The sequence below is a fragment of the Lissotriton vulgaris genome, chromosome 9 (assembly GCF_964263255.1).
Source record: "Lissotriton vulgaris chromosome 9, aLisVul1.2, whole genome shotgun sequence".
Classification (NCBI taxonomy): domain Eukaryota; kingdom Metazoa; phylum Chordata; class Amphibia; order Caudata; family Salamandridae; genus Lissotriton; species Lissotriton vulgaris.
The window spans coordinates 301,240,805-301,312,893 of record NC_141697.1 but is presented as its reverse complement, the minus strand read 5'-3'; positions in this window follow the sequence as shown (position 1 = coordinate 301,312,893).

The following is a 72,089-nucleotide window of genomic DNA, read 5'->3' as shown; positions in this document are numbered from 1 at the left end:
CTCTGTGTCCAGAAATACAGTGCGACCCAATTTGTTCCTTCGAGAGGGAACAGTGGCAAATATATATATATATATAAAAATAAAATGTGAAAATAGTTAATGGTTAATATATGTTTACAAAAAAAAAAAAATTATTAACCTTTTCGGTTGTTTTCTTAACTGCTGTGTGACTCTTTCTTGTTCTAATTACTGTTATTGCTGGTATCCACCATCGTGTTAAATTTTGGAGCACTTATCGTGGGAATACTAGTGATCTCTACAGTTTGCACCAACTTCTGAATACTGTGTTAGATTTATCTCAACCTCTGTTGCATTAAAGTGCTGATAATGAAATGCAGAGTAGCCGTGCCCATACCAAAAGACACAAGGTGCACCTTTGCGATGTATTCTAAATACTAAAATTCTGTATTGAATTGCACTGAGGTAGTGCCTGCACTTACAGTGTACACACAAAATCAATGAAGAAATCTCATTGTATTTATATTGATTAGGAATAGTGCGTCAGGTGCTGGATCTTGATGGGATACACTGCCCAGTTCAAATATTGTTCTGCACACGAAAATATGACAACCAAACTTTCCCAACTGCAATGCAAAATTAATTCTGGCGATAACCTACGTTACCATAAGGAATTTTACACCTGCTTTCTGCTGGTGTTAAGCAGGATGACTACCTGCAGCATGAAACGAAACACAGCCAAGAGCCAAACCTGAACACCCACAGGTGCCATAGAGTCAATGCACACGATACAGGGATACCCATGAGGGCCACAAGACTCATTGCAACAACCCCAAGACCACCAACGCCCCCCAATCCTGCATCTGAGCAAGTGTGTCCATGAGGTCATCGTGTTAGCATGATAGGCACGGGCCCTGCAACATCACAGTGTGCTGTTTTCAGCAGACGTTACTATGTCACCTCAGCATTGGCAGTGACCCTGGACATGTAGCTACGCACGAATCCTCCTGAAAGCACAACACACATGTGCTGGTACGGCGTACACAGGTCAGCACAGGGGTGTGCCTATCCGGCAAGGGAAACGGGGTGTCTCGGACATGTCCATGTTCAGGAAGTGCGGTAAGTGTATCTCTGTGTTCTGGTGTGGCCTGCCTCAAGGGCCACAGCAGACGATGTTGTAAAGTGGCATACACCACCACCAAACGGCACTGTCATGGTGTAGTTCGAATGCCGCAGGACATGCCGGAATTGACATTACAATGCTGTCCCGTACGAGTGCACGGGATACAACAGCCCACCGTACAAAACTGTGGGGCCTCGTGGGATGGAGGAGCAGCTGTTTGGCAACGTAACACACAGTGAACCCGCCCATGTGCCATGTTCTGGGCATCTCATCCATGATGACCACAGTCGCTGACATCCACAGCACCCACGACCGGCCTTTGTACACATCCTGCATGAATGCAGCGTGGTTTTCACTTCTATGCTCATTCAGTGGTGTGACGTTGCCAGGTTGTGTGACTTATGCTCCTTGTTGGTGTGTTTCATTTTGGCCATTGTTTGTCTATACTTGTGCTGTACTTGATTGTACATGTGTGCCATTGTGCCCATCTCCCCTCACCCCCCCCCTCCCTGCTTCTTTCTCTTCCTGGTGCTGTTGTTTCTATAATTTTGCTCCTGCACACATAAATACATGTAAAGAACAAATTAGAATACTTCCTTGATTCTTTTACGTTTCAAACTTCTCTCTATTAGTTTCTTTTTTATTTTCCATATAAACAGTTTATTTCATATTCAACGACACATCGAAGTAAGCAGTGCAAAGTATTCTATCAACACACTTTCTAGAACAATCTACAACACGTGCAGGTTAAAAGTTCATCAATTTTTTTAAACCTAACAATATTTTTTTGCAACATTCTCATGAACATTTAACAGCAAGTGCAGGTTAAAAGTTCACAATTGTTTAAAGTTCGAACAGTGCCTTCCAAAAGCAAGTAGCAGGTGTGGTTGAGTTCAGCAAATGTTATCCTATGATATGTACTCCACGTTCAAACTGCTTTTTCTTAACTAATCACAAAGATTCTTTTCCACAAAACGAATGTGCAACCTACTTTAAAAAAACAATGCTTTTCATCCCCACAATCAGGTATGGTTTTGTATGTGAAAAAAAACTAGTTCCCCACCTTTAACCCCTTCCCTGCTGATGACGAGCTGGACTCGTTATGCACACAGTGAACGTATGCTGATGACGAGTCCAGCTCATCATGGGCCCCACCCTCGGGGGAAGCGCTGGCGCTCCCTCCATGGGTGTCCGATCTCGCCCCCACAAAGGGGGATGGCAGCAGAAGAGCTTCCGCTGCCACCCATGGGAATCCCATGATGACGTCAGCGCGCACAGTGCGCGCTGACGTCATCAGGAAGTCCCAGACGCTTGGGAAGCCATTTGCATTCTGAGCGTCAAGAAACAAGGTAGGTTTCCTCGTTCCTGGGGGGGTTTTGGGACCGCATGGAGGCATCTGGGGAAAGGAAAGAGATTTTCCTCTCCCCTTATGTCTCTTTGCATGGCATTTCTGCCTCACCATCGCGCACAGCGTCGTGATCGTGCGGCGGAAATGCCCCCACTAGCACCAGGGATTTAAATTTAGAGTATTGGAAGCGACCCCTTGGACAAGGGTCACTTCCAGGTGGGGGCCCATACATATATTTTGATTTTCTGCCCCCTGGGGGAAAATCTGCCTATTTGTTTTGGTTGTTTTGCCCCCAGGGGGCAGAAAATACCACTAGGCACCAGGGATTTTTATGGTGGCAATTTAAATGTAAGGGAAGCCACCCCTTGGGCAAGGGTCGCTTCCTAGAGGGGGCATTTTTGAGGAATGTTTTTCTGCCCCACCTGGGGGCAAATTGGCCCATTTTTTCAGCCGTTTTGTCCCCAAGGGGGGCAGACAATTGCCACTAGGCACGAGGGATTTATTTATGGCCAATTTCATTAGGATGGAAGCGACCACTTGGGCAAGGGTTGCTTCCATGTGGGGGCCCATATATATATGTTGATTTTCTGCCCCCCCTGGGGGCAAATCAGCCCGTTTTTTCTGCCATTTTGCCACTAGGCACCAGGGATTGATTTGGGGGAATTATTTTTGTAATTGAAGTGACCCCTTGGGCAAGGGTTGCTTCCTAGAGGGGACATTTTTTAGAAAGGTTTTTCTGCCCCCCGGGGGCAAATCGATCTATTTTTTCAGCCGTTTTGCCCCGGGGGGGGGGGGGGGGGCAAAAAAACATCACTAGGCACCAGGGATTGTTATGAGGGCAATTTAAATGTAATGGAAGCGACCCCTTGGACAAGGGTCGCTTCCTAGAGGGTGCATTTTGGAGGAATGTTTTTCTGCCCTCCTTGGGATAAATTGGCCTGTTTTTTCAGCCGTTTTGCCCCCAGGGGGGCTGAAAATTGCCACTAGGCATCAGGGATTTATTTATGGTCAATTTAATTAGGATGGAAGCGACCCCTTGGGCAAGGGTCACTTCCAGGTGGGGGCCCATATATATACATATATATATATATATATATATATATATATATATATATATATATATATCGATTTTCTGCCCCCCTGGGGGCAAATTAGCCTGTTTTTTGCCCGTTTTGCCCCCAGGGGAGAAAGAAAATGCCACTAGGCACCAGGGATTGATTTGAGGGAATTATTTTTGTAATTGAAGCGACCCCTTGGGCAAGGGTCGCTTCCTAGAGGGGACATTTTTTAGGAAGGTTTTTCTGCCCCCCCCCGGGAGCAAATTCGCCTATTTTTTCAGCCGTTTTGCCCCCGGGGGGGGCAAAAAAACATCACTAGGCACCAGGGATTTTTATGAGGGCAATTTAAATGTAATGGAAGCGACCCCTTGGAAAAGGGTCGCTTCCTAGAGGGTGTATTTTGGAGGAATGTTTTTCTGCCCCCCTTGGGACAAATTGGCTTGTTTTTTCAGACGTTTTGCTCCCAGGGGGGCTGAAAATTTCCACTAGGCAACAGGGACTTATTTATGGTCAATTTAATTAGGATGGAAGCGACCCCTTGGGCAAGGGTCACTTCCAGGTGGGAGCCCATATATATATATATATATATATCGATTTTCTGCCCCCCTGGGGGCAAATCAGCCTGTTTTTTTGCCCGTTTTGCCCCCAGGGGAGGAAGAAAATGCCACTAGGCACCAGGGATTGATTTGAGAGAATTATTTTTGTAATTGAAGCGACCACTTGGGTAAGGGTAGCTTCCTAGTGGGGATATTTTTAGGAATGTATTTCTGCCCCCCTGGGGGGAAATCGGCCTGTTTTTCAGCTGTTTTGCCCCCGTGGGGCAGAAAACGCCACTAGGCACCAGGGACTTATTTTGGGGCATGTACATTTGGATGGAACCGACCTTTGGGCAAGGGTCGCCTCCAAAGTGGAGCATTTCTTCTTGATGCCTGTGTGCTCCAGAGCTGCCCATTTTTTTGGCCTTTCTGGCCCATTAGGCCATAGGGATTGTGTTTTGTAGTGTGTGGAAGTGAGCCCCTGGGCAAGGTTTGCTTCCAAAGGTGGTTATATTTTTGGATGTTTTTTCTGCCCGCCCCCCTTGGTGCCAGTCGGTCTTTTTTTGTCTTTACTGCCCCTGGATGGAGGGGGTACAGTAAGGACAAAAAAAAGACCGACTGGCACCAAGTGGGGCGGGCAGAAAAAACATCCAAAAATATAACCAGTGTCTTAGTGGAAAACCTCACCTATCCCCCATTGGTCTCAGCCCTATTTGAAGGCTCATTTGGCTGAATGTCCATTTGGGTAGCGACATTGTGTGTTATAATTTTAATTGTTGTATTATTTGTGAAATGTAATAGTAATTTTTTTATTTCTCTATTTTATTCTAGTTCAAGGTTTTTGCTGTTTGGATTGTTGTTGGTTGCGGTTTTGTTACTGCTGGTTTTGCATGTTGTGTTGTTGTTGGATGTGCTTGGGAAGGGAATGTATTTTGTACTATTTACTTAGTTTAAATTAGTTTAATTTCCCTACATTAATGCGTTTTTGTAAATGGTGCAGTAATAGCAGTTTGTTTGGCTTCTGTGTTTTGATTGTCAAAATCTTTTTTTGCATTAGTGCTTGATGTGTACTTTCTTGTCTAATGTGTAATTGTTTTTTTTTTCTTTCTAGTGGGATATCGCTGCTTTTTGCTGTGTCTCTGCAGAGTAGGTGCTGGTGAGTGTAGCTATCTTTGGTAAGAGTTATATTGTTTTGGAGTGTATAGATCTTTGTGTTAAAGCCTTTCTTTGTTTACTACTTACTTTCCACAGTGTTGGTTGTTGTTGACTTGTTTGTGCAGTCTGCTTTCTTAGTAAGGATAGTTCACTAGCCACAAGATTACTGCTCAGCAGGTGGTTGGTATGCTTTTCGAGTCTTCCTCTGACCTTGGTTCAGAGACTGACTCTGATTCTGAGGCAGAGGAAGGAGGGGAAGATTCAGGCAGTGAGTTTTCTCTACACATGGAATCATTGGGTAATGAAACTTCTTCTAGTGCTGATGAAGTGCCTGTGGTAGAAGAGGACATTGATGTGCTGGTAGTGTGCCAAGAGGCATCTGGGCTGTAGCCTAGGGCTGCAAGGTTTCCCTTTGGTGTGAGTCGGCAAGAGGCATCTGGGCTGCAGGCTGCGGCTACAAGGCTTCACGTTGCTGTGGTGTGGCAAGAGGTATCTGGGGCTGCTAGGCTTCCTGTTGGTGTAGTGCGGCGGGAGACATCTGGGGCTGCTAGGTTTCCCGTTGGTGTAGTGCGGCAAGAAGCTTCTGAGGCTGCTAGGCTTCCCGTTGGTGCAGTGCGGCAAGAGGCATCTGGGCTGCAGGCTGGGGCTGCAGCACTTCCCGTTGATAGTGTTGGTCTCTGGGTTGCCCCTGGCATGGTGCAGCCGGCATTGCCAGACTTTACTGGTGTTCCAGGGTGTAGAGTGAATACTGAGAATTTTTTGCCGATACATTTTTTTCAGTTGTTTATGAACGATGTGTTTTTGGCAGAGATTGTTGAGCAGACTAATTTGTATGTGGGACAGATTTGAGGGACAACAGTGCCAGCCTTAAGCCCCATTCTAGAGCTACCCGGTGGACTCCCACAAATCTTGAAGAGATAAAGAAGTTCTTGGGATTACTTTTTTTTTTTTTTGTCAAAGATGTGTTTATAAAAATTTTCGGAAGCATATCATGGCACAACCCGCCCAAGTTCCCGCGCAGGGGCAACTAGCTCAAGAAATAGACAAATAATCGAACGAAAAGAAAAACCCATCGGAATAGAGTCACATACCCCGACCCAATGTACACAGCTAAATACAGGGTACAGCTTCTGTAAAGAAAATGGGTCCTCCGAGCAGCCCTTCCCGAACCAAGTAACAGTATCAAATCCTCCAGTTCTCACCGCTCCGAGGAAGAGCTAAGGGCTCCGATGGGCCTACCTGTGATCACAGTCCACGTTCAACAACAAACCATATCGCCCCTCTGGGGGTCAAGAAGCAGTATCAAGAAGAAAACGAGGACACAAGAGAGAAACATGGTGGAAGTGGCAGCCATGATGTAACAATAAATTGAACTCCCCCCCTCCCTCCCCAATGACCCCTCCCCCCTCCCCCCGCTTGGTGGTGGCTACAGTATAGAACGGGGTCCTAGAGGTGGGATGATCTAGAGCTGGAAGAGATGTAGTGCCCGCACTGTGGATGGGCACACGGCTGAAGGCAGCCCTCGGGACAGAAAGGCGACCAGCGGTCCCCACTTAAATTCAAAGTTTTTGAAGTCTTCACGGAAGATATCAGACATACGTTCCAGACTGAGTAGCCGCCAGAGACGGGAATGCCACAAGGACATTGCAGGGGCCTCTTTCTTCTTCCAGGCCGCCGCTATGGTAATTTTGGCCGCCCCTAAACAGAGCCACAGAATTCTTTTGTCCGCCCTCGTTTGATGCTCTAGCATAGGGTCGCGGACCCCTAAAAGCGTCCCAATCATGGAGGTCGGTATAGGGTACCCCAGTAAGTCCTTAATCTGCGCTAGTATTTCCTCCCAGAACGGCCTGATGGCCGGGCAGTCCCACCAAATGTGCTGGAAGTCACCCAGGAGACCATACCCACGCCAACACCTATCAGACGTGCCTGGAAAGATCCGAGCTAGTTTGGAAGGGTACAGGTACCAATCCATCATCGTCTTTACGTCTTCGTAAATCTGCAGACTGGTTAAATTTGAAGATATCGGACCATAGGTGTGACCACTCCTCGTCAGTGACATCCCGCTGGGCCAATCCCTCCCACATTGACATGTACCGAGGTCTACAAGACGGTGTCGAGGACAGCAGGTGTTTGTACAGGAAGCATATAGCCCCCTTCACGGTGGTAGATTTGGCTAGGAAAGTTTCTAACTTAGTAAGGGGTCTAGTCGCACCCTCCCGCACCTGGGGACCCAAGGCCTAGTGGAGCATATGTGTGTGGTGGAAGTGCTCAGAGTGCCCAACCCCATAGTCTGTCTTGCAGTTCTCAAAAGTGAGGGGATCATCGTTGTGGAATAGATGGGTCAGGGCCAAACAACCCCCCTCCCTCCAGGAATCAAATGTTCCCTCATGAAGTGCAGGTAGAAAAGCCGGATTAAAATGGATAGGGGTGAAAGGCGATGGAAAGGAAGTCCATCCGTCTAGCAGGGCCACCGAGTCCCAGACCTTCAGAGTGGTGCGAGTGGGGGTGCTGATGTAGGCGTTCTTGGGCCTGTCCTGTTTCGCCCGCCAAATGATGTCCCAGATCGTTCTGCCTGCTACGCTACGGTCCATATGGAGCCAGTTTTTCTCTGATTCTTCCTGTGACCATTCGGTTAGGACCCTAAGTTGGGCGGCCTTATAGTAAAGGTGTATGTCCGGTAGACCAGCCCCTCCCTCCCTCTGGGGCCGTCGAAGCAGATGAAAAGAGAAACGGGCCCGCCCTCCCTGCCAAACAAATCGCAAGATCGAGGCCTTCACTCTCCTAAAGAAGTCCTTATCCATCTCTATGGGCAGTGCTTGGAATAAATACAACAGTTTGGGTAGGAGGGTCATCTTAACAGCGTGTATCCGCCCTAGCCAAGAGAGGGAACAGTGGTTTCCATTTAGAGAGTTCTGTGTGAATGCGCAGCAGAATCGGTGGGAAGTTAGCGCCGTGTAGGTGCTCCACGTTCGATGTATCTGTACCCCCAAGTACTGGAGCGAGGAGGAGGCCCATGACAGGGGTGTCAATGTCTTAAGGAGAGAGGCCTTAGCCGGAGAGAGAGTGAGGTTAAGTATATAAGATTTGGTCAGGGTGACTTTGAATCCCGCTGCAGCTTCAAAGTGGCTCAGAAGCTCCTCTAGGTGTGGGAGAGACGACCTCGGGTTGGAGAGAGACAGGAGGACATCATCCGCAAAGAGTGATATTTTGTGGGTCTCGCCAGTGAATGGGAGACCTTCAATGCCTGGGTGTTCTCTAACGGCAATAGCCAAGGGCTCAATACTAAGGGCAAACAATAAAGGGGACAGGGGGCAGCCCTGTTTGGTGCCCCTGAAGTGGAGGAAGGAAGCAGATTGGACGCCGTTTACCGCGACTCTGGAGCTTGGGAACCGATAATTGGCTTGGAGCATTTGAATAAATTTGGGGGAGAAGCCAAATGCCTTCAGGGTTGTTATGAGAAAGTTCCAATCGACGAGATCGAAGGCTTTTTCGGCGTCGAGGGTGACCAGTATAGCCAGGATTTTAAATTTGTTCGCCTTTTCGATCAGGTGGATGATGCGTCGAGAGTTATTGTGCGTTTGGCGATCCGCAAAAAAGCCAGATTGGTCGGGGTGGATGATGAGCGGCATAAGGCTGTTAAGACGTTTGGCCAGGATAGAGGAGTAGAGTTTGGCATCTATATTCAAGAGTGCAATAGGCCGGTAGGAGGCACAAAGGGTGGGATGTTTGCCTGCCTTAGGGATCACTGTGATGACAGCCTCGGCCATAGAAACGGACGTATATCTGTCGGAAGCCATTTGGTTAAACAGCCAAACCAAATGATGGCCCAGGTCGGAGGCAAAGGTTTTATAAAAGAGGGCGGTGTACCCATCTGTGCCCGGTTCCTTGTGGGGTTTCAAAGCCCTAATGGCAGAGAGAACCTCCTCCAACGTGATCGGAGCAGTCAGCTCCTCATTCCATGCTTGTTAGACTTGTGGGATAGGGAGACCCTGAAGGAAGTCCAGCTGTGCAGCCGGGTCCAAGGCATCCACAGAGTACAATGCTCTGTAGAAGTCCCCAAAAAGGGCCGCTTTGTCCTCGTCTCTGTGGGCGAGTACCCCTGAGGCGTCCCGAATACCCCCGATGTACTCCCGCCCCCTTTTGTCCCGCAGCTGCCTCGCGAGGTGGTTCCCTACCTTATTGCCCTGAGTGTAGGAGAGGTTACGCAGTTTAAGAAGAGTGAACTCGGCTCGATTATTATAGATAGCCCTGAGTTTGCCTCTAAGGGCCGTAAGGTTGTGGAGTGTTTGCCTGGTGGGTGCGAGTTTGTGGGCCCTTTCAACGGATGCCAGTTCTTCCTCCAGGTCTTCCCTCTCTTTTGCCCTGCGCCTATTCAAAGCGGAGTTGAGGGCAATACACTTTCCCCGAAGCACCGCCTTACGGGCATCCCATGTGTTGTATTCAGAGGTGTCTTCCGGGTGGTTATGTTCATAAAAATCCTTAATAGTCTCCCTCAGGAGGGTGCAGGAGTCCTTATCCCTAGAAAGAGATGCAAGGAAATACCAGCGGGCCGGGGAAGGGGCATTACCTAGCCAGGACAGGCATATAGAGTATAAAGTGTAATCAGGGACCGATATGGGGAATATCTTAGAATAGGAGTGATGGACGTGCAAAAAGAAAGTGTAGTCCTGAGTGTGAGGGTAAAGGGCGCGCCAGGTATCCAATAGCCCCATGTCAGTAATAAGCCCTTGAGTATCAGGATGGACAGAGCCCAGACCCGAGCGACTAGAGTGTGTGCTGTCAAGCGTGGGATGGCAGACCAAGTTAAAGTCGCCCTGTACGAACAGAGGGCCTTCCACGAAATCCGTTATCCTGCCCAGGAGTGTCTGTAGGAAGTCCCTCTGTCCACTATTGAGGGCATAAAGTGTCGCAAAGGTGCACAGCTTCCCCTGCAGCCGGCCTTTGACCATCAGCCATCGACCATCCTTATCTGATAGTGTATCTAGGGGTTGAAAGTGTGCGGAGGGACGAAATAAGAGTGCCACGCCCCTGTGCTTGGTAGGAGCGGAGGATCTGTAAATGAGCGGGTATGCCTTATGTTTCAGGCGGAAGTCTTCTACTTTCTTTAAATGGGTTTCTTGTAGTGCAAGTATATCGATATGGTGGTCTAAGATGTATTTCCAAACCTTTTGCCTTTTCTGGGGAGAATTGAGCCCCTTGACATTCTAGGTACCTAGTGTGATCGGCATTGCAGTATGTACACCAGGATACCCATCTTAGCGAGACCCCAGGAGTTCCCCGGTGTGTACCACCAGACTCTGCCCCTCACCCCTTCTCCCGCTGACCAGAGAACATCCCGTCCATCAGTGTGCAGACCACCCTCCTTAAGGTGTATTGGAAAGCCCCGCCGTGTCCCCTCCGCCCCTGTATCCCCAGCCCCCCCGTCTCCCAGATCCCGCCAGCCCCGAGAAGAATTAGCAGCCACCACCAGATTACCCTCCCTCCCCCCCTTCCCCAACCAAAAAAACAAGTTAAACAACCATAACCAAAAATGAAGAATTTCACACAGCCGCCCCGTGGGCCGGTCCACCTCACCCATAGGCAGGTGGGGATCACGAGCTGGGGCCCGGACCGCGCGGCTTCCCAGCGGTGGTAAATTAGAGTCATTGGGACAGCAAGTCACTCACATAGCAATCCATGTAGCAAAGCGATCGTAAATCGGGAGAATGAGACTGCCCCTGGCAGCCCCCAAAGCATGAAGGTGACCCCGGCAGTCGGAGAGAGCCCGCCATAGTCTCCTCGGGTACTCCCGGCGGTGAAGCAGAAAATCAACGCTCCTCAGGCAGGTCATCAGCCATTTCTCTTAGTCGAAGCCTGTGACCAAGGCGAGGTGGTGGCAGCAGACCTCGGCGGGACTTAGATGCATCCGGTACAGGGTCGCACTCCCCTGTCGCCAGCCCCAGGAGGTGCAGCCCCTCTCCCAGGGAGGTGAGGTGATTTCGTTTGTTGTGGAGCTCAAAGCTCAGACCAAAGGGATATGTCCACCTATATTTAACGCCATCGTCGTGGAGCTTGGACGTAATGGGGCGGAAGGCCTGTCGTCGCATCAGCGTAGCCGGGGCGATATCCGGGAAGATGGAGCACGTAAAGTTCTGAAAGGAAATGGAGTCTTTAGCCCTCGAATCCTGTAGGACTTTTTCCTTCACTTGGAACAAGTAGAATTTTGCCAGAACATCTCGTGGACGCCGTCGATCAACTTTCGGAGGGGGGCCCACTCTGTGCACTCTGTCCAGCTTTATCTTGAGCACCGTGGGGTGGAGGATCTCCGCGAAGAGGCCCTCCACAAATGCCTCCAGGGCAGGGCCCTCCGCGCCTTCCTCAAGGTCTTTGATGCGCACATTTTCCCGCCTTGCACGATTTTCCAAGTCCTCGGTCTTCAGCTGAGCCAGCAGGAGCTGTTCCTTAAGGGACCTGATGTCGTCCTGGCATTGTCCTATGGCCTGGCTGTGCGTTTGGTGACCAGATTCCAGATCAAGCACTCTCGTACCCACTGAGTCCACATCCTGTTGTAGGGAGGTCATACGTTCTGTGATGTCCGAGCGTAGCTGGTCAATAGAGGACTTCATGTCTTGGCTCAGCTCCTTTCTTAGTTCCGACTTGAACTCCTTAAGTAGTGATTGCAGGTCTGCCTTGGAGAGGGCCATGTCAGCTTTGTCGGTGGAGCCCCGGAGCGCCGGCCTAGTGTCCGTGGAGACGAAGAAATCCGAAACCCTGCTAGAACCTTTAGAGGGGCCCCTCTTCGGCTGCATAGGGAGTAGGGTGGCTCGCTCCGCCGTAGCCACTTGCGCCAGCCCCGAGACCAGTGACCCCCAAGCTATCGTCCCAGAGGGGGTTGTGGCTGCAGCTGGTGATCAGATGAAGCGGCGGGTCTGGCGTCGCGGATGGATCCGGGGCACTCGGTTCAGGCGGCACGTCCCCTTGCCCGCTAGCTTCTGGGGCCGACAAGCCATTCAGTGCGACCCCGTGAGGCCTCTCACCATGGGTTCTGCAAGGCTGCTATTCAGGACCTCCAGCTCACATGGATCGCCTACTCCGTGTTGGTGGAGGGTCAGTCACAGAGGCAGACCGAGCGCCAAGGTGCCGGGAATCCGCGGAGCCCCTCGTGGCTATGTTGCCTGTAGAGTGTCCCGGCGGCCGCCATCTTAAGGCCAGGCATCGGTGGTGTTGACTCTCGGTGGGTCCCAGCAGCAGACCTGCCCTAGGGATATGAGCGGGATCGCAGAAATACCTGGCAGCACCGCCGGCCCGCAGTGTGTCCCCCGGAGCCGCCCCGACTCCGACCAGGCTCTCAGCGCTCCACGCACCGGCCGCCATTTTACGGGCAGATGCCCGCGCCGGGAGGCTGCTCCGAGAGCGGGTCTCCAGGGCCTCCCCAGACTGCTCCAACGCCTCTCACCGCCCCCGGGACATTCCGCCGTCCAGAACTTCTCAGGTCGGTGAGTGCAGCTCCGTTTAGCCGCAGGATAGGGCCCGCTGAGTGCTGCGCAGTCCGAGAGCCGAAGCAGGTCACGTCTGCTTGGCCATCTTGCCCGGCCACGCCCCGGGATTACCTTTTTTGATGGGCTTGCTAAGGAAGCCATCAATGTGTTCATATTGGTCTGCTATAAGCATGGGCAAATTTTGCGAATTCGCGATCCGCGAATTTGCGGATTTGCGAATTCGCGATCCGCAAAATTCGTGAATTTGTGCGAATTCGCGGATTTTTGTTTTTTGCGTGTTCGCAGGGTTTTTTGCGTGTTCGCGAGGTTTTTTGCGTGTTCGCGGGGCTTTTTGCGTCTTTGCGAGCCGCTTGCATAGCGAAGTTACCCATGTAGTCGTTTATGGGAGAGGGAGAGAGAGATAGAGAGATAGATAGATAGAGAGATAGATAGATAGATAGATAGATAGATAGATAGATAGATAGATAGATAGATAGATAGATAGATAGATAGATAGATAGATAGATAGATAGATAAAGCGAGGGAAAGAGAGAGGGAGAGAGAGAACGAGAGAAAGAAAGAGAGGCCAGATCTCTGAAGGACCAGATTGCTGAGTTGCCCCTACAGAACATACAGCTTTTTATTTTTAGCAAAATGCATATGAAAATTGTGCTGTAAAGGTCTCTTTTAGTTTAACCCCTCCTGACAACTCAAAATGGGTGTATTTGCCATCCTCTCCCTTTATCCTGTTTTTTATATCTGTAAGCGCTTCCTGATGAGGTTTAATTCCTTGGACAGGTGCCTCGTTGCCTACTTGTAACTATTCTCTGACCCTGCTTCAAGGGTCAGAGCAGGGTCAGAGAATAGTTGCAAGTAGGCAACGAGGCGCCAGGAAGCAATTAGCAGCAGATGTCCAAGTTGAAGTTAATTTGTTTGTAACCCTTTTGTAAAAGGTTACAAAGAAATTAGGTTCAACTTTTACACCTGCTGCTGTAACCCTTGCTTGGCTGAAAATTCGTCCCGCTGATTCGCAGATTTTACCTCGATTTCGCGAGATTCGCGGATCGCGAAAACGCGGAAAGTCCGCAAATTCGCCCACGAAACAGATTTTACGCCCACCTTTAGTCTACTAGTCCCTTGATGGCAACGGCTATATTTCCGGCAGTCATGAGTCGTGATAGGTATTTGCTTCTGCTTTGGTTGATGCATTTTGTCGATAATGGTTAAGCGTTGCCACAAGATCACCCTGATTGTGACCGTCTTTTTAAGATTCGGCCGGTCCTTGACCACTTTGTTGATCGTTTTTCTGAGATCTATGCTCCAGGAAAAGAAGTAGATGTGGATGAGTCTTTGGTGTTGTTCAAGGGCCCCTTGGTTTTTAGCAATATATTCCTAGTAAGAGGGCACACTATGAAATCAAGCTGTATATGCTGTGTGACAGTGGGACTGGATATGTCACTAATTTCAGGGTGTACACCGGTAAGGAGTCCAGCATTAACCCCCTGGTTGTCATTCCACTTTTGGATTGACTGAGAAAATTGTGTGGGTACTAGGTAGAGGATTATTTAACAAAGACCACCATTTATATGTAGATAACTTCTACACTGGTGTACAGTTGTTCAAGGAATTGGCCAAAGTGAGCAGTGTTGCTTGTGGCACAATGCGCTGTAACCGTAAAGGTTTCCCAAAAGAACTTGTTTGCCAAAAGCTTGTGCTGGAACAGTGCAGTGCTTTGCGATGTGAGGAGCTTCTAGCTGTGAAGTTTTCAGAAAGGAGAGATGTGTACATGCTGACTACCATCCATGATGAAAGCACTGCACCTATGCCTGGTTGGGGTCAGGCTGCTGAAGTGCACAAATCTGTGTGCATTTTAGACTATAATAGGCACATGGTGGCGTTGACAGAGCAGATAAGAGGTTGGAACCTTACGCAGCTCCGTAAGGCTAAACACACAAGATGATGGACTGAATGTTGCACAATGGCAAAACAGTACCCCCAGTCACAGATCTGGGTTTAATCCATCGTTATTTTGCTCACCAAGCCACCCCAGTTCAGACATGGCCATATGGAAATCAGCCTTGACCCTGTGCCTCATGGGAACAGTCCAGCCCGAACTGCCAAGCCATGTCTTCCCTGAATCAAGCATCCTAGGACCGGTTTCTGGCTATCAACTGTCTTCAACCAGGATAGCTTAACTCCAGTGGCATAGTGAGCACAGGACCCACGTCTGGGCATACCCTTCCCACATAGGGTGAACAGCAAAACACACAATATGATGGACGGAATGTTGCACAATGGCAAAACATTCACCCCCAGTCACAGATCTGGGTTTAATCCATTGTTATTTTGCTCACCAAGCCACCCCAGTTCAGACATGGCCATATGCAAATCAGCCTTGACCCTGAGCCGCATGGGAACAGTCCAGCCCGAACTGCCAAGCCATGTCTTCCCTGATCCCTAATCAAGCCTCCTAGGACCAGTTTCTGGCTATCAGCTGTCTACAGCCAGGATAGCTTGACTCCAGTGGAATAGTGAGCACAGGATCCACGTCTGGGCATACCCTTCCCACATAGGGTGAACAGTAAAACAAACAAGATGATGGACGGAATGTTGCACAATGACAAAACATTCACCCTCAGTCACAGATCTGTGTTTAATCCATCGTTATTTTGCTCACCAAGCCACCCCAGTTCAGACATGGCCATATGGAAATCAGGCTTGACCCTGTGCCTCATGGGAACAGTCCAGCCCAAACTGCCAAGCCATGTCTTCCCTGAACCGGAATCAAGCATCCTAGGACTGGTTTCTGGCTATCAGCCGTCTTCAGCCAGGATAGCCTGACTCCAGTGGCATAGTGAGCACAGGACCCACGTCTGGGCATACCCTTCCCACATAGGGTGAACAGCAAAACACACAAGATGATGGACAGAATGTTTCACAATGGCAAAACATTCACCCCCATTCATAGATCTGGGTTTAATCCATTGTTATTTTTCTCACCAAGCCACCCCAGTTCAGACATGACCATATGGAAATCAGCCTTGACTCTGTGCCTCATGGGAACAGTCCAGCCCGAACTGCCAAGCCATGTCTTCCCTGAACCGGAATCAAGCATCCTAGGACCGGTTTCTGGCTATCAGCTGTCTTCAGCCAGGATAGCTGACTCCAGTGGCACAGTGAGCATGGGACCAACGTCTGGGCAAACCCTTCCCACATAGGGTGAACAGCAAAACACACAAGATATAAATGTAAATGTAAATGTAAGTATACTTATATAGCGCAACCTGTCACCACAAAGGGCATCCTGGCGCTTGCCTAGGGAACCCGTCCTGGTATTCCCCTGTGAGAGGCCCCGGCAGGGTATCCACAAGGTGAAAGCCAGGCATCCCGCCGCGAGGGGCTGTTGTGGAGATTAAGCAAGCTATTGCCCAGAGTCGCAGAGCGTGAACCCGTGAGTCGAGAAGGCACCGGAGCGAGAATAATCGAGACCGTGGAATTTTTAGCCCAAGACCCGCCGAGGCGGGGAATTGAACACTGGTCCAGGGCCGATCTCAACTTCCGGGTCTGCCGCCTCTAACCCCTGAGCCACACTTCTCCACATGAACGGAATGTTGCACAATGGCAAAACATTCACCCCCAGTCACAGATCTGGGTTTAATCCATCATTATTTTGCTCACCAAGCCACCCCAGTTCAGACATGGCCATATGCAAATCAGCCGTGACCCTGTGCCTCATGGGAATAGTCCAACCCGAACTGCCAAGCCATGTCTTCCCTGAACCTGAATCAAGCATCCTAGGACCGGTTTTTGGCTATCAGCTGTCTTCAGCCAGGATAGCTTGACTCCAGTGACATAGTGAGCACGGGACCCGTCTGGGCATATGCTTCCCACACAGGGTGAACAGCAAAACACACAAGCACACAAGATGATGGACGGAATGTTGCACAATGGCAAAACATTCACCCCCAGTCACAGATCTGAGTTTAATACATTTGGTATAAGAAGTTGGCTATTCATCTTTTCCACCACTTGGCAACCTTTAATGCTTTTGTTGTGTTCCAGAATTCTTGTCCTGAGTCAAAGATGCCTTTTGTAAAGTTTCAGGATTCTGTAATAGGCAGCCTTGTTCTAGTGGAACAGGCAAGCGTTCCTAGAGTTGGAGTGGTGGAGGATGTGGCTAGACTGAAAGATCACCACTATCCTGAATATATTCCTCCCACAACCTCAAAAGACTTTCCCACTAGGAGATGTAGAGTCTGTTGGCAAAGAGGCGTGAGGAGGGAGACTCATATATACTGCCCTGACTGTCCTTCTAAACCTGGATTGTGTGTGTCAGCTTGTTTTAAAATGTACCACACGCATAAGAATTTTTGGGAGTATCCAAGAGTGGTAAAGTGAACTGCCTGGCCTGTATTGTTTAATATTTTTTATTCTGTTTCAAGGTTGGCATTAGTGCAATGTATTTAGTTTCAGATTTTGTGTTAGGAGATTTGTATGTATTTGGAATTGGTTTGTGTTATTTTTAATTTTAAAAAAATTCTAAATGTGATGGTGGTGTGTGCAGGCTGGTGCTTGGCTGGCGGTGTGCATGGACTGGCGCTTGGCTGGCAGTGTGCATGGACTGGCGCTTGGCTGGTGGTGTGTGTGGACTGGCACTTGGCTGGCGGTATGCGTGGACTGGCACTTGGCTGGCGGGGTGCGTGGATTGGGGCTTGGCTGGCGGTGTGCGTGGATTGGTGCTTTGCTGGTGGTGTGCGTGCACTGGTGCTTGGATGGCAGTGTGCGTGGAGTGTCGCTTGGCTGGCAGTGTGCGTGGATTGGTGCTTGGCTGGCGGTGTGTGTGGACTGGTGCTTGGATGGCGGTGTGCATGGACTGGCGCTTGGCTGGCGGTGTGCGTGGACTGGCACTTGGCTGGCGGTGTGCGTGGACTGGCGCTTGGCTTGCGGTGTGCGTGGACTGGCACTTGGCAGGTGGTGTGCATGGAGTGGCGCTTGGCAGGCAGTCTGCGTGGAGTGGTGCTTGGCTGATGGTCTGCGTTGACTGGCGCTTGGCTTGCGGTGTGCGTGGACTGGCGCTTGGCTGGCGTGTACATGGATTGACACTTGGCTGGTGGTGTGCATGGACTGGCGCTTGGCTGGCGGTGTGGGTGGATTGGTGCTTGGCTGGCGGTGTGCGTGGATTGGCGCTTGGCCGGCGGAGTGCGTGGATTGGCGCTAGGCTGGCGGTGTGCATGGACTGGTGCTTGGGTGACGGTGTGGGTGGACTGGCACTTGGCTGGCGGTGTGTGAGTAGTTACTTTCTGTTGGTCACTACACACACTGCTAGCTGAGCGGCACTCCACGCAGTCCATCAGTTTGTGTAGTTGCTGTATCAGGAATGTGGGTGTGTGAAGGTGATGGGCCCTTGAATGGCGCTGTCTGCTGGTGTGAGTGTCGTAGTCTGATGGGCCCGCGGCTGGCGGTGTGAATGTTTTGTATGTGTCACATGTATGAATGGTGTACGAAAGGCCTGTAAAGAGGTTGGTGCCTTGACGTGGCTTTACAGCTCACGAGCTGTAAGTCAATGGTTCAGTTTCTCGTCCTTTGAAATATTAGCAGTGTATTTCATTTTTGTGAAATGACTTGCTAATACAATTGTATATACTGAATCATCAGTCACCCTCATGCCAAATCCAACCAGTATGTGTGTGTGCTTCAGGATTAGATAGCTGTGCAGTAATATTTGTCTTTTTTTTCTCTTTCTGAAGCAGGGTGTACCTTGTCCCTTTTTGGCAATGTTGTAATGTGTTGGATTTCTGCCTGGTGGAGTGAATGGTCTTGTGTGTATCAGGTATGAAAAATGCGTGATTGGCCTGTAAAACGGTTGGTGCCTTGTCGTGGCTTTACAGCTCACGAGTTGCGAGTCACTGGTTCGGTTTTTATGCATTTAATTATTGACAGTGCATTTCATTTTTGTGAAATCTCTTGTTAATAAAATTTTATGTACTGAACCATCACTCACCCTCATGCCAAATCCAACCAGTATGTGTGTGTGTTTGAGGAACAGATAGCTGTGCTGGAATCTTTGTCTTTTTAGTCTCTCTGTCAAGGTGTACATTCCATCAAAGAATAACCTACCAAATGTAGATATTATTGTTAACCCATGGGAGTACATGGTGATGTTTCTCTTGTGAATTCCAACTTATTTTTTTATCCACAATGTCCTGCAAACTTAAAAATGTCTGTCACAATTTCCATGCAACATTGTGCCAAAAATCTCACGCTGCAGAAATGAAGACATAATTACATCAAAACAATTTGGTTTTGTAAGGGACATCAACTGGGTTTTTGTAAGGGACATCAACTGGGTTTTTGGTCCCGTGCTCGACTGCCATCTAGGGAAACCTACCAAACCCACACACTTCTGAAAACGAGACACCTGGGGGCTTTCAAGGAGGTATGACTTGCATGGATCCCCCAAAGTTCCCTTACCCAGAATCCCTTGCAAACCTCAGTTTTAGCTGAAAAGAATCAATGTTTTCACACATTTCTGTGTGGGAAAGTGTGGCAGCACCGGGCTCACACAAATTTCCTACCACTCAGCGATCCCCCAGGTCTCCCGATAAAAATGGTGCCTCACTTGTGTGAGAGGCCCAAGTACCCGCAACAGGAAAGGGCCCAAAACGTAGTGAGGCGACATCAAAATTGCCTATATCAAAACCAACTGCTTTTGCAAGGGGGGTCAATTGGATTTTTGGCCCCGTGCTCGCTGGCCATCTGGAGAAACCTACTAATCCCACACATTTCTGAAAAGTAGACACCAGGGGGCTTCCGAGGAGGTATGGCTTGCGTGGATCCCCCAACGTTCCCTTACCCAGAATCCCTTGCAAACCTCAATTTTAGCAGAAAAAATCTATTTTTCACACATTTTCGTGTGGGAAATTGTGGCAGCAGTGGGCTCACACCAATGTCCTTCCACCCAGCGATCCCCCAGTTCTCCCGATGAAAATGGTGCCTCACTTGTGTGGGAGGCTCAAGTACCCGCAACAGGCAAGGGCCCAAAACGTAGTGAGGCGACATCAAAATTGACTATCTCAAAACCAACTGCTTTTGCAAGGGGGGTCAACTGGGGTTTTGGCCCCGTGCTGGCCGGCCATCTAGGGAAACCTACCAAACCCACACATTTCGGAAAGGTAGACACCCGGGGGCTTCAAAGGAGGTATGGCTTGCGTGGATCCCACAACATTCCCTTACCCAGTATCCCTTGCAAATCTCAACTTTAGCTGAAAAAATAATTTTTTTCACACATTTTCATGTGGGAAATTGTGGCAGCACCGGGCTCACACAAATTTCCTACCACCCAGCGATCCCCCAGGTCTCCCGATAAAAATGGTGCCTCACTTGTGTGGGAGGCCCAAGTACCAGCGACAAGCAAGGGCCCATAAACTTTTTTTATAAGCTATATCAATGCTGTCTCAAAATGTGGCGATATTTGTGGATCCACGCAGATTTCAGAACTTTCCACCACATAAATGTGGGGAAAATGTGTTTTTTTCCCAATTTATTAGGTTTGCAAGGGTTTCTGGGTAACATAACCTGGTGGGAGGCAGTCAAGTCACTCCATCCTGGATTCCCCTGGATGTCTAGTTTTCAAAAATGTATAGGTTTGCTAAGTTTCCCTAGGTGCCGGCAGAGCTAGGGTTAAAAAACTACAGGTAGGCACTTTGCAAAAAAAGGGTCATTTTTCACTGCGAAATTGAGGTGTGACTATGTTGCGTTTTATGCCGTTTCCTGTTGCAGGCACTAGGCGGACCCACACAAGTGGGGTACCATTTTTCTCTGAAGACTTTGAGGAATGCAGGGTGGAAGGAAATTTGTGGATCCACGCAGATTCCAGAACTTTCTCCCACAGACATGTAGGGAAAATCTTTTTTTTTTAATCAATTGTTTAGGTGTGCAAGGGTTTCTGGGTAACAGAAACTGGTGGGAGGCAGTCAAGTAACCCTGTCCTGGATTCCCCTGGGTATCAAGTTTAAAAAAATGTATAGGTTTGCTAAGTTTCCCTAGGTGCCGATAGAACTAGGGTTTAAAAACTACAGCTAGGCACTTTGCCAAAAACGGGTCATTTTCACTGCGAAATTGAGGTGCGACCACATTGCGTTTTGTGCCGATTCCTGTCCCAGGCACTAGGCTGACCCACACAAGTGAGGTACCATTTTTCTCAGAAGTCTTTGGGGAACGCGGGGTGGGTGTAAATTTGAGAACCATGCAGATTTCAGAACTTTCCACAACAGAAATGTAGGAAAAATTTGTTTTTTGTCAGTTTTTTAGCTTTGCAAGGGTTTCTGGGTAACAGAACCTGGTGGGAGGCAGTCAAGTCACCCCATCCTGGATTTTCCTGGGTGTCTACTGTTCAAAAATGTATAGGTTTGCTAGGTTTCCCTAGGTGCCGGCAGAGCTAGGGTTAAAAAACTACAGCCAGGCACTTTGCCAAAAAAGGGTAATTTTTCACTGCGAAATTGAGGTGTGACCACGTTGCGTTTTGCAGCGTTTCCTGTCGCGGGCACAAGGCCGACCCACACAAGTGAGGTACTGTTTTTATTGAGAGACTTAGGGTAATTCAGATTTGTAAATCAACTGTTATTACCTATTAATTTTTTATGCATTTCTCCCTTCCAAATGAAAGACATTGTGTAAAAAAGAAGTCATTTTGAAAAATTACCAATAATTCTCATGCTAGTATGAGTATTCCCAATTTTGAAAATGTGCAAATATGTACTGTTTCTAAACTCTATAATTTGAACCCATTTCAGAAATACACAGATGCCATTCATACCGTTTTTTCTAGGTATACACTTTCCCAGAATAATTGCTCTATACCCGGTACATAATAAAATACCATTGCAAGTTGCTGCTCAGTTTTTGGCTCTGGTTCGTCGGGTTCTTGTTAAAGCTACAAGTCCTATATATCCCCAAAACCAGGAAGGATCAGTGGAAGTAACGGTATATTGCTTTCAAAGAGTTGTCATAATTACAAGAAGTTACAGGTAAAAACGTTGACACAAAAGGCTGTTTTTTTCAACAATTTATTCGATTTTACCAATATTTAACTGTTAGTTTCTATAAAGAAACCTTCATTGATTTAGACAAATGACCCCTTCCTGAATTCAGAATTTTGTCTACCTTTCTAAAATGTATAGCTTTTCAGGATCCATTATGGCTTTCATACTCATTTGTACCATTAACTAGAAGGAGGTTGAAAGCACTAAAAATAGCGAAAATAGGCTATGACCCAGAAAAATGCCAAAACTTTGTGAAAAATGTTGGTTCTCTGACAAAAGACTATCATTCCTTAAAACTGGAAAAATGGTGAATTCAGACCCACAAACCCTTTTTTGATTAAAAAGAGGCTTTCATTTGCAGCCCGTTTTTTCAATTTTTCTGAAAAAAACAAACATTTTACTGTATTTTGCTTAATTTCTGGGACCCCTCCAAGGGAATCCACAAACCCTGGGTAACTTTAAAATTCCCATGATGTTGAAAGAAAAGGAGGCAAAATTGTTGTGGATACCTTATGTGGTCAAAAAGTTAGAGGGGCCTTTATCCCTCACTACCCCAAACAGCCAAAAAAATGCTTAGCACAGGAGGGGAAAAGGCCTAGCAGCGAAGGGGTTCAACATATCTCTTACTCTACAAAGGAACTGCATGAGCTACAGACATCTTTCCATACCTTCAAAATGCTAGTGTGGATCGTAGGACATAGCTGTCTTTTCTGGTGCAAGAGGTATGCAGAAAAGAGACGTATTGACTTAGACCTAGGTTTACAAAATGTGGTCATTGAATGGTTTGAACAATCATAACAACGAAAGAGTGTGCCTTTATAAGAAAGTGGAGCACAACAGTAGATTCCAACTAGGTTCTTAAGAAAGCCCTCACTCACCAACCTAGTTGGTGACATGCTTCATTATCGGGCCCCACCAGGAGAGGCCGAATGCCATCCTAGTGTGCTTCAACGCCAGAATTACTGCGGAGCTGGTAGTGTGTGTTCAGTGATTATTGAAGGTGATTTAAAAATGTCTTGGTTGTGTCAAAAAATAAATTCTATTAGGAGCCAATCAGACATGTATAAAAACAAAGTGTAGGACATTAGTGCTGAATAAATTGTTCAGCAAAGTCCACTAGAGTGTGGTCAACATGTTTCTGCCTATGTGTGGTAATTAACAGGCATTTGTCAGGACCAGGAGGAAAGTGTAAACCTCAGTGGTATGGGCGCGCTAAGGCCCACCCTAACCAGAGGTTATAAATGTTAAAAATAAAAAATAAAAAAAATCTTGTGTCCCTTGTGTTGAGAGGAAGTGAGTTTATTCTGGATTGAGTTAACAAGCACAGACAAACATACAAGAGAAACAAACATGTAGTAGATAGGCATGATTGTATAGGTTTGTCATTGTTAGACGTACAGATACTGGTGCTCTATGTGGTGCACTTAGACAGGAACAAGGATCATACGTGCTACTGTGAGAAATTAAGTGCACTCAAACAGATAAGTCAATTTCAATTGTGTGGAAATGACTAATAAAAAATGGGTGCCCATCATGGTGTCTATCGGCACACTTGTTGTTATGATTATACTTACCTGGGGGACTGAGAGTGCTCCTTACAATATTTCCCTCCCTCTCTTGTTGTTTTCAGCAGCATTACATGGTTTACACAGAGAGGATTGAAGTGGCACAAATTGTTGCCTTTGGTTAAAACCTGTTTGCATCTCCAACACCCAGACCTCATGATTGTGCACTGTGGTGGAAACGACCCTAGGCACATTGACTGGGGTAGGTTTGGAAATGCTTATGAAGGACACCTTTGGACAATTGATGTTGCTTTTGCCTCAAACTGTCTTTGTATATTCCAATATATGCCAAAGACAGAAGTGGAAAGGGTCTAAACAAGTTTGTCCTCAGATTGAAAAATCTAGGAAGAAAGTCAACAAAGCTGTGTCTGCATACCTCAGAGATGACAAAATGGGGTCCATCTACAACAACAACATATACGTTTTGATATGGCTGATTTCTACATAAGTGATGGAGTACACTTCACAGATCAGGGAAATCGAGTTTTCCTTGAAGCTGTGCATCCGCACTTATATATAGCTCCAACTAATGAACACAATGTCTCTTTTTAGAGCCACCATATAACTGACAACAGAGCTGTGGTGCAGCGGCCACACATCTCACTTTGCAGCACAGAGCTCTCGCTTTGATCACTGGCTCTACTCACCCATAGGGGTGAGTATTTGGAGCTTTGCAAATACTGTATTGATTTACCTTCGCACTCCCTATACAACCCCACCTAAGCACCATATACAAGTCGGACAGGTGTGGCACAGCGCAGAGAGCACATGACTTCACAGCACAGCACACACAGTTTAGGCTCACGGTTTCATCCCCGAGTCCAGCAGCAGCTCAATTTAGCAGCATGACACTCTAGGCAATACCTCACTTAAATTCCGTACCCAGCAGTTTCAGACCGGTAGGGGTCAGTAGTTCAGCAACTTTACCCCGACTCCGGCAGCAGCTCAACTTACGCCCCCAGCGCCATCAGACCCATAGGAGTGAGTAGTTTGCACATCACAAACACCGAATTGATTTGATACGCACAAATTTACCTTTGCACTCCCTGTATAACACCCCCTAAGCACCACACACAAGTTACAATGTTCAAAACAAAAGTTCATCCGAGTAGGTATAACTACATGCTCACACTACTTGGACAGATGTGGCACAGCAGCCAAAGCACATGACTTCACAGCATGTGACACACAGTTTGGGCTCACGCTTTCATCCCCGAGTCCGGCAGCAGCTCAGCCTAGCAGCATGAGACTCTAGACATTATCTCACATATTTTCCATACCCCAGGACTTTCATAACAGTACGGGTCAGTAGTTCATCCTAGTAGGTATAAACACATGCTGACACTACTTCCCTAGGTTTAGTTCAGTGGCCATGGCACATGACTTTACAGCATAAGACACACAATTTGGGCTCATGCTTTAATCCCCAAGTCCCACACCACCTCACCTTAACAGCATCAGACTCTAGGCAATACCTCAACTAATTTCCTTAGCCCACCACTTTCACACCGGTAGGGATGAATACTTCGCTTCGCACCCCCTCTATAGAACACACTAAACACCCCAGAGAGGTTACAGTGCTCCTACCCCCCTCTTTCCCACTTTTATCGCCCTTTTTTCCCCTGACTCGCTTCAACTGAACCACAAAATGGCGGCCAACACTTCCTAGTTGTAATCGCTCGCAGCCAATCAGCAGCAAGCGGGTGCTCGTAATGTCTAAGCCAATCAGATGGCAGAATTCCCAAATATCGATATTTCTCCAAAACTACTGAGCACATTTGCAGCAAATAAACAAAAGCATGCTTCTTAGACCAAGACCCTTCTCCCTCCCAAATTTGGGGTAATTCCGTTCATCCGTCCGACCTGTAGCCTTGTCTAAAGTTTCCTAAGGAAATTAACATGGAGAAAACATGTTTTGGGACCCCCCTTTTTTCTCGCTCCCCCTTGACCAATCACCCCCAAACGTTCGACACAGGAGCTGATATGAACAAAGAATTTGTTTTGAAAACTTCATAAAGATTCATCAAACGACGCCAAAGTTATAAGCAAATCAAAAAATGCTCTTCCTTTGGAAACTTGGTCCTAACCATAACTACCTACTGGCAACCAGTAGGTAAAATATATATATCCGAGAACAGGATGATTTTAGAGCTCTATGGAATGGTATTTCCAACAACAAGAGAGTGTTAATACAAACATCCAACACAGTAGGCAAGCAAAGAAATTAAACAGGCACTACTGGACTTTAAGAAAAGAATGTTATTAGCAGTAGGAAAAGACAGGGTGCACGTGCTCAGAGACCTAGCTAAAAAGAACCCTCAGGCCCCAGTGAATCACTGATAGCCGGTTGTCTTCATTGGGCTCTCCTTGTTAGCTAAGGAAAGTAAAGGTGAGTTAAAAAGAGTATGGACTACTCCTCGAAATTACTTTAATAGGAGGGTAGCTCTAACTCTGTTAAAACCAGTGTTTAGAAAATGTGATAATTTTCCTGGACTAATGAAAGGTTGTGCAAATTAGAACCAATCAGTCCCTTAACAAAGTGAAAAAAGAAAAACTAAAAAGAGGTCAACATGTTTCTGCTTTACGAGCGCTACTCCGCTCAGCATTCGTCAGGACCAAGCATAAAGATTGATACCGCTCACTGATCAGAGCACACTAAAGCGCTCGGAACCAGTGGTGGTTATATGTAACAATACGACCTGTAAGTGTCGAAGCTCCATAAGGAAAGTCTTCCTCAATTTGAAATTCACTCCTTATTGTAGGAGCAACGGTAGTAATCTGTAGGGGTGGATAGAAAGACATCCAAATTGTAAGCCCTTCAAAAGTTGCATTTACATTGATATACTCTAAACATGTGCACACCACTACTTGAAACAATATGCATGCAAACTTAAGCCTTTCTTTTGAATTTGGAAAAAGAGGCATGCTAGTCATGAATGTATTAATTATTTAGAAATACAAAACACGTTTTGTCGTTGTCTGTGGTGTTTTTTAAATATTTAACAGGAGTGAGAAGTAGCATAAAAACAGTGCTCGAGTCGCCATATAAATGGATGCAAAATTAGGAGTAATAGCTCCTTAGCACACCTCTACAAGAAGCATATGGGGCGCAGTAGACTAATAGAGAGGAAGAGGCCACCAAAAACTTACTTAGAATCGTAAGGTAATCTGCCCCATGGGCATAGCGGCAGGAGGAAAATCTTCACGTTTGGGGTTCTAGCGTGAAAAAACAACAAAGCGAGCGTTTCAGTGAGGGTTTCACAATGCCGCTGTTGGTACAAAAATGGGCTTTCATTTAGACAGGACTTACATGTCTCCAAACGGCTCTCCGCTAGATAACCTACACGCGGCCACGTCCGCCGCCCGTAACAACAAACGCGGAGCTGAAGCCACCATTGATATAAACAGAGCAACCGGGGGCGGGTTGCGTGTGACGCGGAACGTCTGATCACGTGTTGTGGGTGATCGCGTCCAGCGACGGCTCGTGGAGGGAGTTACGGTAGGGCAGGAGGGTGGGGAGGGGGAGGGGCAGGGTGGGTGTTGCTAAAAACCAGCATATGGATAATTGCAGGTAAGTAAACAATTTAATTAATAAAACGAATTTCGTAGTGCCCCTTGCATCGCAAAATGCAATGCAGTGCGAGCTACGAAATTCGTTTTATTAATTAAATTGTTTACTTACCTGCAATTATCCATATGCCGGTTTTTAGCAACCTCCACCCTGCCCCTCCCCCTCCCCACCCTCTTGCCCCACCGTAACTCCCTCCACGAGCCGTCGCTGATCGCGTCGGGTTCTTAAAGGCGCCCTTCTGTTTACAGACGTACTTGGGCGCATTAGGAACGAGCAATTGAGCTTGATTAAGAAATAGAGCTTGATTAAGAAATATATCAAGGGACATAATGAATGGGGTTCAGATATGAACGGTAGCATAAGTAATGCTTAGGGATGGAATAGGCAAATGAAATAATATGCCCATAGAAGACCGTGTATTAGAAGTATGGTGATCACCTCATAGTTAATCAAAACCTTAGCATCGTGGAAAACAATTATCAGTTCTTATCTCAGTATCCCCAGGTTAAGACACCATAAAATATAGAAGGGCACTTAATTAGCAGGGATGGTAGGTTATCTATCTACGCATGACCGATCCCCATGGGATATCATCGTTCAGGCCATATTTATGGGTAGAAAGGCGATAAACCCATCGTTGCTCCTTCTCATATAAAGTACCCTCGTCCTTAGAGCTCAGCTGTTCGATTATAACCCATTTGACATCGTTTGGACAATGGCCTTGCTCAAGAAATGAGTAGTCAGTTTAGTGGTGTTCCTGCCACATCGGATATTGCTACGATGTTCTCCTATTCTGGTTTTAATTTTTCTAGTGGTCATCCCTACATATCTGAGACCACACGGACATGTAATCAAGTAGATGACGTTACTTGAATTACAGTTAGTGTGGCCTCGTAGGTACCATGTTTTGCCCTCTTCTAATTGTAGCGTTTTCGTGGATGACCTAAGATGGCATACACTACACCCCCCACAGGGGAAATGACCGGTGATAGAGGGCAAACCCCAAGCATTCAAAACAGACGCGTCATGTGTGGGTTGATTAGTTCTTGGACGAGTATGTACTAGAACATCATGCAGACTCCTATCTCTTTTATATGAAAAGAGTGGTTTCCGCCAATTTCTTCCATTACTGGTCAGGATCTGCCAGTGTTTACCAATGCAGCGGCTTACAGAGTTGGAAATATTATTGTAAGTGGTTACACAGGTCAGGGGGACCTCCGATTCACCATGTTTCTCATTGTCTTCCAACAGAGCTTCTCTGTTGTTGTTTCTCGCTCTTTTACGGCTCTTTTCTTTTCTTTTCTATTCTCTATGGAATGGTGCCTCACAAAAAAGATTTTTCTCTTTGGTGATGACTTCTTCCTGCAGGAACGGGGGACCGCGATGGGCACCTGTTTTGCCCCAAGTTATGCCAACTTACATCTTGGCTGGTGGGAAGAACGGGTGCTCGCAGGCGGTCCCCTGGACCAGTGGACTGAACATGTCCTGTTGTGGGTTCCGTTCATTGATGATGTCTTTGTGCTGTGGCAGGGCACGAAGACAGACATCGAGCTGTTTATTAATGATCTTAATCAAAATTCTTTAAATTTAGAATTTGTAGGTCATTACAGTAAAACCACAATAGACTTCCTAGATATTCGGATTAAAGATACATATAAAAGATCTAAATCTCTTAAAGACCTGATTGGTAAAAGTGAATTCTCTGAAAAAAAAGAAGGGCACCTCGAATTGGCTACAACAGAAACCTGGTTTTAAAAAATGTAAGGCTTGCCAACATGGTATGAACCGTACTGATTTTAGAATTTTTTTAACAAAACTGTAAACATTAGAAGCTTTTTGACTTGTAAAAGTAGTTTTGTTGTGTATTTGCTAACGTGCTCCTGCCAAAAATATATATTGGAAGCTCCACTCTGCCTCTACACCAACGAATCCTTCAACACAGGCGAGCGATTGTTAATCAAGACAGAACATATCCCATTGCTAGATATTTTGAGTCCCATCACTAAAGTAACCCTGTGAGCCTGCAGTATACATGTATAGCAGAAGTCCCCAAGAAAAAGAGAGGGGTGCCAGAGAAAGAGAACTCAGGAAACTAGAAACTTATTTTATTCTAGAGTTTAACTGTAAGGAACATTATGGGCTCAACATAGATGAGGACCTTTTTACTTGTCTGTCTTGATGTTTTTGATGAAGAGTTAGAATAAGAGAATCTGCACTGAAAACCATGGATTGATTGCTTTTAACTATTTTTTTCGGAGGTAGTATTTTGTCATATGAAGTGAGAGAACTCATGCCATTCAGTTGGGAAGACTGATTGGAAGTGTTGGGAGCCAATCAGATCTTAGTACAAGATCAGAAGGGCTTCCGGATCCACGGCGTCCCTATATATACATCTGATGATTTCTTTAAATTTCTCAGCAACTTCTGAATGGATTTACACCGAATCACAAAAAGGTACTTCCTTTAACATCTATCTTCCTGCCAAATTTGGTGTCATTTCGTTAAGCTGTTTGGGCTTTAGCCGTGTCTGAAGGTCCTATTGGAATTAACATGGGGAAATCACGCTTTGAAACACCCCCTAGATCTCGGCCCATGCTTGACAGATCACCCTGAAACTTTCAAGATAGCAGGTAAAGTGAGCATTTTATTGATTTAGAACATTTTGTGAAGATTTGTCAAATGGTGCCAATGTTATTGGCAAAACAACACTTTTTCTATGGAAACTTTGCTCCTAACTATTCCTATCTACTGGCGACCGCCCCACATAGGACTGCTTATGCCCTCACATATTATATCACTCATGACATGCTCAAAGACATCTCAAATGATATCACTGATGACATCATCCAATGATAGTGAGAGTTTTGTGTTAAACATATATACTAAGGTATGACAAAAGTTAAATGAGTATACTCTGTGTACTAATAATGAGCAATTCCTTCTTTTAAACTTGCTTATGTGATTCGCTGTGTGACTGTGTGTGAGTGGGTGTTAGAGTAAGTGTACAGGTGTGTGAGTGGGTACGTGAGTGGCTGTATGGATGTAAGTCAGTTCCTGAGTAGCTGTGGGGTTGACTGAGTGGATGTATTGGTGAGTGATGTATGAGTGGGTGAGTGAGTGGCTGTATGGGTGGATGAGTAGGAGTGTCAGTGACTGTATGGGTGAGTGGGTGTCTGAATGACTCTATGATGACTGGGTGTGTAAGTGGCTGTATGGGTGAGTGGATGGCTGTTTGAGTGAGGTTTTGGTGAAGTGAGTTGGTGTGTGAGTAGCTGTATGGAAGAATGAGTGTCTGTGGGATTTGCTGTATGGGTGAGTGAGTACCTGTATGAGTGTTTGTATGGATGTGTGAATAGGTAAGTGTTTGTGTGGGTGTCTGAGAGAGTATAAGAGTGGTTATAGAGTGAGTGAGTGAGTGTCTCAGTTGAGATCCGGTGTGGGTGAGTGGGTGTGTGTATTAGAGGCAGTATAGTTGAAAAACTGGGCATGTCAGTAGCTGAATTGGTGAGTGTGCGGCTGTCTGAGTAGCTGTAAGGGTGAGTGATTGGGTGTATTATCAAGCTCTATGAGTGAGTGAGTGAGTGGATGTATGAGTGGCTCAATTGATGAGTGACTGTTGTGTGAGTACTGGTATGGGTCTGTGAGCGGTTGTGTGGCAGTGGGAGTGTGTGCATTATATGTTCTATGGGAGTGTGAGTGGGTGTCTGAGTGGTTCTGTGGATTATGTCATCAGTGATGTCATTTGAGATTTCATCAGTGGTGTCATCAATGATGTCACTGACCATGTCATGAGTGATGTAATATGTGAGGTCATAAGCAGTGTATTGAGGGGTGTAAGTTATGGTTATCCCAGGAAACTATCACTGCTGAATTTCTATAGTTTTGTATGAGGGAAATCTGTGCCTAACTACAATGTCCCTGTTTTCTTTGTCTTTCTATTCACTAACTAGAATGTCCCTGAAACCTTTGGTATTTACGTGAATTTCTGATGTTTTTAAACTGTATTTCCTAACTGCAACCTTTTAGAGTGAGTGTGTGACTGTGTGTATGATTGTCTCGGTGGATGCTTGAGTGAGTGTGTGAGTGTCTCAATGTGTCTTAGTGGGGTAGGAGGGTCTGTGGCCAAGGGAGGGTTAAAAAAAGGGGGAAAACTTTTATTGCAAGAAGGAACAATAGTTTGAATAAAAGTGAGGTATACTTTACTGACAAATTCTGTGTACAGAGAAAGGTCAAATGTATGAATATAAGATATGTTTATGATTAGACTACTTGTTTGGAATGTTGCTGGTCTCAATGGTAAACAGAAGAGGAGATTGGTACAAGAGGAGGTAGATATGTATAAACCTCATTTCGCGCTTATGACAGAAACACACATTGGTTATCAAGATAGAAAACTGTTATCTCAAATGGGGTATGAGTTGGTGATTTGCACAACCTTAGGAGCCTCTATTAGGGGGTTGCTATACTCAAACAGAGAGGATTAGGCATTGAAATTATTAAAACTGCATAAGATGCCGGTGGGCAATCGCTCAGGTTCAAATTGAACTAAAAAAACTTGTTTTGTGTTTGGTATATGGGCCTAATACTGACGATCCAAAATTGTATGAGCAGCTAAGTATAGAACTATTAGAATGGGAGGGGGAGGTATTGGACATGGGGGATTTCAATTGCGCTATGGATTATAAAATAGATTCTACGGGACGAGGTAATCCAAGGAGAATGCGTAAAGTCAGGTCTGCAATCATTGAGCTCGGTAGACTGCATAATTTGAAGAATATATGGCGTTCAAAATACCCTAATATAGCCGGCTACACATATTATTCATCGCCGCATATATCCTGCTCTCGAATCGATATGGTGTGGGCTTCTGATCAAATGATGGGTAATTGCAATATGGAATTATGCCCTAGGGTCACATCAGACCACAACCCGATTTTATTAGAATTTGAAATTATCGATCAGAGGCGGGTTGCACGGCTTTTCACTTTTCAAAGGTACTTATTTATAGACTCTCATTTTGTTTCATTATTAAAAGAACATATTAATGAATATATAGAGCTGAATGTTAATACAGCTACTACTAATGCAGTTTGGGACGCTTGTAAGTGTAGCATAAGGGGCTTCGCCCAACAATATATTTTTAGGAAAAATGCTGAAAATGGCAGAGATACAAAGATAACCACTTCTAATATCCTGATAATGGAGCAGCAACTAGCAGAGGCGACTAAACAAGGAAAAGTAAATATTGAAGAATTAAGAATGGAATTGCTAAAACTGCAATCATCTATTAAAAAGACTTTAAGAGAAAGATATAGTGCAAAAATACACAAGTACAAATTGGCCCAATATGAAGGAGGGGAAAGAATTGGTAAAGTGCTGGCCTACAAGGTGGCTGATAAGAAAGCTAGAACAAAGATTAAAACAATCAAAGGCTCCAATCAATGTAACTACGATAAGCCAGAAGAAATTCTAGATCAATTCACTAATTATTATCGAAAACTATACACGCCAGATAACGCTCCTACCAGGGTAAAAATACTTCAATATCTTAATAGACATATGCCCACACAAAGAGATATTGAAGCCGTTAAACAACTCAACTCTAAAATCACATTATCTGAAATAGAAAAGGCAATCTCAGCATTGCCTTTGGGAAAAGCTGCTGGAGAAGACTGCATACCCTTGGAATTATATAAAATCTGTTCACAGGAACTACTTCCACTCCTAGAGTCAGTAAATGATTCCATAGCGGAGTCAAGAAAGGCTCCCACATCTTTGGAAAACAGCCAAAATAGTTTTTTTCTTAAGAAAAATAAACCCCCGGATGAATGCAGCTCTTATCGGCCGATTTCTTTGATTAATTCTGAAGCAAAAACATTTTCAAAAATTTTGGCCAATCGCTTTGCCCCTATTATGCCGGATCTGGTCAATATTCAGCAGCATGGGTTCGTGATGGGGAGAGACACTACGGCTCATGTTAATATGGCAATCACAGCATTCGACATTGCCTCAACTACTCTCACCCCACTCGGAATGGTCATGTTAGATGCAGAAAAGGCTTTTGACCGAGTGGGGTGGGAGTATTTGTGGGAGGTACTGAAGAAGATCAGTATCCAGGAACAATATATACATTTGGTGCGTTTATTGTATGACAACCCAATGGCCAAGATTAGCTATGGGGGAACTGAGTCGATAAACTTTTTGATAGAGAGTGGAACAAGGCAAGGTTGCCCTCTATCGCCTCTGCTCTTTGCTTTATCTTCGGAGCCATTTTTAAATGCACTCTCCGCCCAAGATAACATCATTCCAACACAACATGGCGGGAAGAGCTTAAAAAAAACTGCCTTTGCAGATGATATACCGGTATTTACCACAGATTTAGTTAGAGCCATTCCAGAAAAATAAAAGAGGCCGCTAATTTTGGAGACGTGTCAGGCTACAAATTAAATGTAAGTAAGACCCAGGTTATTGTCAATTATAAACCTTTGGAACCTATCTTGGGCCTATGCCAAAGCACAACATATTTAGGAATCAAGCTGGCAGCTAACATCGATAAGGTAATAACAATGAATTATGACTCATTGCTAAAGGAAACTACTTTAACCTTATAAAAATGCCACAAGATACCGCTTAGTCTAGTGGGGCGTATAAATCTAGTAAAAATGAAGATTTTCCCTAAATTTTTATACTTATTTAGATCCATCCCTCTACAACTTAATAAACTTTTCTTTAAGAAATTGGAAGGTATCTGCAGTAGCTTCGTGTGGGGCTACAAAAAAGCGCGTAGATCTATGAAACTTTTGGAACTACCAATCAAAAAGGGAGGTTTAACATTTTCTGATTTTAGGATATATTTTTTTGCTACTTATTTCCGTCGTATACGAAGTCTGCTGAAAAACAAGAGATCGTTATACTATCATCAGTATATGCTAGGATCTGACTGCAATCAATTTTAATTTTGTGTACATCACCCCCCTCGGAATGGTCATGTTAGATGCAGAAAAGGCTTTTGACCGAGTGGGGTGGGATTATTTGTGGGAGGTACTGAAGAAGATCGGTATCCAGGAACAATATATACATTGGGTGCGTTTATTGTATGACAACCCAATGGCCAGGATTAGCTATGGGGGAACTGAGTCGATAAACTTTTTGATAGAGAGTGGAACAAGGCAAGGTTGCCCTCTATCGCCTCTGCTCTTTGCTTTATCTTCAGAGCCATTTTTAAACGCACTCTCCGCCCAAGATAACATCATTCCAACACAACATGGCGGGAAGAGCTTAAAAATAACTGCCTTTGCAGATTATGTAGTGGTATTTACCACAGATTTAGTTAGAGCCATTCCAGAAAAAATAAAAGAGGCCGCTAATTTTGGAGACGTGTCAGGCTACAAATTAAATGTCAGTAAGACCCAGGTTATTGCCAATTATAAACCTTTGGAACCTATCTTGGGGCTATGCCAAAGCACAACCTATTTAGGAATCAAGCTGGCAGCTAACATCGATAAGGTAATAACAATGAATTAGGACTCATTGCTAAAGGAAACTACTTTAACCTTATAAAAATGCCACAAGATACCGCTTAGTCTAGTGGGGCGTATACATCTAGTAAAAATGAAGATTTTGCCTACATTTTTATACTTATTTAGATCCATCCCTCTACAACTTAATAAACTTTTCTTTAAGAAATTGGAAGGTATCTGTAGTAGCTTCGTGTGGGGCTACAAAAAAGCGCGTAGATCTATGAAACTTTTGGAACTACCCATCAAAAAGGGAGGTTTAACATTTCCTGATTTTAGGATATATTTTTTTGCTACTTATTTCCGTCGTATACGAAGTCTGCTGAAAAACAAGAGATCATTATACTATCATCAGTATATGCTAGGATCTGACTGCAATCAATTTGTATTTCGTGTATATGACCCAAACTACTTCAAAAGAGTTACATTTAAGACAGCTAGACACATTAAGAAAATTTGGGATCAAATTATGACTATAGATAAGATCTCTTTATACAATGCTGAGCTTAGAATCTGGGGTAACCCAGGACTACCTAGTATTTTCTCAGATGGGACAGGGAATCATTGGGCTAGACATGGCGTTAGTACTTTGAGGGATCTCTATGGTCCAAATCGCTTTCTAGATTTTGATACTGTAAAACTCCTATATGAACTAAACGATGATATGTACTTTAAATATATTCAAATACAAGATTTTTTACTTCGTAAGATGAAAATCGTCAAAGTGTCTCACTCAGATACACTAGTATGTTCATATTCGGATAAAATAAAATCACTTATAAGCTTGGGCTATGGATATCTGAGCTCAGGTAAAATAGATGATAGTGGGAAAATAGCGGGCAAATGGTCGTCTAGACTGGGAATATATATAAATCCCACCCAGATATCATCTTCACTACGCCAAATTAACCAGGTAGTCCAATCTTCCAATTTGAGGCTGCAGCTATATAGAACAATTACTCAGCTGTACTATACTCCTCAAAGAATATCAAGCTGGACACTAGGAAATCAATCAAATGATCGAACAAAATGCCCGAAATGTAATATGGAAGCAGCAGGCATTGAACACATGTTTTTCTCTTGCCCAGAGTTAACTCTATTTTGGAAGGGGGTAACAGATGTTTTAACTAGGAAACACATTTTCACTCCATCATTATCGGCACATTTGATCTTATTAGACATTCAAGATGTCCATAGACAATATAAAGACTTAATAATTATAGGATATCAAGGAACTCACCGAAAGTAATCGATTGGTGGATCCTGATAAATGAAATAAATGTAATGGAACTTTCGTTAGCAAGACTTCGAGGTCCTAAGGCTTTGATAAAGAAGGAACAAATGTGGGGTACTTTCCTTGTACTGTGAAACTTAGGATATAAATGTTAGAATAAACCAGCTTAAATTTTTGTTTGTATTCTTTAAAGTACACTTTTGAAACTTTATAAGGTCGTTCTCTGTCTCAGGAATTTATTTTGTTAGTCTACATTTGTTTTTCTTGTTTGTATTTGTTATACTATGTAAATTCAATGAAGATGTTCTTCTTGCAATAATAAAAAAAAAAAATGTGTGTTAGTGGGTGTGCGAGTATCTGAGTGGGCCACGGAGTGGCTGCATAAATAGCTCATTGGGTGTGTCAGTGGGTGCATGAGTGTCTGATTGGCCTTGGGTGGGTGTATTAGTGTCTGAATGGGTCTGTGAGAGAGTATTAGAGTGTCTGAGTTGATTTGCGTTCACCTCCATGTGTGTGTGAGTCAGTCTGTGAGTGAGTGCATGAGTGTCTAAATGGGTCTGTGAGTGGGTGTGTGAGTGTCTTACTGGCTGTGGGAGTGGGTGCATGAGTTTCTGAATGGGTCTGTGAATGGGGGTTTGAGTATCTAAGTAGGTCTTTTAGTGGGTGTGAGAGTCTATGGGTCGGTTTGCTAGTGCCTCCATGAGGGTGTCAGTCAGTCTGTAAGTGACTGCATGTTTCTGAATGGGTCTGTTAATGGGTGCATGAAGTTCAGAGTGGGGTTGTGAGTGGGTCTTTGAGGCAGGCATGAGTCTCTGAGTAGATCTGTGAGTGGGTGAGACAGAGTATGAGTGATTCTGTCAGTGGGTGCATGGGTGTCTGACTGGGTCTGTGAGTGGGTATGAGTGTCTGAAATGTTCTTTGAGTAGGTGCATGAGAAGCTCAGTGGGTTCTGCTCATTCCCTTCTTGTTTTCTGCCTTTTTCTGCTACACTTCTTACTTTATGTTGCCTCATTCTGCAAGTTGCTGACATGTATTTCGCCTCTTTCTGCTTGTGCCTGACCTTAATTTTACACCTTACTGCTCATTTCTGGCCTTTATTTTGCCTCTTCTGCTTGTTGCTGATCTTTATTTAGCCTCTGTCTACTCATTTCTAACCTGTAATTTTCCTCTTTCTGCCCATTTCTAAACTTTATCTTGCCTCTTTCTACTCACTGCTGAGCATTATTTTGTCTCTTTCTCCTCATTTCTTACCTTACTCTGCCTCTTTCAGCTAGTTCTGCCCTATATTTTGCTTCTTTCTGCTCGTTGCGGCCTCTGTTTTGCTTCTTTCTGCTCATTTCTGACCTCTATTTTGCCTCATTCTGCTAATTTCTGATCTCTGTTTTGCCTCTTTCTGCTGGTTGCAGGCCTTCATTTTGCCTTTTTCTGCTTATTGCTGACCTCTATTTTACTTCTTTTTGCTCATTTCTAATCTCTATTTTGATTCTTTCTGCTCATTGCAGGACTTTATTTAGCCTATTACTGCTTGTTTCTGATCTTTATTGTGCCTCGTTCTGCTCATTGGTGGCTTTTATTTACCCTCTTTCTGCTCATTTTTTACCTCTATTTTATCCCTTTCTGCTCGTGTCTGATCTCTATATTACCTCTTTCTAGGCGTTGAAAGGATTAGAAAGATGACAGTTCTCGGTGGTAGTGGCGCTTAACACTATATAGGCAGATATTTCAAATATACTATACTTATTTGGGTCGTTGGGTGCCTAGGTATGGGTTGTCACCCTTACCCACCAATAATCCGTAGATCCTAGTATATATGTACAATCCTATCACACCAACACAAGTTATTGAGCAGGAAAATATCACAATATTTCAATACACAGAATTAATACAAATTGTGTTGTATATGTGATTCATTTAATCTTTCCAAGTCCAGCCAACACGTGTTTCGTCGAATGGGCAGGAACCCACGAGTTCATCAGGGCTGGGAAAGAAAATACAATACAGAAAATATTGGAGTATGAGATACATTGTCTCATGGTCATAATTTGTACATAAGGATATTCTGGTTACATGTAAAGCAAGTGAGAGATAGCATTTTCTATGTATACATCTAGTCATTGCTTGAGGAGTGCTTTTAGGAAAAAAGAGGTGGGAGAGTATAGGTAACTCCCATAGAAAAAAGGGTGAGAATTATCTCCTTTTAGAGAGATACCAGTATGCCCCACAGTCTGTGAAATTATTAATTATATAGGTTGTGCTTATTCCGAAAGCCTCACCGGCGTTGTGCTGTCCTAAGCGTATGTTTACCGCTTCTGTGCTTCATTCTGTGAATTTTATAAGTGCCAGTGCCGGGTCTAATTTATCGCAGGTGTCAGTCTATATTATCCATTGATAATGTGTCTAGTTCATTTAGAAGCTGAGTGTATACACTCAGGCTTACCTGATATTTGTAAATCGTATACTTTTATGCCTGAAATATTCAAATTATAATATGGTATTGAATATTATATTAGGTCGCATGGTCAACATTTCGGTACAATAGTAATAATGTAAATGAGGACACCAGCTCAGAGACGTACCTTCTGGCTGGTTATACATCCGACCCAGCCTCATGCTAACCATCTTCCGTATAAATAATAAGTTCTTTCCTTTTATTATCGACGGCGGGGGTGAGATCCATTCCTTCAAAAATAAACTGAAGGCACACCGATTTTCCAAACATTAAATCGGATTTTGAAAATATTTTCTGATCACGACGGAGATCATAGACTTGGCTGAGTAGAAGGTAAGCTCGTTACCTTGTAAATAATTTGTACCGAAATGAGATATTAATTGCTCCTTAAAATTATAGGTTAATATACAACATATATATCCTTATGTGCCTTCATATAGCTCAAAGAATATCAAGATTGGGGTCAAAAAAGAGTCTATCACCCATACCATGTGAGGCTGGGTCGGAAGTATAACCAGCCATTAGGTACGTCTCTGAGCTGGTGTACTCATTTACATTATTACTATTGTACTGAAATGTTGACCATGCGACCTAATATAATATTCAATACCATATTATAATTTGGATATTTCAGGCATAAAAGTATACGATTTACAAATATCAGGTAAGCCTCAGCTTCTAAATGAACTAGACACATTATCAATGGATAATATAGACTGACACCTGCGATAAATTAGACCCGGCACTGGCACTTATAAAATTCACAAAATTCACAGAATGAAGCACAGAAGCAGTAAAAATACGCTTGGGACAGCACAACGCCGGTGAGGCTTTTGGAATAAGCACAACCTATATAATTAATAATTTCACAGACTGTGGGGCATACTGTTATCTCTCTAAAAGGAGATAATTCTCACCCTTTTTTCTATGGGAGTTACCTATACTCTCCCACCTCTTTTTTCCTAAAAGCACTCCTCAAGCAATGACTAGAGGTATACATAGAAAATGCTATCTCTCACTTGCTTTACATGTAACCAGAATCACCCTATGTACAAATTATGACCATGAGACAATGTATCTCGATACTCCAATATTTTCTGTATTGTATTTTCTTTCCCAGCCCTGATGAAGTCGTGGGTTCCTGCCCATTCGACGAAACACGTGTTGGCTGGACTTGGAAAGATTAAATGAATCACATATACAACTCAATTTGTATTAATTCTGTGTATTGAAATATTGTGATATTTTCCTGTTCAATAACTTGTGTTGGTGTGATAGGATTGTACATATATACTCTTTCTAGGCGTATCTGGCCTTTGTTTTGCATCTTTTTGCTTGTTTGCGACCTGTATTTTGCCTCTTTCTGCTTGTTGCTGATCGCTTTTTTGCCTCTTCTTGCTCATCACTGGCATCTATTTTGCCTCTTTCTGCTCATTGCAGACCTTTAGTTTCCCTCTTTTTGCTAGTTTCTGACCTTTATTCTGTCTCTTTCTGCTTGGTTCTGACCTTAATCTCACCTCTTTCTGCTCGTTGCGGACCTTTATTTTGCCTCTTTCTGCTCATTTCTGACTTTTATTTTGCCTCTTTCTGCTTGTTGATGATTTCTATTTTGCCTCCTTGTGCTGGCCTCCATTTTGCCTCTTTCTGCTAGTTGATGACCTTCATCTTTCCTCTTTCTGCTAATTTCTGAGCCATATTCTGCCTCTTTCTGTCAAGCGAGCAGGGAAATAGACAAATTGCTTTCACACACAGGGGGCTGCATGTTTAGCAGCTACCTGTGTGGAAAAGCAATGCCGGCTCCCACAGGAGTCGGGAGCCAGCTGGGAACACAGGGGCCTTGAGGCTCTCTCTGTGGTCCAGGGGCAGAGGAGAAAGAGCCAAAATAAAGGTCAGAAACTAGCCGAAAGAGGGATAATAAAGGTCAGGAAGTAGCAGAAAAGGGAAAAAACTCTACATTGAGCAGAAGCAGAAAGAAGCAAACTAAAGCCCAGCAACGAGCAAAAAAGGAAAAAGAGAAATCCGCAACAAGCAGTAAGAGGCAAAATGAAGGGTCAGAAATTAGTAGAAAGGCAGCATAAAAATCAGCAATGAGCAGAAAGAGGCAAAATAGAGGTCAGAAATGAGTTGAAAGAGGCAAAAGTAAGGCCAGCAAATAGCACAAAGAGGCAAAGTAGAGATCAGAAATAAGCAGAAAGAGGTAATACAAAGGTCAGAAATGAGCAGCAAGAGGCAAGCTCAGAAACAATCAGAAAAAATGCAGAAGAAAGGTGAGACACGAGCAGAGAGAGAGGCAAAATAGAGGTCAGAAACAAGCAGCAAGAGGCAGGATAAAGGTCAGAAACTTGCAGAAAGAGGCAGAATAAAAGTGAGAAACGAACAGTAAGAGGCAAAAGAAAGGTTAGAAAGGAGCAGAAAGACTCAGAATAATGGTCAGAAACAAGAAGAAAGAGGGAAAATATAGTTCAGAAATGAGCTAGCTGAGAATTGTCCTCCACAGCCACATGGCTGATATGACATTGAAGTTGCCACCCCCCCCTTCTCAACCACTCTGCAGTGGGGCATACTGGCATACTATTGGTTGGGGGATTAACTCCTGTTGGCTGCTGGGGGTCCCTGGTGGCCAAGATTCCCTATTGTTGCAACAAGTAGGTGCCCCACAGTCAGATTGCTGAGACGTCATCAGAGACCCGCCCCCTTTCTCAACCACTCTGCACAGGGGCCTCCTGTCAGCCCTACGGGTTGGGGAAGAACTCCCCTTGGCTGCTGAGCGTAGTTCGGAAACAAGAACCCCTATTGTTGCAACATGAAGGTCCCCCATAGCCATTGCTGAGAGTATGTCTTTACATGATGTAGTTATATTAAATTAAGATTTTAGGTGCTGTCATTTATCGGTATAAATATTCTGAGGCCACAAGCTTTGCAACTGGTGTTCACCGTATTCACTAATAGTGGCTGAATTATTTTTTATTTGGACTACTAGCCAATCCAAATATGGCAGATTCATAAATTCCATGTCAGATTTGCAAACACGAGATGGACGATGGGGGAAAGTACTCCCTATTCCAGTAGGATGCCTTTAATTTTTTTTATTAGAGTGACAAATCCTCTGGATTCACAAATATGAAGAAGAGCCACAAATTAACTGTCCAGATATCTCTAACATTTAATCTATTCATACCCAACTCGAGCACCTTTCTAATCACTAATTTATAAAACGACATCTTCTCATTACTATCTTGATTTTTTATATAATGAGATGCAGACTCATGACCTTCAGATCAGAGCACATGGCACAGTGAGTGAGCTCCTCTCCTGCTGCTTTTTGCCACCAGCCTTCCTCCTGCCACCCAGAGCCTCTCCATCCCCCAGGACCTACTTAATAGCGGCTGCAGTGACGCCGGGCAGTGGATGTGCGCAGCTTTCATGCAACCAGTGAGCCAAAAGCGAGCTAAAAGAAAGCCCGTCTTCTCAAGTCTGCAACTTGACTGTACCCATCGCCAGGAACCCTGGACCTCCAGCCATTCACAGATATTCCTCCACCGAGCTGCTGGCCCTGTCCCTCCTGAGGCCACAGTAACAAATGCTGCATCATTCACCTCATTGCGATCCATAGAAGGAGCTTTCCCCTGCCACAGCTGTCGTTTCACATGCAACGCTAAAACCCTCGCTGAGATCACAGAGACCTGGTTCACCTCCTTATCAAAGGTTAACATCACCACCACAATACACCACAGCTACCAGATGATACACTGAGACTGCTCAATAAGCAAGGAGGAGGCATCGCCATCATCCACAAAGAAGCACCTCCAAAGATAAAATCTCACGTATCATGGAACATCTCAACGTCCAGATCAGAACAGATGCAAAAGCAACCATCAGAAGAACCCTTGCCTCCAGAACCCTGCGCCCTCGCCCCAGCTTCTGCAATGCCATCTCCGACTTCATTTTCCCCCTCCCCCACATAATTGGCTCTAAACACTACATCTTCTTCAGAGACCTTAACATTCACCTTGACAACCTAAAAAACACCAACTACGCCAACCTCCTGGAAAGCATGAGCAACATTGGCTAATGCAGCTGGCCATCATCCCCACACACATTGCAGGACACACATTAAACCCCATCTTCACAGCCAGCAACAGATTCAAGTTCTCCCATGTAACCGGGCAAACTTGGACCGAACACAGCATCGTTCACTTCACCATCACAGGCTCATCAGAGCCCCCAACCAAATCTCCCAATCATCCTCATTACAGATGGAGCAAAATCACAGAGACCCTCTATACCACCACCCTCAAATCCACCAGACCGACCCCACTACGATCCTTGAGCTAGACGTCCAGTACTTCTCCAACTGGATCTCCACCTGCGCTGACTCTGACACCCCATAGCAAAGGCCAAAACCAGCAAATCCAGCAAGCACACCAGCTGATTCACACCTGTATTGAGACCCCCCAGGCACAAATGCAAGCAATTGAAGAGATGCTGTCGGTCCAGCATGAACCCCTCAGATCTCGCCACCTTCAAATCAGCCCTCAGCAAATACCACCACACCTCAGCAAAGCCATGAAGGATGCTCTTATCAACTGCATTAAGGCAAGCGCAAACCACACTAAAGTTCAGCATTGTCTCCTGCCCGGCTGTCACCAAAAACATGATCCACCCATATCAGGCCCTCTGCGACACTCTGGCAGACTACTTCCACAACAAGATTTTAGACATCTATAGCAATTTTCACCCACAACCTTCCAACCTCAACCACCTCCTCACTCTCACTGACATTGCTGACAGCCACCAGCTCACTGATTGGAAACAGCTCACCACCCAGGCCGCCATTACCATCATGAATTCGATCCACCGAGAGACTCCTTCCCCCACCAAATATTCATTCTGGAAAGAAAAGAAATTAGCAAAACCTTCACAAACATCCTCAACTCATCCATCACCAGGGCCCCAGTCCCCAATGCATGGAAACACACTGAGGTTAAATCACTCCTGAAGAAACCCTCTACCAAACCCGGTAAACTCAAGAATTACTGCCCCATCTCACTGCTCCTCTTTCCAGCCAAAGTCGTGTCGAAAAATTCCTCATTCGCAAGCTCACCAAGCACTTGGAAAAAAAACAACCTGCTCAATGCCTCCCAAACCGGCTTCTTCTCCAACCACAGCACTGGGACCACCTAACTGGGTGAGGTGTGGTACAGCGGTGTCAGGGCTAGGGTGGCCTGTGGTCTAGGGCCCGCCCCACTCAGCATTCGGGGTCACCTGTGTGGCAAAATGCATCAGTCGTCTTTGGGAGGGCGTTGGTGGTTGTTGTGTTCTAAACCTACTTGTCCATATGTTCTGCATCCTTCTTAGAATGGCTGTACAAGTTTCCTGTCCATTGCCTGCTGCCTAATGCCGTTCCGCCTAATGCGTGAGGTTTGGCATGCTGAAAGCGCCCGCCTAATGCGTGAGCTTTGGTAGCCTGGTCGCATACGTAAGCGCCGTAGGCACGTTAACTTGCGCGACCGCGCCCTGTCTCCTGTGCTCACTATTCTGGTCGTTTCTGGGGAGTGGCTGTGGTCTCTTCTTGCTCCCTCTCCTGTTGTATGCAGATCCAGTGGTTTGGAGAAGGATTTCACCGGAGGCCTTTGGATATCGTTCCCAGGGGGCGTGGCAGTTTCCAGCTTGCTCCGTGTTCGAGTTTATTGGATTGAAGAGTCGTTTTGAGGATCCAGAGGGGACGCCTTGTCCTTCAGAGATGTAGAGTAGGTCGTACTCTACAGGTAGGAAATATCAAACCTCAGCTCTTGGCGCAAAAAGTTGAAGTTCACTTTCTTGGTTTAAAGTTGTCAAATCAGGCTTCTGATTTTATAAGGAATAATCAAGAGCACAGAAAGTCTGAATCTTTAGCATATATTCTCCTTTGAAACTGTGAATAGCATCTCATTGCTGGCAAGGGATGTTTAAAGTAGAAGCGCAAAGTTAATGAAAGTGCGTGTATTCAATTCTATCACAGATTATCTTGGCGCAATTCGTTCTAGTGATTGTTTTTGGGAGAAAAGGCCAAAAGGTGTTTTAGCTATAGCTCAAGAGAAAGACAGCAGTGTGATATTTTATTGGATTGCTCTTCAAACTTTGGTAAAGAAGTCTATTTACTAAAGTGTGGTGTTTTTTCTTTTAAAGGAGAATCTGTCGCTATTCACAAGAGAAAAGAGAATAACAATTTTGTGAAAAGAATGTGTTTAATGACTTTGTATTTAATTACAAGAAGTTGATTGAATTAGTAGAGAGTGAGATTAAGGGCTTGAGTTCTACAGAATTCTCAGTCTTGGTTCTAGATATATAGTCAACTTTGGATTACGGAATATTTGGTTACTAACTTTTCCTTTCCAGATCTCCTTCCCTGCTGTCCCCTTCCTAATTCCCTTTTCCCCCCCGCTTGATCACTCCAAGATTCTGTGTAGTAATTACATTCGGAATTGGAGGTATCGAGAGGTGGGTCCTTATAACTTCACGACAGACCCTGAGGAAGACGTCGCCTTGACAGAATAGTGAGCCCACGAATTATTTTCCTCCTGGTCTGTACGTGAAGTCATAATGACCACCATCAATGATATAATGTCAGCAATCATGCGTATGCAAGCAGACTTAAAGGAAACCATGAATGCAACTGCTTTGTTAGCAGCTAAGGTGGACAATATTCAATTACAGAGTACTCCTCTTCCTGAAGAGGTTCAAGAAACTGGTGCTAGCAGGGGAAATACGAATATAGCTGTTACAGTGCCCCCCCAGATTCCTTTGGCAGCCCCTGAACGTTTTTCTGGGGACCCCTCTAAGGTGCAAATCTTTTTGACTCAGATAGAATTACATTTTGCTTGTAGACCAGTTGCGTTTCCAACCCCACAGTCTAAAATTGCATTTTTAATCTCCTATTTGACCGGAGATGCCGCAAATTGGGCAGTTCCTTTGGTCAGACAAGATGACACTTTGCTATACAACTGGAAACGATTTGTGGAAGAATTTGAAAAGGTTTTTGATCGCCGAACTGTTACTTTATCTGCAGATCGAGAACTACTTCAGTTGAAACAAGGTAATAGGGACCTTGTTTCTTATTTGTCTCACTTCAACAGATTGATCGCTGAAACTTCTTGGCCAGAGGAAAAAAGAGCCGCCCTCTTTTATCAAGGTTTAAAAGATGATCTAAAAGATGTTTTGGCACAAATTGATCCTCAACCAGTAATTTGTTCTGAATTGATTAATCTAACGCTGCGATTAGATCACAGACTCTCTGAACGAAGATCAGATAAAAAAAGAACAGACAAACCTAACTGGAGATCTGAAGCTAAATCCAGGCCTCAATTTACAAACTCTGAAACTGGTTCGGAGCCAATGGAAATAGGAACTTTAAGACAACCATTGTCAAAAGAGGAAAAAGACAATCGTCGAAAGAATGGACAATGCCTTTATTGTGGTCAAAAAGGTCACTTCGTGAAGGACTGTTTAACTAAGCCAAAAGGAAAATTTCCTAACTCTAGTAAGTCAGCAGCTCTGGAAAAAACAGATCTAAAATCGGAAAACTAACTGGCCCAAGATGTTTGAAGGGAGATCTCTTGGGAACCATTGCCTTCCCTTCTGTGAACTCATGTGTTTCTAACTACAAAGCACATTTTAGATTGGCTGTACAAATCAGGTTAATTCATGAAACATGCCAAATGGAAGTTTTAGTCGATTCTGGAGCTACAGGAAATTTTGTAGATTTAGAAACTGCCCAACGCCTAGGAATCATCTGTGAGCAAAAGGAGACTCCAGAAATAGTCCAAGCAGTGGATGGAAAAATTCTAGCTGGAGGGCCAGTAACCATGCAAACTTCTAAGGTTGTTATGTTCTGTGAAGACGCTAAGCAACAAATACATAAGGAGGAACTTCAATTTGATGGTATCCAAGCACCTCAGTATGGTTTTATTCTTGGAATGCCTTGGCTTTGTTTACACAATCCAACCATAGATTGGCGGAAGAGAGAACTGGTTTTTCTGTCTGACTTTTGTCATTCTTCTTGTCTAAATGCCTCAAAACCAACTCTAAGTCAATTGGCCACAGCAGAGGAAAAGGAAACTTTTTTACCTAAAATTTGCAAGGAATTCGCAGAGGTCTTCAGTGAAGCTAAGGCAGCCCTTCTTCCTCCTCATCGGAGCTATGACTGCCAAATTGATCTTGTACCAGGTTCTAGTGTCCCAAATTGTCGCATCTATGCTTTGTCTGAAAAAGAGAACCAACATTTAAGACAGTATCTAGACCAATATTTAGAGAATGGGTTCATCCGCCCCTCCAAGTCTCCGGCAGCGTCTCCTTTGTTCTTCATTCCGAAAGCAAATGGAGAATTGAGGACTTGCATCGATTATAGGGCGTTGAATAAGATCACTGTCAAAAATAAATACCCATTACCTCTCATCCCTGTTCTGTTAAACCAAGTTAAAAGGGCAGAAATCTACACTAAATTGGACCTCAGAGGGGCCTACCATTTGGTTCGTATTAGGCAAGGTGATGAATGGAAGACTGCTTTCAAAACTTGATATGGATTGTTTGAGTACTTGGTAATGCCATTCGGGCTGTGCAATGCACCAGCGGCTTTCCAGTTTTTTTTGAATGATGCCTTGAAAGAATTTTTGGATCTTTTTGTTATCGTCTATATAGACGATATTTTGATCTATTCCGATTCTGAAGCTGAACATGAAGGTCACGTCAAGAAGGTTTTGAGCACTCTTCAATCTCATAATTTGTACTGTAAACTATCTAAATGTGATTTTCATGTTCGTGAAGTTGAATTTTTGGGAGTTCTTCTCACTCCAACCGGGATGAAAATGACTGACAGAAAGATCAAAGCTGTTGCTGATTGGCCCACTCCGACATCCGTTCGAGACATACAATGCTTCTTGGGATTTGCGAATTTTTACCGTCGCTTCATTGATCACTTTTCTGCTGTGGTAGCTCCCATCACACGATTGTTGAGGAAGAAGGTCAAATTTGAATGGTCCTCAGAAGCTGAACATGCATTCCAGAAGCTCAAAAGGGCCTTTACTGAAGCTCCCGTTCTCATGCATCCCAATGTAGAAGAACCTTTTATCATTGAAGCTGACGCCTCTGATGTAGCCATAGCAGCCATTCTTTCTCAAAGACATCACACTACTGGTCAAATGCATCCGGTTGCCTACATGTCTCGAAAACTAAATCCCGCAGAACAAAACTATGTTATAGCTGAAAAAGAACTACTAGCTATACTAGAAGCCTTCAAAGAATGGAGACATTACATAATGGGAGCAAAATTTACTGTGACTGTGTATACTGACCATAGACATCTACAGTTCATGAGCTCAGCTAGAATGTTGACCCCGAGACAACTCAGGTGGATGATGTTCTTTGCCGAATATGACTTCATAATAACTTTCCGTCCAGGCCAAGACAACAAGAAAGCTGATGCCCTGTCCAGAAAAGACTCTTCTTTGCATCGCTTTGAAGGAACTCCTCAACCGATAATCGATCCTGGCAAAGTAATTATTGTACTCTCGGCAGAACAATTTTTGGAGAACATTCATGAAAGTTTTCCTTCTTCTCAGTGGAAATCATGGTTGAACTCCAATGTTAATCAAACCATCAAAGAAGGGATACCTTTCCATGGAAAGCAAGTTTATCTGCCCTCTTTGCAACTACAGGAAACTGTGTTCAACTGGTTACATTCACATCCTATGGCAGGACATCCTGGCCCTTGAAAAACTGTGGAGAAAATACAAAAGATGTTTTGGTGGCCAACGCTGCAAAAAGATGTAATGAAAATGGCTAATGATTGTGAAGTCTGCGCAAGATTTAAATCCGATCACACTAAACCAAAAGGTTTTCTGCAGGTTCTACCTACACCAACTGAACCATGGAAAAATATTTCGTTGGATTTCATTACTGATTTACCACCAATCCAACAGCATACTGTGATTCTAGTAGTTGTGGACAGTTTAACCAAATATGCACATTTCATCCCTTGTAAGCAACTACCCTCTGCTGGACAGTTAGCACAACTATATGTGGTGCGCTTACATGGCCTGCCTTCAGTTTTGCTTTCAGACCGTGGTTCTCAGTTCTCTTCCAAGTTCTGGCAACAATGGTGTAAAGGTCTACACATCACTTCCAATATGTCCACCAGTTATCACCCTCAAACTGATGGGCAAACTGAAAGATTGAACCAAACTTTGAAACAATACTTGAGGTGTTATGTTACGGACTCTAAGAAATCTTGGTTAGACTTACTTTGGATTGCTGAATTTGCATACAACACTTCGCCTCATTCATCAATCGGATCTTCTCCGTTTGAGGCACTCTATGGCTATGAACCTAACACCATTCCGTTGACTATGCCCAATGATGGGAGTGGTGTGCTGGCAGTTAGAGACTCTGTACAACTTATGCAAAATATCCATCGTCAGGTTCAAGATCGCTTGTTACAGTGTTAAAAAGGGTTTCAAAGACAACCAGTAACCAAAGACCCTTTTATGTTGCCCGGCGGTATCGCCTCTATGACCCACCAATGTTAATCAATGAAGAAGCAGGCGCTGGAGACTGGAAGGCAGGAAACGAGGATTTTATTCTCTCCGGAGGAGAACACATCAATTCGGACAGCAAGTATCGTCACGAGGTGCTCTAACCACATCTCTGAGGCCTGGCCTCTTATACTAGGGTTTATGACCTTTATTGCACATAACACATTCTCGCAACACTTTGATAGTTGAAAGAACATCCTCGGAATCTCCCCTTCAGGCCCGTTCCCACATACATTTACAGTTGGATTCCCCACCCCGGTCACAACAGGTGATGGTTGTCGCACAGCAGGGCATTCCGCCGATTCACGGAATGCATGGGGTTGATCGGATCTCATAGGGTGGGGGCTTTGATCGGCTCGAGGGTCTTTTGATGGGGAGGGGAAGCTTCCTACTGTACGGGGTAATAAACAGTATCCGCAGGGCCAGGTGGCGGCCTGGGAACAAGGAAGACAAACGGGGACACAGGAAAAGGGGGTTTGCATCAAAAGGATCTGAGGCCATGAAAGGAATGAGGGGAGGTGTCGCGCTGGGAACAGGATGGGATTCTGTGGTGAAGCTGCGCTGAAGAGGGGTTTATGACCCAAGGCATGAGAGAGCGGGGGTTGTCAGCGTGCGGGGGGGGATGCTTGCGAGGTTAGGAGAGAGAGAGACGCGCTGGCTATCAGTGAGGGGCAGGGAGGCCATGGTGCTCAAAATGGCTGCCGCTTACGCGCACGAATGGGCTCGAAAAGGGGCAAGATGGCGCCGATAATGTTCATCAAGCTTGTATTAATTTTCCACAGTCCTCCCTTTAACATTTCCAAGACATCTTGCTGGCCTATTTCCTATCTATACCTATTGCAGCGGTCATAAGTAAGGGAGAGGGGACTTAGGCAAAGGAACTGTACATAAACATCAGATTATAAACATCACATTGAAAAATCTCATCATCTAGTAAGCGGGTTCATTGTTAAGTTGGTTGCAGAAAAAGTCATCGTAATGTAATATCAGACTAGAATTACGTAGCGAGGGCGTTGGGTACAGATCATAGATACTTATAGTCATTCGAAATAGAGCTGATAAGTTATCATATAAGTAAGTCCTTTTTGTATTCGGCGGGAGCACAGTTAGTCCAATGGTGATTGGGAGAGAAAGGAGATATAGAAAAAAATATCAGAGTTTTCGGTGTCTTTGTCGTCTTCTGTTGGCACTGTTGAGCACCTGGATTACAATTTGTTCTGTCAACAGAAATGTTCATGTGGATTGAGTCGTTGGGGGTCTGCGGGTAGGGGTACACTTTGTTTGGTTTCGTCAGACCTCATAGGGGAAATGCGTTATGGTTTTGGAGCAGGTGCATTTTCTTCCGTAACGCAGAGCATAGGATTGTGATGAAAAGTGCAATTGTCCCTGAGTTGTGGGATCTGTTTGTTTCTTGAGTCTCTGTGGTGGGTATTTCCTGTTGCTTCCATCATCATTGAGGCGTTCAGCAGCGGGTAGAACCACATACTTCGTTCATCTTCTCTTTAGGGGCGACCCTTGGTGGAGTTCTAGGTCACCGTTCTGAGATTAACATAGTTCGTGGTCTACTTAGCCGGAGCTCCCTCCCTTTTGACGCAGGGAATACCCTTCTCTGGGTAGCTCAGTAGGATTTTGGAGGAACTTGGAAGTTCAGGTGGAAAGGTGTGGGTGTGAACAGTCCTTATGGTAGGTCGGAGGAGGAGGGGTGGAGCAGGGCCAAGTCGGGAACAGATCAGGGGGACGGAGAATTTGAGACAGGCGGGTCCATAACCAAGTTCAGAGAGCGTGGACCTTTTGGCACACATCGATCATAGAGCAGGGGCTTCAGGTCAGCCCTTTCCTTAGTTTTGTCTGAAACAGTGCCTCATCCTGCGACTCCTTACTGCTGTGGTCTCGCCTCGGCCTCCGTCGTTGATGTTCCATGATCCGCAGCCAGGCCGCGTGCTCCCACATCCGGTCTCTTTCTCCTCCGACAGTGATACCCTTAAATGAGTTTTGAAAAGACAGTCTTTAGAGATTTTGCAGAAGAAGGTAATTACATAAATCTATTTCTCTCCCAACACCAAGCAACTGGGGTAAACACTCGCTACATTTGAGATTTTGCAGCCAACGTATAAACAATTGATGATGGGTTTGCTGGATTCCTTACAACTTTTCCCTTGTGGCTAATTCTTTGGCGTTTTGTTGGTTATTACATTCATTCGTTATAGGTACGAGGTCTGGTACCCATTCATTGCATTCGTCTATTATAGTAGATGTCAGTTCTTCTGGTAGAGACCCATTTCCCTAGTACGAGTCTTGCAAGGCTAGGCTGGTCTTCAGGGCTTTGTATTTTACGAAAAAGTGCAACGTGCTATTCACCATAGTCTGATAGGCATCCTTCTGAGGGATGAACATAGGCTAAACGACTCTTCATTACATAAAAACATCCTATTTTCAACAAGGTTTACTGCAACAAGGTCTTTCGATTTTCGATCTAATTTTAACTTTGCACACATCTTTCTAACTTTCTATATAAATTCTCGCAACCTGGTTGCTACAAAAACTCGGGGGGGGGGCTTGCGATAATTATTAAACTTATCCTTGGGGTGTGTGGGATCTTATGGAAAACAATTAGGAACACAGCGAATTGGAGCAAGGGGCGTTTTTCAGGTTCTCGTTCAGGGCAGCTGATACCAAACTGGGGGCATTTTGGGAAGACGGGGGTGTCTCGATCATTCCTTACTGCTTGGGGTATGGAGACAATTTGGAATGGGGATGGTCGCATTACCACAGACATATTTTATCATAGAAGCCACTGACAAATAGTTCCCTGACGGTGGGTCAAATTTAGGGAACCTTAGTCGTCTTACCTGTCCCTTTCCTTTTGGCCAATTCAAATTTCATCCATATTTAGCAGAAAAGGAGAGGTAGTAACGTGGTACCGATACAATTTTATTTAGGACAAATTTGTGCAAATACTTGTGGTATTTGGGGCCAATCAGGAGGTGCACCAGGTTCGCCAATTAGGTGCCAGTCGCTAGGAAGAGGGAAAGTGTGGAGGGGTGGAAGAGAGAGAGAGAGAGAGAGAGAGAGAGAGAGAGTGAGAGAGAGAGAGAGAGAGAGAGAGAGAGAGAGAGAGAGAGAGAGAGAGTGAGAGAGAGAGAGAGACAATAGGCCAAACAGTACACGTGTGACATGGGGAATGACCGTGTATTGTTTGGGCTATTCAGAGCGTTACCCAACGTTAGACGTTTCGGGTCTGTGTTAGGATGTAGAAAGCATGCAGTTTTGGGACGGAAGAGCATTAGGTCAGGTACAGAAAGGTTGTGCATTGGGTAGGGCGTCTTTTTGTGTCGTCTTGCAGCGTTAGTCCGTTTTCATGCATCGGGCGTGACGTGGCTCCAGATCCTTTATGGTACCCTAATCGGGACCCCAATGTAATCTGCAGAGGGAAAAAAGGAGGAAAAGGTGGAGGTGGGGGGACAACATTCGAACACATCAAATGTACGGCCACGAAAGTCCTTTACTTACCGCATACTCGTACTGATCTCTTCGGGATATAATCCCTAGGGTCTTGGTTTCTGAAGTCAAGGGGGCGGGCAATGTGATAGGTGGTTCATGGGGGGGGTTCGAGGATGGCGTTAAGGATCGTGTGTAGGGAAACGCTAAAAAGGGGAATCAGAGGTGCCTAGCGTGAGGTACCCGGTTTTGTAGATGTATCCGGCCATCGGGATCCTTAAATCATTCCTAAAGCTGTGATGTTCTAAGGCATATCAGTTCTTCGTTCAACCCTGTACCTTAGTACCTTCGACCACCATATCTTTATAACATTTTATCAATCACACCGCTTTACTTTACCCATTCTCAGAAGTCGAGGTCCTTCTTCATACGTAAGTTCCTGAGCTCAGTCGCATATTTTGGAGGCAACGTATCATACCTTTGATTCGATCATCAATCCAGGGCTGAACAACCATTTCTCAGATAACCTTAAAAAAAGGAGCAGAACGGTTGCGCACAGAAAAACCCTCCCACCGATTCCCATATTTACAAAAGTATGTGATGCCTATTCATAGTTTTGAAGACCTTTATTTGCATAATCATTCAGTACGTAAAATGTGAGAGTGCAATCATATTTTGGCCGGACATGTCGACGATGGAAGCACATACAGTAGGGGGTTATTTTGTGGCACAAGAACATGTTAAAAAGGCCTAATTAATTATTTGCAAGTAACTAAAAACATTTCATTGCGTGGTGAGGGATCAGGGGCATTTCAGTTCATCAATGGAAACACAGTCAAGCTCATTGTAATCACATTTCCTAGATGTATACTGTGGGTGTGCATCATAAGCGACGTTATGTACCAGTTACAATAAATATCAAAATAAATCGTTCATTGAAATTAACGTCTTTACGGAACCCCTTTCAAATGTTCGCCAAGTGAACCCTCCTCCCTTTTTCATCGAGTGCGCAATGGTTCGTATATATATCTTAGTACATCAAGTTTCATTAGCTAAGGAACACCACGAGGCATCCGTTAGTTCCTATTGATACCGGCGCCATTTTGGGCGAGGCCGGTTTAGTCCGGAAGTAGCATCAGGGGCAAAAAATGTCCCCGACGATTGGCGGTTGGACCAGGGTCCCTTTCGGCAGTTCAAAAAAAACTGTGCTAACAGAGGGGCTGGTGGTGTGGACCGTCAATCAAGAGAGGGAGGGGGTAGAGTCTTTCTTACCGGGTCATGTTGATGTTCAGCCGGAACTTACTCGAGTTCGTTAGCCCATAATGTTCCTGGGTGGTTCAGACGGAAGCTGAGGCAGACACGAGAGCACCGCCATCTTGTTGCTGTGCCGTGGTTATTTCATTAGTGATCAATGCAGCTGTTCCCCACCGGAAGCCCGAAGGGGCTGAGGGCTCTTGGGACTTTGGTAGAATCTTCAAAGTCGAGGGGATGTTTGTCGATGGTGGGGGCTTGCGCCCAGGTGGGCAAGTGCCCGAGTTGCAATTTGGGACAAAGTTACTCCGGCGGCCTAGACCCGCCTTCCGAGGGCCCAGACGCCATTTTGAGACCCTGCGGCAGCCGCCCTTCGTCGTATCTATCAGGAGTGGAAGAAACTTCTTGTGGTGATGAAAGACAGAACATCATGCTGTTGGAGCAGGACATTTTGGTTCGGGGCGCCAGGGTGCAGCAGTGGAGCCTTCATCTGGGGAGGTGAGGGAGGCTCGCCCGTGCCGTCTCCCTCTCCCGGCGCATCCCACGCCGTCCCTTTTGAATCAGGGGTGCACATGATGACCACCCTACACCCCTGATTCCGACTCTTGGGGGACCATTGTACATCCGGTGCTCCGCAAGTATGCCCGTCGGACATTGTATGTCCTGTGCTGCGTAAATATACCAGTCGGGCATTGTATGTCCTGTGCTACGCAAATATACCAGTCGGGCATTGTATGTCCTGTGTTGCGGAAATATACCAGTCGGGCATTATATGTCCTGTGCAGCGTAGGTATATGGCCGTCGCCCGGCTGGAGGACATCGGCGCCGGACCAGGGCAGGGAAGCCTCCTACCTGTGGAGGCGGGAGAGGCTCGTCCGCGTCGCCTCTCTCTCCCTGCCCACCCTGCATCCGCTCGATGGAGGAATTCGTGATGGCCGGACCAGGAGATACGAGGGAGGGGGTCATTTGCATCCGCCCCCTCCCTACTCGTGGCCCGGGGGACGCCATCCCTGGAAGGGTAGTATGGGAAGACCATTTCATTGCCTGCTTTGTGGAGCCTCCAGTACCTTCTCGCCGGCGATCTCTTTTGGCCCATGGCTGCTGGCAGGCCCCGCCCCACACGTGCTATGTGTTTCGGATGGGCGGGACCATCGAACTGTTACATTTCGAGGACTTCCGGAGTGAGCATAATACGTTTTATATTTCTCCTATTAGTACAGTTTGTTTTAGAGAGTGTTCTACTAGTTATTCTATTTACCGTTGGTTGTGTGTTTTCTTTACCGTAATTAAATCCTAAGTTATATAATAGACGCTTGGCTTCCTTGAGTCCTTTCTCTAACGGGGGTTGTTTACACTGGTCTGTAATTGTGTTTGGTTTTCAGAGTGGGGGAGCAACAGAGAGCAATCAGTCCCAGAACTCTAACATGTCGTTAAAATTGGTCTGACGAAATCTGTGCCATCGAGCATAATCAAACGGGGTGGTTCTGTCTGTCCTGTCTGCACTAGTCTGATTGGTTTTTATCTCGCGCCTCTTCCCTTTCTGTCGGCCTGTTCTTTCTGTCGACCCTCCGTTCTTACCTATGCTCTGCAGAGTCGGGCATTGGGCTTTCCAGTGCCCGAGACATTTACAGAAAGCACATTGGTTTTGTTTTAAATCCGTTCGACCTGTGCATAGTGTTGGGGGATTACCTTCGGGTCGTTGTGTCCCGGGGTTGACTTGTCGGCACATCCCTTTACACCGTTCTCTTTTCATGTCTACTCCTCGGAACTGTGCCATCGCTGGCCCTTCCCTTTGCCTACTAGACGTTTGGAGGGTTGTCCGTCGTGTCCCTTCACCTTTTCTGAATTCGTCGCCTTCCCTTCGTCGTGTGGCTTCTTTGCGCCACATACCGAGACTATCGAGCATAATAGGTGTTGTTTCATTCCTACGAAGGGCTATTTCTACCGTTTCTATTTTGTCAAGATCGAAGGATCCTCTCAGTGGCCACTGACTTTCTCGATCCTTTTTCGTATATTTATGCCACAGCTCACTATAGGCTATAGCGATCAATCCATGCTTCATGAACATGTCCTTATTAGGGGTGCCTTCCAGTGGAGCCGGATGGTTCATCTCTAATAAGCGGTCCGGGCAAAACAGGCTACTAACCAGTGGGGAGAAGACAGGCATGACGGATCACAATGGGATAATAGTCAGCACTACCTATCTTATCGCTGCGTGCAAAGACTAGACAGAATATTTCTATTCTACGTTGTTTGCACGTAGTGAATACCTCATGAACCAATCTTGAGCAATCAATGTTAGGTCAAAAATAAAAAATCAATATGGTCAATGGGGAGAATAAGTAGGCTCGCAAAGGTTCGCGTCACCTACTCTTTCACTATCTGCAAAGAGGGGACCTATTTTTCCCTGTTTGCAGACAGAGAATCTCCAGAAAACAATCTATAACAGTTAATCAATGGGGGGTGGGGGGGCAATTGTTCAATGGGGGAGAAAGATAGGTCCGACGGGTGCGTACCTATCCTTCGCTGTTTATAAAGGGAGAGCCTGTTGTTTCTCCGTTTGCAGACAGCGAATCTCCAAATAAATTAACAAAAAGTAATACTAGTATTTTCTCATCAATTATCAATCACTTTCAATTATCAATCACTTTCGCAATTCGTCGTGTTTACACGACCTTACCCGGACCGCATGGACAGTTTCTTGCCTTCCGAATCCAGCGCCCGATCGTCCTCTTCTCTTCGTACTTCTCGTGGCACTCCTGATGGTTCCCAGTCAGGACCGCAGATCACTCGAGAGAGGTCTGTTCGGAACCAGTGAAGTTCGGATGATCGGCTGTCAGACGAGGGTCTATCGGACAGGGTACCTTCCGATCGTTGCAGTCGTTCACTCTGTCGTCAGGACCTCTCCCACTGGATCCACGAGTCGCTGATGGGCCCCACGTTTGGGACGCCAATTGTTAAAAAGGGTTTCAAAGACAACCAGTAACCAAAGACCCTTTTATGTTGCCCGGCGGTATCGCCTCTATGACCCACCAATGTTAATCAATGAAGAAGCAGGCGCTGGAGACTGGAAGGCAGGAAACGAGGATTTTATTCTCTCCGGAGGAGAACACATCAATTCGGACAGCAAGTATCATCACGAGGTGCTCTAACCACATCTCTGAGGCCTGGCCTCTTATACTAGGGTTTATGACCTTTATTGCACATAACACATTCTCGCAACACTTTGATAGTTGAAAGAACATCCTCGGAATCTCCCCTTCAGGCCCGTTCCCACATACATTTACAGTTGGATTCCCCACCCCGGTCACAACAGGTGATGGTTGTCGCACAGCAGGGCATTCCGCCGATTCACGGAATGCATGGGGTTGATCGGATCTCATAGGGTGGGGGCTTTGATCGGCTCGAGGGTCTTTTGAAGGGGAGGGGAAGCTTCCTACTGTACGGGGTAATAAACAGTATCCGCAGGGCCAGGTGGCGGCCTGGGAACAAGGAAGACAAACGGGGACACAGGAAAAGGGGGTTTGCATCAAAAGGATCTGAGGCCATGAAAGGAATGAGGGGAGGTGTTGCGCTGGGAACAGGATGGGATTCTGTGGTGAAGCTGCGCTGAAGAGGGGTTTATGACCCAAGGCATGAGAGAGCGGGGGTTGTCAGCGTGCGGGGGGGGGGATGCTTGCGAGGTTAGGAGAGAGAGAGACGCGCTGGCTATCAGCGAGGGGCAGGGAGGCCATGGTGCTCAAAATGGCTGCTGCTTACGCGCACGAATGGGCTCGAAAAGGGGCAAGATGGCGCCGATAATGTTCATCAAGCTTGTATTAATTTTCCACAACAGAGCAAGGAGAAATACAAAGAGCAGTATGATAAAAGGCATCGTTCAGGTCCTAAGTATGCCCCTGGAGACAAAGTTTGGCTGTCCACAAAGAACTTGAACTTCAAACACTAGAGTATGTTTCAACCTAAATTCATTGGTCCTTATCCAGTTCTTCGACAAGTGAACCCTGTGACATTCAAGTTGTTATTGCCTAAGTCTTTAAGTATTCATCCAGTATTTCATACTTCCCTTCTTAAACCTGCTAATCAGAATCTGGCTCCCCGTCCAGCACCAATTTTAGTTCATGGTAATTGGGAATATGAAGTGCAAAACATTTTGGATTCTAGACATCGAGGCTCCAAGTTGTGGTATCTTGTCTCCTGGAAGGGATACGGTGCTGAAAATGATTCCTGGGAGCCGGCTGACAATGTTCATGCCCCTCGCTTGGTACGCCGTTTCCACCTCCTCCACCCTCTAAAGCCGGGCCCTAGACCACTCTTGGGAGGGGGGAGTACTGTCAGGGCTAGGGTGGCCTGTGGTCTAGGGCCCGCCCCACTCAGCATTCGGGGTCACCTGTGTGGCAAAATGCATCAGTCGTCTTTGGGAGGGCGTTGGTGGTTGTTGTGTTTTAAACCTACTTGTCCATATGTTATGCATCCTTCTTAGAATGGCTGTACAAGTTTCCTGTCCATTGCCTGCTGCCTAATGCCGTTCCGCCTAATGCGTGAGGTTTGGCATGCTGAAAGCGCCCGCCTAATGCGTGAGCTTTGGTAGCCTGGTCGCATACGTAAGCGCCGTAGGCACGTTAACTTGCGCGACCGCGCCCTGTCTCCTGTGCTCACTATTCTGGTCGTTTCTGGGGAGTGGCTGTGGTCTCTTCTTGCTCCCTCTCCTGTTGTATGCAGATCCAGTGGTTTGGAGAAGGATTTCACCGGAGGCCTTTGGATATCGTTCCCAGGGGGCGTGGCAGTTTCCAGCTTGCTCCGTGTTCGAGTTTATTGGATTGAAGAGTCGTTTTCAGGATCCAGAGGGGACGCCTTGTCCTTCAGAGATGTAGAGTAGGTCGTACTCTACAGGTAGGAAATATCAAACCTCAGCTCTTGGCGCAAAAAGTTGAAGTTCACTTTCTTGGTTTAAAGTTGTCAAATCAGGCTTCTGATTTTATAAGGAATAATCAAGAGCACAGAAAGTCTGAATCTTTAGCGTATATTCTCCTTTGAAACTGTGAATAGCATCTCATTGCTGGCAAGGGATGTTTAAAGTAGAAGCGCAAAGTTAATGAAAGTGCGTGTATTCAATTCTATCACAGATTATCTTGGCGCAATTCGTTCTAGTGATTGTTTTTGGGAGAAAAGGCCAAAAGGTGTTTTAGCTATAGCTCAAGAGAAAGACAGCAGTGTGATATTTTATTGGATTGCTCTTCAAACTTTGGTAAAGAAGTCTATTTACTAAAGTGTGGTGTTTTTTCTTTTAAAGGAGAATCTGTCGCTATTCACAAGAGAAAAGAGAATAACAATTTTGTGAAAAGAATGTGTTTAATGACTTTGTATTTAATTACAAGAAGTTGATTGAATTAGTAGAGAGTGAGATTAAGGGCTTGAGTTCTACAGAATTCTCAGTCTTGGTTCTAGATATATAGTCAACTTTGGATTACGGAATATTTGGTTACTAACTTTTCCTTTCCAGATCTCCTTCCCTGCTGTCCCCTTCCTAATTCCCTTTTCCCCCCCGCTTGATCACTCCAAGATTCTGTGTAGTAATTACATTCGGAATTGGAGGTATCGAGAGGTGGGTCCTTATAACTTCACGACAGACCCTGAGGAAGACGTCGCCTTGACAAGCGGCTAGGACAGCCGACTTTGGAGGACAGGGCTCACAGTTTGATCCCCTGCTCAGGCGGCTGCTCAGCTCAGCACCATGTGACTCTGGGCAATAGCTCACTTAATTTCCATGACGGCCTGAGCGCCTTGAGACCCGTAAGGGTGAGTAGTTCGCACTTTACAAATACATATTTACATTTACCCTGATCGCCACAACTGACAACATCAGATGCTGCCTCAATCGAGGTGAGACTGCCCCCCTGATCCTCCTTGACCTCTCTGCAGCCTTCGACACTGTATCCCACTACATCCTTATTGCCAGACTCCACCAAATTTTGAATCAGGTGTTACGCCCTCAAGTGGATAACTTACTTCCTCACAGGACTGAGGATCCGCCTACTGCCCTTGACCTCCAAACTCAATAGCATAATCTGCGGCATCCCTCAGAGCTCTTACCTCAGCACCTCCCTCTTCAATGCCTACATGATGCTGCTTGCTGACATCGTTTTCAACCACGGGGTCAATATTATCTCATACACAGACAACACTCAACTCATCCTCTCCCTCATGGAAGACCCCTCCACCATAAGTCCATTTTCCAGAATGCCATGAGCAACATTGCCAACTGGATGAGGTCTAACTGCCCAAAGCTGAAAACAGACAAGATGGAAGTGCTCCTCTTCGGAAACAACACCTCACCATGGGAGGACAACTGGTGGCCCGCAGACTGTGGCCTAACAGCAAACCCAGCAGTCCATGCCTGCAACCTCGGCATCAACTTGGACAGCCAACTCATCTTGAATTGACAGATCAATTCTGTGGCCTCTTCCTGCTTCCACACACTCCACATGCTCTGTAAGATTTTCCGATGGATCCGCACCACCACCAGCAAAACAGTAACACAAGTGCGCATCTCCTGCCAACTCGACTACGGAAACACACTCTATGCCGGGACCACCAAACAGCTCCTCATTCATCTCCAGGCCATTCAGAACACCGTAGCCAGACTCATACTCAACCTCCCCAAATGGCTCAGCATCACCCCCACCTCAGAATCCTTCATTGGCTTCCGGTCTAGAAGAGATGCCACTTCAAGCTGTTGACTCATGCCTGCAAAGCCCTCCAAAACATTGGACCCTCCTTCATCAACCACCACCTGACTTTCCACCAACTCACCAGGAATCTTTGCTCCGCCTCTCTCTCCCTTGCACATGTTCCCCACATCCATTGGAGCTGCAGCTGAGGTCTTTCCTTCTCATACCGTGTCACCATATCCAGGAATGACCTCCCCCTCCACCTGCGAACCTCTCCTTTGCTCGATGACTTCAGGAAGGGGTTCAAGAACTGGCTCTTCGACTAAAGCCTCACAACCTCATCTCCTGAATATCCCCAGTGGTGATAAGCCATGCTTTACAAATACTGATTGCTTAATCGACTGAATGGTTGATGGTGGATTGGAACAGGGTAACATATAGGAAAGGTAGATATGGGCAGTGCCATCCAAAATTGTTGTTTCAATAGCTTATTGTTAACCCTGTTTTGATGAAGAGCCAGCCAGCTTGGTAGTGATATGGCAAAATAGGAGTGTACTTAGCTATACTGTACAAAGTTCTAAAGGTAAAGTTAAGGACCTAGTCAAGTGAGGCATAGGATTATTGTTGGTGGCACGCTAATATACTATTGCAGTTTCACAGACTGCTGAGTAGTAGTTAATTGATGATTGGTTTATTGTGTTGAAAAGGATTTAAGGACAGAGCTTTTGCATGTTCACTATCAGATTTTGTGCTACTGGGACTATTTATAGTTGTTATGAATAATTTGATTTTCATGGAAGGGCTGAAAATAACCGCCCTATATCAAGTGATGGAAGCAAATGTTATACTATTGGGGAAAGGTAAATGGAGTCAGAGAGATTAGGGTGATGAGAAAGGGACATATAGAACCTCATTATCAGAAAAACTAAAATTGACATGAGGTACCAGTGGTGGATGACTATGATAAAGCTTGATGCATTTTACTGAAGAAAGGTTGAAAAGGAAGGTAATGAGGAAAAAGGTTAGGTTTAGCGTGCCATCAGGGTAGAAATGATATAAAACCTCAAGGGCCAGATGTAGGAGCCCAAATACCGGTCGGTAATGGCCGATTTCGGCCGTTACCGACTGGTATTTGGGTTTTGCTATGTAGGGGGCAGAAAATTACAGAATCGGTATATTTACCGATTCGGTAAAATTACCGATTCGGTAATTTACCGAATCGGTAAATATACCGATTCTGTAATTCCAAATGTGGGTGGCACAGTTTTCAGTGCCACAGGCCCTTAAGAGTCGGTATTTTACCACACAATCCTATTGTGTGGTAAAATACCGAATTCAGGTGTGCATGCACATCTGTGCATGCACACCTGTGCAATGTGACACACAGACATGCCCTTAGGGCATGTATGTGTGCCACATGGCACACAAGCATGTAATTGGGGTGCTAGAGGGTGTCAAAGTGACACCCCCTGCACCCTTGCAGGATTCGGTATTTACCGATTCGGTAAATACCGAATCGGTATTTCCCATTGATTCCTATGGGCTTGAAGGCCCATAGGAATCAATAGGAAATACCGATTCGGTATTTACCGAATCAGTAAATACCGAATCTTACAGATTTGGTAATTCTAAAATGAGAATTACCTACATCTGCCCCCTTCCTATTTACCTACTCGGTAAAATTCGGTATTTAAGAGTAGGTAAATAGGAATTACCTACATCTGGCCCCTAATGAGGAGATGATGCTCTTGAATGGGGGAATATGAACATGCAGTGGGACACACTGTCAAAGTCAGCAGATAATTGTGAACATTAGTTGATGGGAGACTGGTGATTGTGAGGGGCAATGGTGTTACAGTTGGCTACATGTGATAGTGCAGCTTCTGTAAAGTTAAGTCCATGGAAGCCTAATAGACGGGGTTGAGTAGGATTTGAGGGATAGGCAAGGTGTGACTCAGTTAAAAAAGAAATACAGGTATTTTGGTAAAGAAGGGCAGTTCAGCGGAAGTTACGATACTAAGCATTAGTTGGAAGGAGAAGAAGATTCAGCTGTGGGTTGCTTTAAAAAAGGCAAAACCATATAATATTTGAAAATAGAAAGTGTTGATGCACGTTGAGAGTGAACAGGGAAAAAGAAAGGTTATACAAAAAAAGAACCATGGAGAGGAGAACAAGTGGTTTTAGGATTTGTGGGCAGGCAAATCATACAGAGCACAGGATGGTTTGAAATATTTGATTCTTGTAATAGGTTCAGTTGGAGATGGGGTGAAATGGGAGATGACTTTGAATGTTAAAAAGTATTGCAAGGATGTGTCTTTCCTTGGATACTTCTAAGAAGGCACATAATGTAAAGTAACGAACTGAAGCATGTGAGGCTAAGTAAGATGATAAGGACATAAAGTATGAGGATTTAGCATTCTTTAAGGTATTTAATCGTTTTCCAAAAGCATTTGTATATCTCAAGATTTGTTGTGGTCTTAGCATTGCACCATGTACAGAAAAGTATTCCCATGTTAATTTTCAGATTCAGAAGAATGTATGCAATCCAGAACTGCAAATGTAAAGCAGAACAAGTGAATGTGCAGAAGAACTTTGTAATATAATTGGTTGTTTGAGAGTGTCATTGAATGTATCAAAACATGATCCTCTTTGCCAATTTTCCTATACAGTCATTTCCCGGGCGATAGCCACATTGCTGACAGAACTGGTATGAGGAACACAATGAAGGATAGTCCCTCTGAGCACCTTATATCTCCTGCATTAAAGTGGTAGTTTGGAGGCCTAGTACTTCGAGTCCTTCTACCTGGCTGTCTAGCTCCATAATATCACAACAGTAGGCTTCTGTTCCTAGAGAGAAAGAAAAAGAATCTAGACAGCTTGTTTTTGACTAGAGCAAGGGCATGGGGGCAGTCACCAAGACTGTCTCATGTTGCCCTCACACATCCCAAGGGGATGCCATTTTTCATCCTAGTGCGGTGCTCCTTGTCAGGCCTACGTTGCAATGCCCTATGGGTCCCTGAAGGGTCACTTTAACTGAGATCTTGTGTTGAAAAATGCTGCATGATGAGTTCAAGAAAGGTAGTAAGTGGGGTGGTGTAGTGGGTACGAAAATATGGAGTAAAACCAATAGGGTAGGTCACGAACTATTTTTTATTATCTGCACTACCCTGTCAGAAATAAAAAGCCTTTTTACAGGTGAATGCTACTAATGCGGTTTTGAGGAACCATGGTAGTGAGTGTACTATAGTTGGGTCAAGAAAAGTACCCTGTAGTTGTAAGTGAGAAGCCTCCTTCTGGTCTCAATCTGAGTTGTAAGCCTACATGTTTTGCACCTTTCTAGTGGTCATAATGATCCGTGGAGCTTCGTCAAGACAGAGAAAGTTATCTACCCCACCAATATATGGTGCCCCTAAAGTGATACCTATTGTATATGTGGTTCAATGTTCAACCTAACATGAAATTACTAATTGCCTCCTAAGGGGAAGTGGAGGTGCAACGCTCAGTCATGCTATGAATCCGAAGAATGCAGACCCTTTGTCAGCACCTACCCTCGTCCTCCGCATCCCGTGAATGTCCAGCTCCATAGGCTGGTGGGTTGGCTCAGCCTTTGCTCCTCCATTGAGCTTGCATGTCTGAAGGGCAGACTCCAACTTGATGACGTAGGAGAATATATACTGGGCAAGTGCTACATCTTCCAGCCTGGATCCATTCTGCTGAGAATGTCACATTAGAACTGGCATTGCTACCTACATCGTGGGTCAGGCATAACAGATACGCTGCAGATGCTTTATTATGGTCCTTCCCTGTTTTGCTCATGTGGCTACTAAAGCGAACAGATGTATCTGGATTGAGCTGGAATAACAACACTCAGTGCCTTATATGACTCTGGCTTTCTCATGCCTTTTGACGAATTGTTGTAAACACATAACCTCACATTAGGGTAATTCCTCATACACGAAGCAGTGACACTTACCTGGGCATTGGTGAGGGGAAGGGACACCCGTGGATGCATTCACCTGCACATTATGAACCATGGGTAATGCTAGGCATTTAATACACTGGCCTAAAGGGTTTTAAGAAGCACTAGGCTTAAGAGTTTGAACTCCCTGAGAGCCAAATGAAAACCAAGACCTAGGTGTCTCGCGCACTGCCACTAAATGGAATCTGGCTTTACAATATGTGTGCTATGTCTCAATTAACCCTTTCTTAAAGTTTATTTGGTCCAATGTTCTCCATAGGACAATGGTGACACCCTCAAGCCTGCAGGGTATGTACTCTCGTACACCCATGATATGCCCCAGGTGCTACCAAACCACATTCAGACACATGGTTTGGTCCCAAAGAGTTATAAAGTGCTGGTGTGATGACCTTACTATTCAACTAGGGGAACAGTGGGTGAAGGCGGATCTGAGACTACCCAAGATCTGTCTTCTGGGCCTCATGATGAGAATTAAAGTTAACAGATGCACCTCACGGTTTCTTGACCTTGTGATGTTCCTAGCTAAGTGTTGAATCACTATGCACTGGAGAGCTGCCACTCGCCTGGAGCTATCGTTCTGGCGAAGGGATTTATATAAGTAGATAAGAGTCGGATGCAAACTTCCACCATGTCATCGCCATTGCCAGACCCACGCTGATAGTGATCTGGGAGGTATTCCTACTAGCCATCATTCCGAAGTCTGATAACAGGCTACCTCAGAATTTCCCCTCTAGTTTTATCAGGTATGAATGTTATTTTTTTCACTTTTCCACCCTCTTGCACAGTGTCCCTGCCATTGCTCGACCCCCATGAGCCTACCCCCATCCAGCACCCTGTTTCCCGCTTCCACCTCCCAGCTCTCCAGCCCTCCCCCTTACACTACTTAATGGCCTTCCGTTGCACGGCCGCACCACAGGTGGGCCACAGGCATGCCAAAATCAAGCCCAACTGCGCCCGTCCATTCCTGGACCGCTCCCAGCCCCAGGATCCCTGGTTCTCGGACCTTCTACTGACACAACACCAGCACCCTACTCGCCCTCATCATGGGACACTATGCTGCCTGCCACCTTGCATCGTCGCCAGACAGCCAAGGACCTTTCTCCCACCGAAACTGCAACTGCACCCTCATCCAACTCCACCCTCCAGCTCAACCCGCCACCTGGCTGACCCACAGTGCCCCCAACTGTCTCAGCTGCATCCTCCTCAACACATGCTCCCTCCATAAACATGCCACAAAAATCTGGGACCTCCTGGACTTTGTCCCCCCAACATAGCCTTCTCATGGAAATATGGATGAACCAGGGGAAGGCATTGCCATCATCCACAAGAACTCCCTTTGCCAGACCAGCATCCCTGAACCACTGCCTCTCATTCCACATACCCACCAGAAACCTCCGCTCCGTCGAACTGTCCCTTGCGTCCGTCCCTTGGATCTACAAGACCAGGACCAGAGGAAGATCCTTCTCCTGCCTCACCACCAAATCCTGGAACACTCTGCCTCTCCACCTCAGGCTATCCCTATCACTGTCTCAATTCAGGAGGATCTCAAGACCTGGCTCTTTGACTTAACCTCAGCTCCCATCAGGACCTTCAACATCCCCCTTCCCCCTTGAGACTCTCACGGGTGAGTAGTCGCGCTTAAGAAACACTGATTGATTTATTGATTGATTGAGTGAATGTTGGGTATTTCTTTCACACTGACGCCTCTGCAGGACTATTGATGCCTTAGCTCCCTAACAAGAGGGAAGTGTTGATCCCATGGCACATTTCTTTTTCGTGCCTGACTCCAACATCTTGTATAAATAGTAACCCTGGGCTGACAGCTCGCGAAGTTTGCGTAGTTTGTGCTACTTCGCGCTACGCAAATTGCACGTAGCACAGTGCAAAATCGTGTAGCGTAGCGTAGTTGGCATTTTTTGCTCACTTGCGGTCCTCAACGTCAAGTTGGCGTGCGCGAGCGAGCAAAATGACATCCCGGCAACACTTTTTCCTTGTTTGCGATCAGCAACATCAAGTTGGGGATCAAGAACGAGGAAAATAATCCTCCCGGCGAGATTCTCAATGCTGGAGGTCAGGTTTCTCATTGCGAGTGGTCGCGTACGCTTGCGCCGCTCGCGATGAGAAACTACCAGTTCGCGTTGAGAAAGCTGCCGCTCAAGTAAAAACCTACTCAAGCGGCAGAAAACGACAGCTCGCACTGTGCGAGATGCCATTTTCAATGATTGCACATTGCGGACAATCATCCAGCACTGTGCAATCATCGCGAACATCACACTACGCAGTTCGCATAGTGCTACTCCTATCTCACGTAGTATGAAGTGCAACTACGCGAACTAAGCCCAGGGTTAATAAATAGGTGACGTCCACCTATTGGGCTACGTGCTGGGGATGTGAAGGGATAGGACCTGGGATTGTTGACCAGTTAAAGGTGTTTGTATTGTTTGTTTTGTTTTAGTTGTGTGGCTACACATGCATTCTGCTTCATTGTGTAAAAGTGGCTGCCATCTGAGCACTAACAGATGTATAATTTTATTTGCAGCAGGAAATGTCCGCATTATTTCTGTATGTTTCTGCAACGTCTTTTATAAATGAAAGACAAAGACCATTTTTTTTAATGACGTATTATTTTGAAGTAGTCAAAATAAGAAATATATTGTTCTTTAGTTAAAACCATACAATAACAAAGCTTATTGTAAAATCTGATTTTTACATACAATTAATTGCTGTTCTCTGTTAAAGTGTGTGTGGCTTACTGTATAGTTTAATCTTATTCTTTCTATTATTCCTACTATTTATATCGAATTGTGTTCGAAAAAAAGAACAGCAGAAGATGACGTGTTTCCAGGATTGACTGATTTCCCCAATATCATATAGGCCACATTTTGGTTAGCCAATTGGGGGAGATGAAATATGGTTCTGAATAGTTGGCTCTGCAGCTGATTTAGCCAGATATTCATTATAATTAGAAGATCGTTAGAGATAAACGCTTACTATGGTGACAATTTTCTCTAGATTACCTTCAGAAGTTGTGCAGTTGTAGGGCAGCGAAATTACTGGATAATTTTTGGACGGCGAATTTTAGTGTTGTTGCTGTGTTTTTCACACATTGCAAGTGTGACCAAATAAGGTCTTTTTCATGGAATTCTACTCCCAGTTAAGCATCGGTCTGAGCAATTGTAACTGTTTCCCTTTCTAGGTTCCAAGTAATTCTGCTACTACTTTTGCCTCCACATTTTACCACTTTCATTTTGCCGTGATTTATCTCTAGTCTATTTGCTGTGCAGTATCAGCTACGTTTATTTCAGGTATGCTGGAGACCAATTTTGCTGAGTTCTAGCAGAACCCAGTCATCTACAAATCGCCGGAAAACTGGAGGTATATACGGATTGTCCATTTAGCTTCAGGGAACAAGCTCTTGGTTTGTGTAATGTTTTTTATCGATGTTCGCCACATCTAAATTAAATAGAGTGGTGCTAATTAATAACCTTTTTAAATGCTTAATTTATATAGATTTTGTTTTTCATGGATGTGTTGTTTACCAGTTTGCCCTGAATCCATTCATTTGAATATACGATCATTATAGTTTTGAATAGCTTTTCCTGAATCCCCACTTTAAAAGTTTTGTCTAAAGTAGATAATGGATTAAAGTAGATTGAGGTCATGTTGTATCTTGTTCTGGAATAAAGGGACGAATTCTAGAGAGTGCTTCCTTTTGGAGATTACCCTGTTAATGGGAGATCGCGTGCTTTGAGAATGATGAACAAAATGTCAATGGTAGTGAAATATGCAATCATCAAGCTTGAGCTGCTAAAGGGTGGGGGTGCTTATTCTCTTTATACTTGAGCATCTGAAAGTTACTCAATAAACAACTTCATTTGCTCCAAAATGCCACACTCAGAATTACGTTGCAGTACCCCACATTTTACCACTGCTCTCTACATCTGAGCTATGTACATTGGCTGCAAATTGAGAACAGGATTTCTCTGTCTGTGCACGTGAATGGACTCTACTTTACTCTATAAAAAATGCATGCATGCAAAAATCTGTTCATTGTATGGGCTACAGTCCATCAATGGTGACCTGTTATCAGTTCCCGCTTCTGCTGCCAGAGATTGGAAGCACTCAGTCTTCATGCTTTCTCCATTCCTCTGGAAATGTTTGCCCCCCACTGTTCCAAAAATATACAATATGAAATTTTTTAGCAACTGGGTTAAAATAATTGGGATGATCCAATCTAACTCCATAAAGCATTTTGTAAATTTCATAAAAGTTACCAAACCACTATCATGTACCAATAACAGTGGTAAAATATTCTGAGATATTTTAATAAATAGGTTTTGAGACAGCTGGAAGGGAATCAAAGAAGCAAACCAACATTAAAAGAATGTTCACTTTAACAACTTTCTTCTTGAACAGTTAAATGTAAAATGGTCTATTCAAATATGGCAGGTGACAGCCACCTGTTTCAGTAAATTGAGAAATTTCTGCAGCTGCTTCCAGAAGATTGCCGCAAAATCATAGTCCACGCCATGGTGACATCTAGGCTGGATTATGCTAAGGCCTCTATTTGGGCTTGCCATAGTACCTAATTAGACGACTACCGATCGTACAAAATGCAGCTGCGACACTGATTAGACGTGTACCATTCCGTCAGCATGTCTCTCCGCATATAAAAGAGCTCCATTGGTCACCAGTGGTAAAAAGAATTAAATTAAAGGCTCTGACTTTGGCATTTCGAGCTATGCATGGTAACTCCCCCAGCTGCCTGAAACAGAGGCTATGCTGCTATAAGCAGTCTCGCCCATTGAGGTCCAATTCACGAAAGCCGCTCTGTATCCCTCGCTTTAGGAAGGCTCGCATAGGCGGTAGATTCTTTCCCGATCGGGGCTGCCAAATTGTGGAACTCCTTGCCAAGCAACTTTCATCACATTGATTCAGAGCCTTTTTTTAAGAAAGCGGTGAAGACTTGGTTCTTTCGGTCAGAGTAGTGGTTTAGGGTCTCTGTTATGAGTTTTTCATCGGTTTACTGCCTACTGCTAGAGCTCCTGGACACCTCTGTTTGAGGTAGCTGTTTGCACTTTATAAATGTCGGTATTTTTAATATTATTATTATTCAACATTTTGCAGAATAGAATTTCAGTTCAGTGATAATAGTCCTTCATAAATGAGCCGGGCGCACAGATATCTTCCTTTGAAACCAGCTGTAATGTTTCGATGCTACTTGTTCAGTAACATAACCTATGTTTTGTTGACATTCAACAAAAATTATAATGTTTCATTTATTTTAGATTTTGATGGAAGAATTATTTGAAGCCTGGGAACAGAACGACTCAGACTCAAAAAATAGCATGCATTAGTACAGATACACTATTCAGGAAATATATTATTAAATATTGAAAGGCGTAATTTGGGTGTAATGCAATAAGACGAAGTATTAAAGAAAAATAATAAACACCTGGACAGAAAAATAAAAATATACCAGTGCAATTTGAAAAAAAAACAGCAATGAAAGCATAGAGCACTTTAACACACCGGCAAGGTTTACACAGTTTTTAAAGAATATGGCATGATAGGCTCACAAGGATCAAAGCCAGGTCAATAATTCAGCCACAGTCTCTGAAGTGGAAAACTCAGATAATAAATTAGAAAAATTCAAGAGAACCTCACACTCTCTGTTTTTATCTATCAAATACAAGAAGTACTAAGATACAGATTGAGAAACAATGTGCGACTCCTGGACTAATAAAGGAATTTAACCTACAAAGGCAGGGATCAGCGGAAGAGGATCAGTGGACGGAAAAGACACCCCTCTAGGGAAGTGGGTGTACTTATTATCCACATAGTAGAGTTTGATATAGATTTATCTGAAAGGGTGCACCAAAAACTGAAATAGCCATTAATTACCAAGTATTATCCTTCAACTTGGCAGCTGTTTGAGACTCAAATTGCTCAAACTATTTGGAAAATGAAAACCAAGGTATTTCGTTGCTCAACCAATGGAAATACCAGAAAGGGGAAGAAAATCAACAATGTCTGCTCTACCTAGTATAGTAATACATGACATAGACACAATTAGCTTTTCATTGAAGACAAAAAAACATCACTCGTAAAAATAGTCTCAGTAAATTGTAGTTTGATTTAGGCATTTGAATTATATATTGATTCCGGTGTGGTTATGGGAACAAATACATCTCCACCCCAAACCTGGAACCCTTAGAGACAAAACAGTTATCCTAGAGAGATTGCAAACAAAATATTGCCACCAGTGAAAACGCCTAAGCTACAACCTAGCAGTTGATGAGATTAGTGTGTTACTTTTTCTCAGGAATTATATGAATATCATTATTGAAGATGCACATAAAGGGGCCAACATTGTTATTCTGAACAATGATTATGTAATGGATTTTAACCAAAAGCTTGGACAGAATGCTATCAGAAAGTTATACATCATTCAATGAAAGAAAGGCACCTGATTGTCAATGACAAACTAAATAAGTAAAGATGAAGCCCTCTAGTTAGCAGTAAAGAATATGTATACCTATTTGAGCAATATCCAGCAACACCGGTATTGAACCTCTACGTCAAAATCCACAATAAAGAATGCCAGTTTTCAAAGGGACCAGTATTGTCAGGCAGATCCTTAACTAATTCTGCACAGTGGATGTGATGAATTGCTACACTGAACTGCTTTACATCTAAAATGAAATCGAGGCTCTAGTCCACTCTAAGCACAAATGGATCTGCTGGTCTCTGCGTCAACCACATGCCAAGCAAAAACAAACACCCATTCAAGGGAAACATCTCTCCAGCAGCATCTTTTCCTTGCTATAGCTGTGTCTCGAAACATAAGTTACCTCTGCATGGGGTTACCATAGTCCAGCCTCCGGACACTGAGTGTATGTCTTTTATTAAAATATCACCCTCCCTTGGGATGTAGGCACTGTGGTGCTTAGAATCTGGCCTCCCTGCTGTACCTCCATCATCAGCCACTGCAACTGTTCAAATGTGTCCAGTGTTAAATATTCAAATGAAAAGCCTTTCCTGTTGAACAAATATAGACCAATATCCTGCCTCTACTGCATTGACATTGGAAACTGCATTAACCTGTCAATTAGCCAAACAACAGGAGACATGCAAAATGCTAAATCACTGACTGTAATGGTAATGGTGTCTTGTAAAGCGCATGTATCACCCCGCCATGGGGTATCTCAGCGCTGTAGACCGCTGGGGAACCCGTTCTGGCTTTCCCTGTGAGATGGTCCCTGCTGGGTATCTCCAAGGTGAAACCAGGCATCCCCGGCGTATGTGGGGGGCCATTGTGGAGATAAGGCAAGCTAATGCCCAGAGTTGCCGAGTGTGATCCCTGGTTAGAGTAGGCACCGAGGTGAGAATTATCGAGTCCACTGACCCTGGTCCACGACCCTGCCGCGTCGGGAATTGAACTCTGGTCCCGGGACGTCCTCTGCTTCCGGGTCTGCCGCCTCTACTGTGGCTTCTGAATTTTAAATAACTCCTTGCTATTACTTTTAAACAAAAATAATGTTTTTTTTATATTAATAGTATTTTTGGAACATTTGGGCCATTGCACACAAATGGCATTAGTCGTTGTGGTGTTTTCCTCCATAAAGAAAGATTCAACGAGGTAAGTGGCTTCATACGATGTATTTATTAGCCTCATCCATCACAGTCTCAGTCCCAACTGTCAGACCAAGAATCTCTTGACTGCACATATTGAACACTGAACAACACATTCTCATGAGAACCCCATGGTTAAATGATTCTAGAAGTTTCTAGAAAATGTAAGAAGAGAATGAAAGCAAACAATGAATAATGCAATGTCACAGTCATCGCAGTTAGTGGAACTACATCAGCCTAATTTAAATCCTGCTTAACAAATTCAATACATCAGGTCAAAGTGGTGCCTTCCTTCTCCAGTGTAACTCTCTTCAATTGAAGTGCCTTGGAATTTCAAGTCTTTTAATTAACATCAAAAGCTACATTCCTCAATACAACTAATACCTACTACAGAGTTCCTTAATCATATTGCTCTTCTTCTGTCTTCTCCAAAATGGCTTTCACTGAACACACAAGTTACCTACTGAATGGATTGCATCTTACATAAAGCACTGATTCTAAGCAACCAAATTCAAATCACTTGGCAGCAAAATTGGAG